A 70,820-nucleotide genomic window follows, 5' to 3' on the forward strand; every position below is an offset into this window, starting at 1 on the left:
ATTCTCAGCCCTGATGCACCCAAGCCTGAACTTGCTGACTTGCCTCGTCATTCTGAAAAATGTATCTCTTTTTTTGGTGTTGGGGCTGTATTGTAACAGTAACAGAATCCATGTGGGTTTGGAGCTATTTTCTGATTCAGATATCAATACTAATCTGTAAAACTTCTCATGGACCTCCAAGTTATCCCTGGATATAAAGTCACTCCAGAAACCATACAAACTCTTGTCATCCAGTAAAAAATGAATCTCAGAACAAAATGATGGGTGAATTTAGAGTTCTGCTTCTCTTGGGGTCAGCATATTTTAAACCTAAAAAGAAACTCTCTGACTAATACAGAAAATCTACCTGTTCTAACACTTAAGATAATACAATTTCCTTTCAAGTTTTCTCCAATTTTGCAGGTAGCAGTGGGTTACATAGGGCCCATCTAATGATGGAGAAGTGCTAGATAACTTCCTTGCAGAGAGTTTCTTATCACTGAAGAATTAGAAGGAATGCTTTCATTTCTTAAGTGTTTTGTCCTAGCTGGTGAAAAGAAGTGTCTTGTTTGCTTGCTTGTGTTGTTGTGATCAGGACCTAACTCAGGACTTCTCACCTTTGTGTTTGAATGTATTGGTCAGCAATGGCTCTCTAGATTAGCTGATCAGTGTTCAGACCTAACTAGTTGTTGAAGAAACTGCATGAACTGGGAGAACTAGTTACTGATTTTGTTGCTGTGTTTTGGTTTTTCTCTCCATTATAATCCACAAAGTCGGATAGCAGCCTCTCTGCACTGAATGCTAATTTAAACAGAGCTAATAATTTTGTTGTTCATTTCCCAACCTGTCTTTGGGTTTTATATTAACTTTGTGTAATAAATATTAATTTTAATTTTCTATAGAGTTGCATCCACATTTATTAATTCAACTACATGTTTCTTGGAAACAACATGTTATAACTTAGGCTGAATGCAAAGGGATGAAAAACTCAGCAAAGAAGGTAAACTGTTCGGATTTTCTTGATCGGGAAGACGTTTGGAGAATGCCTCAGTTTTTTTCTAAAGTATGGAAAGCAAATTCTGATCCTACATCTGTTTCTGTCAGTGTGCAATCCTGCACGGTTCTGTGGCTTGATGATATTAAGGGTCTGACCCATTCAAAGAAAACATTTTCCCACTAACTGAGTTTTTGGCCTTCAGGACTATTCCATTGCACAGCTCAAGCAGCCTGGTGTACAGGAAGTTTTTCAAGTGGAATAGCAGCATTGCTGTTAAAACCTCAGTCCATTTTTATCTGTAGACAAATCATTGACTGCTTCCAGGAACGTTTCTCCTTCTGCTTGTATTACCTTCACAGAAAAACTAATCGTGCTAAGTAAGCCTTGCACAAATCATGCTGCTTATCTGCCTGTTTTGGAATCTGGGGATGAAAGATGCCTAAATTAGCATGGAAGTCCCTTAAAACACCTTACAGCTATTCCATTATGAAAAAAACATCTCCATAGTATTACTTGCATTCACCTCTTTCCAACCTCAAGGGTAGAAATTGTCCTAGAGATAAATTTTTTAAAAGATAAATGCAGAACTTCTGTCACTTCCAGTTCAAGAAGTTGTTGATGATGTCTGCTAGCAACAGCATGAAAATAGTTGAATAGAGAGCTGCTTCCTTCTACATGTATCTGCCATTTATGCTTGGAGGAAACAGTCATTGTCACCAGAACCACTGAGCTTTTGCCTAGAATTGAACAATTGCTTTCTCTAAATGCATATCCAACATCATAAAATATCATGCCCTAGAAGGCTTTACTTTGTGTTCAGTGCAGTAAGCGATTCCCTCATGAACATTCTGGACTCTGAAGCACAGCGTGGCACTGCAGTGACCCATTACACCGAACAGCACAAGAGTGAGCTGTGCTGCATAAGCACTCGGTACTGAAGGGGAGTCTTGCAGAACCACTGCAGTGGTGACAGCCTCTGTATGGCATGGCCCTTGACATGCTTAAGATTTCTATAGGGCACTTCAGCCACAAGGATGGACAGGGATGCCTTTTTTACTGTTTCTGTAGACGTTGCTTTTCCAGTGCCTCGTAAATTTTTGTACTTCTCTGAACTGATTTAAGAAGTTGAAGTATGACTTTGCTGGCTTAGAACAATAAATATTGACATTTGGGGTAGAAATAGTCTTTAGGGTCATTTTAAGAGCCCTGTATCTAATCACATATTTGGGTTAGCAAACTTAATGATCATTCTTTGTTGCATATCCTTCGACATAAACTGATAGTGACATTTTCTTTCAAAGTGTTGATCAACAGCTCTGTTGGCTGCCTACAGACAATTCTGCACTCTTAAAAATGGCTCCCAGAACAAAGTTTACTTATGTAGCCAGAATTTTTTTCAAAGAAAAGCTAAGAGTTTTGAAAAGCCTGTTTAAATAAACAAGTATCTGAAGAGCACAGAATGGATTTCAATGGATTTTCCATTAGTATTATCCCTAAACAATTCACAAATATGTTTCAGTCATTAAAGCAGTACCAGGAACATGAGATGAGAATATACCATGCAGACCATACCTTTAGCATTCTCTTGTAGAAATTTTATTTCCTGGAACAGAGAAACAATCCCCTTCTCACAGCTGAAAGCAAGGGCAGAGTCTAGACATTACAAGGTATTGGAATGTCAGGAGGCATCTGTGTTCTTTGCCACTATGGAAATTCTCAGGAACAGGTGGAGATCAGCTGTGGATGGATGGATCTCAGAAGGTAAGACTAGATATACTCAGTATTACCAACAGTAGTGACTTACTGCCTTAGGAGATGAAGAAGCAGGACCAACTTGGAAGGTCTTTGTTGCTTCCTTCTGGCCTGTACCTCTCACCAGCCTGTTTCCTGGGCAGGGCTGAGTCCCGCAGTGGCCAACTTTCCCTGCCTCTGCCCATGTTCATTTCCACCTGACCCTTCCTGCCCTTTCCCTTGTCCATGCTCCCTCCCACACCTGCTTCTGCCCATGTGCTTGAGGCTATCTCTGTGGTAACCCTTGCTCCTTGCCTCAGTAAGAGGAAAATGAGGGGCCCACTATCTTCCCCCTGCCACTTCAAAGCAATGTTTTTTCATTTGCCCCCCTTTCCCAGCCTGATGGCTCTTCATTTGTGTTACAAGCTGTAAGCCCCTTCTCCCTTTTAAATGGGCTATGGAACATAAGTAGTTAAGACTTGTATGTTTGAAGAGGGGAAATTGAGTCTGAGTAAGCAAAGAAGCATCTCAGGAACTGAGCAAGTATGTGTTGGGGGTGTTGACAACGCTGAGGGCAAACAAGGGAGTTGCAGGGTTGGCTGGCTGTGGTGGGGTGGGCTGCGAGCATAGAGAAGCACTGTCAGAGCCAGAGGCAGGTGCTGACGGTGTGGGTGTGAGGCTGGTGGCCAGAAACACTGGCTGCTTGCAAGCTATTGAGTACTGAGCCCCGCAGAGGGGAAGAGGCTGTTGAGAAGGAGCATGTCTGGTTGAAAGAGAGGTTGTCAGTGCATGACTCAGAGAGTAAGAGAGAGTGTGCCGAGAGAGTGAAACTCCCATTTTGTCTGTGTTGGAATAAGTTGATTGGTTTGTGGAGGCTGTTACGGTCTAGTTCTCAGCTGGCTATAGAAGGACTCTGCAGTTTTTCTGCCTGCTCTGTCATCATGTGCTAAGGGGAAAATAAGGCTGGGCTACATGTGCATCTGTGGGGCAGAGTCCTGCTGTGGTCTGTAATGGCTTCTCATCATCTTTGCACAGACTTCACAGTTCAGAGATGATGCATGTCATATCAATCTTTTGAGTATCTCCCTGCCCTTTAGGTTTAACAATCTAGCTGAATGTCTGTTCTACTGAGGTCTTGGGCAGCACAAGTGAAGTTAGCAGGAGCTAAGTGATATATACTCTGCTGTGAATTGGACTTGGACCCCCACAGAACCTGGTATCTGCAGGGTGGAAGAGACTGCCCTCACTGGAAACTGGAGCATTCACAAACGCTCATCAAAGTCAGGACTGGCACAGGTAACCTTGGTGCTTGTTAATTGTTCTGGGTGGTGACTCAGGCCTTGTATTATGAAAGAGCGGGAGCCTGTCTAGTTGCAAAATGTATAGGAGTCCTGCAAAGGCTGATACTATAGTGTTGTGAATCCTTCAGTATGTTGCTTCATGGCTTCTTCAACAAGTGGATGCGATTTTGCCTGTGTGGGACACATGAGTGTGGAGAGTGCATTGCTAGAGGAGACTGGGTGACAGGTGCAATGTCTCCTGGAGCCCACTCTGTCCCAGGGCCTGTTGAAGGATGCAGCACAGCCTGCTGCAGGGCACGGCAGCCTCGCATAGTTTTCAGTCCCTGTGAAGTCTTTGGTTCTCTAACAAGGATACAGTTCTAGAAATCTGAGTCTCAGTTGGGTCTCAGTTGTGGCTATGTTTGTGAGGGCCTGCAGAGTCTCAGGCCTCTTGAAGACTCTCTGCTTCACTCTGTTCCAGTCAGGTTTGATGTCTCAGTCCCACATCTTGTTTTGTCTTGGCCAAGGCTGAGATTCAAGTGCCACACCTCAACAGTTCTGGTCTTTCCTGAAAACTGTGGCTTCTCCAGGGTTGCATGACATGAACACTGTTTCAGGGTGTTCAAGTTTTGATCGGGTTGGGATGTCTTAAGTCTTCAGTTTGTCTGTTTCTGGAGTGTCCAGCTCATCTGGAATTAAAAAGCATGTTGCTGTCAGTCTGCAAGTTCTTACCTGTTCCCTGGTGCCTGGGTCTTGCAGCCATGTTATAGAAAACTATTTCTCACCCAAAAGACTAAAACGGGGGACAAGATGTGAGAAATAGTCTCAGAAAGTAACAGCTCATTGGTCATCCACTGATTTATTTCTATGCTCACCCACACCTTTAGATTCAGTGCTAGGAACTATTGTGTTGTGTTTGGATGCATTCTTAGCAGAGGGCTGATGTTATTTGAGCTATGTGATGGCTTTTCCAATGGAGGACACCAGCAGAGTTACCATCAGAAGCAGGGAGATCCTTGTATTTATGTGCATTCTGGAACTGGAAGTCTGATATGGTTAGGTTAGAGCTGGGTTAGGGATAGCATCCTTTCTGGAGTTAGACTAATGAATACTGCAATACCTCCCCATTTAAAAGGGGGACATGAGCCCCTTCCCATCTGGTCCTTATTTTCTGCTTAAGAGTGTTACTGCTTCTAGAATCGCTGTAATGGTCCATGGCTTTCTAAGATCTGAAGACTGCCGTTTACAGACGACTAGCTTTCCTTATGTAGCATTTAAGAATAAACATGAGTTAGTAAGAGTTCTTTCTAAAATTACACCTTTAAAGGATTTTCTCTCTGGCAAGTGTCAGTCTGAAATACATGTGCCTGCCACAGGATGGCACCAATCAGTCACCTTTGAAGCATCCCCTTTCAGTTCAAGTATTACATTTCAAGATGAAGTCCAAAGATAAACTATTCATACTAGATCGCTCTGTGAAGATAATATGACAAACACATGAAAGCCTTTGTGTATTCTTATTGATTATTAATAAAATCCATATTTTACAAAGTTTATTACAATATTATAATTTGCTTAGCTACAAAAGCTTGCCCAGGGGATGTGCCCTGAATATGTTATCATATAGTAAGTAGTTTGTTCATTCTTTGGGGTATTAAATACTGAGGATGAGGTATGTAATCTCTTTTTAATGCTCCACAGTGAGTACCTATTAAATTCTTACCAAAATCTGAGGGGTTTCCACCTTTAGGCCTGGGTTTCCAGTGTCTAAGGTCATCTAAATGATCCATCACAGCAGTGTTACCCAGCTGTGATATACCTTCAGTTTCCCCGGAATTCAGTGTCTGTTGAAGCATTCAGTGCCTGAAGCAAGTCATTAACATTTCAGTGTTTATTTACATTTACTTAGAGCTAGTTTGCTGTCATCTCATCTGAAACAATATATTAATTTTTACATCCAGCTTTCTTTTAAGTCTCTTGTAGGGGTCCCTGGTTAGTTCTGTGGTCAATATCACTAGCTGTGATCAGTGACCTGCTCCAGCACTAACTGATAAAAGTATTGCATTCAGTAAGACTCTATGTGAAACCTGAAGGTGATTTATACCATTTATCATCTAAAGGATTTTGTGAAATTAATTTGTTCTTTGAAAGTCCTACTTTGTGAAAGCCGAGCCTTTTTGTTTGAAAATACAGTTTTAAAAATCAAAAAGCACAGGGGTAAAACAGGATTTGTAGCCAGCAAGCTCTCTGCCCTGGCAGAAAGTATGTCCTGCTGCCTCCAGCCAGGGATCCACATCTCCATCTCCAGCACTGCAGGGGAGTGCCTCAGCGCTGGGGTGCAGGGCCAGTCTCTCTTCCTCCCCAACACCAGTAAGGTTTACAAACATGAGTTGCACTAATGGGGATGGTGCTGCTGAAGAGGTGTTTCAGCTGTCACACAGTACCAGTGGGGGAAAACAGCTAGAGCTTCAGCCTCCGTTCTTACCAGCTTGGGTATCTGCACTTCTCAGTCTTTTCTCTCTTTTGGTCGGAGTGTGTGTTCATAAGTCTCCCTCCTTCACCTTTTTTTTTCCTCTTTGATTTGGAATATTTGGCAGGTGTCTCAGGTGAAACCCCTCTGCGTGGGGTCAGGAAGGCAGGATGCATGTCAGTGGGGCAGAGCATAGGCATGGTGGCATGCCTGAGGTGAGGCAGCTCCAGACAGCAACTGCAAAACAGTGAGAGAGGTGTCGTCTGGGGGTAAGGAGGCTTCCTGATGCCTAGGGAGCACCAGAGACCAGAAACTCTCCCAACAGGACATAAAACCAGGGTGAGACAGTCAGCGTGATGGCTGATATGAAAGGGAGTGTGAGGATAGCAAGTGATGGACAGAAAGCCCTGGACTTCAGGAGAGCATACTTGGGCTCCTTCAGACAGCTTGTAGATGGAGTGCTCAGCTTCACAATAACAGATGTAGCAAAGTAGAAGAGTAACATGAAGGAAAATCTCAGCCTCGCAATGAGCAAACAAAGGGTGCTATAATTTCAAGTGTCTTGGTAAAATAAGAAGCTTGTATGACTCAGTATGGAGAATTTAGTACCAGACAAGACATGTAACTTTCTCAAAGCTGTTAATAGCAGTCTGGCAGGTAGACTTTCCTGGCTGCCTCTGCTAGCCCACATAGCAATGTATTAATTTTTGTTCCAGAGCATTCAACCAAGAATATGCTTGGTTTTGTCAATTCTTTTCCCTGTATAGATGATGGAAAGTGACCTGAGTGTCTTTGCCCAGCTGCTCGATGCCATATCCCTTTGGAGTATGAGAAGTAATTTTCAGTATTTGTAGAAATATCCTGAGACAGTATAATTCTGGGATGACACATTTTTACATCACAGGTGGTAATCTGAGGCTATGCCAGAAATAGTACTGAGAGAAGAAGCGCTTCTGCTCCTCTTTACTGCAGAACCCTTTTCCCCATGGTGTGGGAGACAGACTCCTTCCCACTGTTGGCTGCGTGTGATGGGGGTAGGTTTGGGCACGCACATCCACATCTAAAGCGAGAGAAAGCACTCTCTGGTGGCTCGTGTGAACGTGCTTGGCATCAGAAAATGTGGAAGCCCTGAGGGAGGAAGACAAGACACAGCTCAGATCTACCATCTCTGAAGGTGTCAGACCAGAGGTAGGATCAAGGACCTCTTCAACAAAGCATACCTCCTGCTTATCCCTGAGATTTTAGCAAGTGTACATAAGGAGAGGGAACAATTGAGCCATTGGAAAGATCTGTATGATCTCATATGGGACACAGATTTAGATTATAGATTTAAAGATTTAGGAGGATAATTCTGAATTAGATGTGTTCAGTCAGAGCTCTCCATTTGTCATTCCTGCAGTGCCTGTGCAGGCTCCTGAGCTGTGTACTGCATCACAGGGACAGCATTAAGAAAGCATCTGACAGATGATTTCCCTCTGCTGTTCACAAAGAAGATTTTCATTCTTGCTTAACAGCTGGTTGCAGTCTTTGTGTTCATCCATTCTCAGTCTCCTGCTGGCAGTGGCTTTTCTTCCCAGAAATCCCAAAGAGGGTGAAAAATCTAGCATTTCTGCAAAGAGCTATCCCAGCTGCCGTGCTGTGAATGGCTTGCCTGGCTGTTTTGTTGCAGGGAGAGAAAGAACCTCTTAGAGAGAACAGAGTCACAACCTTCTGTCTATGACTGATTACTATCATTTTTATGAGTTTGTCTCTGTCACTTGGAATAACTGGGATGTCTTTCAGTGTGGCTTCATCTTGCCCCAAGTAAAGTGAATGTTACGTAGTACTGCCACAGTATAGATAGCTCTATAGGCTCCTCTTTCCATCCAGGCTGTTAAAGAATCAGTTCTTGTAACCTTTTAAAGAAAGCTCTCAATAGCCTTGAGCTTTACAATTCTCTTTCTCAAGCAACACAATATGATTGAAAACTTTATGAGAAAGCAAATATATTTGATCTCTGACCTAGTATGAGAAAAGATCCCTAAAACTCACCACAGATGCAAGCAAGGCTCAGATCACTCAGCTGATGTGTGTCCAAACCCTGAGTTTGGCAAGGATCTGCTGGGTTTGCCTGGGCAAATAAAATGTCCCTTGTGGAAAGTCTTGGCACCCTAATGGTGAAAAATGCTGTTCAAATTTTAGTCTTTATTTTTCCATTTTGCATTATAAAATGACCTGAGGACTGGCTGACAGCATTTTGAAAGCTCACTTTTTGTGTGTCTGTGAACAGTGATGGTCTTTGTTTTCCCCTCAGCAGATGCAGCCCTGGCTGAGCTGCTCAGAGGATTATGAGCAAAAGTGGACAACATGGTGCAGCGCCCGACTCCTTGGCCATGTTGTCAAGCTGCAGTTTTTTGATGTAACTCCTCACCTCTTCTGACCTCCCTTAGTAACGTGTTCTTGCCCAAATAAGCAGCCCATTTACTTATACACCAAGCAAACAGCCCTGAAAAGCCAATACTGCTCCTTTTGAAGTGATGAAGAACTTTGCCATTCATTTGGTATTTTTCAGGCAAGCCACTCCAAAATCCCTATTGGAGTTGTTTGTTCCTGTTTTTTATCTGAGAAGTCATCTGCTTACATACTTTCCCTAAAGTCAGAATGTACATTCAGCTGTCAGAATGAAGTCCCTGCAAACAGGACTGGTGTTTTAAAACTTTCCAGGGAAAGAAGAGATGATGTTTTCTCTTCTGTAGGACTTGTGTTGTGCTGAGTCTTTGTATCCGTCTTCTGTAAAACTGCTGATCCCAACCTTGTGGCAGACACAGGCAGATACCACTACTGCCCTTTCTTTATGTCCTTTTAACAGAAGAGGTTAGGAAAGCATGTTAGTGAGTCTCACTTGATGTTGTTAAAGGCTGAGAAAGCTTTTCCTGAAACCTTTTGCAATCCATACATCTGAAACTACTTTTCTGTTGCAGGAAGTTGGGACTGACACATAGCTTCAAATTTGCCAGGGAGGAGAAGGCTGATAGAGTGATGGCATGCATGTATTTTCTTTAGGAAATGGTACTGAAAACCAGTCAGCTTCAAAAAAACCTAATAAAGTGAGAGAATCTACCTTCTGGTTTTGTACAAGTCCTGGGTTTTGTATGGGAAAGAAAATAAATGAGTATCTCAGCTCCATGAAATCCTTACAGAAGAGACTATAAGGAAAATCAGTCTTTCCCTACACACAAAAGGGTCAGGAAGAAAGAGCAGGGCAGGCAGTGGTGATGGGGGGAGATACATGCTGAAGTGCTACAGGGGAAGTTTAGACTGGACATTAGGAAAAAAATGTTTCACAGAAAGAGTGGTCAGGCAGTGGAATAGGCTGCCCAGGGAGGTGGTGGAGTCACCATCCCTGGATGAGTTTAAGGGTCATTTAGATGAGCTGTTGGGGGATATGGTGTAGGGGAGAACTTTGTAGAGTGGGGCTGATGGTTGGACTCCATGATCCCAAGGGTCTTTTCCAACCTGAATGATTCTGTGATTCTGTGAAAAGACACAAACATCTGCCTTTGTGCCCTCTTCATCTCAACATCAGGCCAATTCTTTGGCAAATGTGTATGGCTGCATGCATGCTACGTCTCTCTTTATGGTAAAATCTGGAGCTCTTCAACTGTAAGTTCAAGAGGCATGAGCTGTTTGTTCACTGGAGGTGCTGGGAGTAAAGCATGGCTTGTGTTGGTGGTGATAGGGCTCAGGTGTTAGAAAGTCAGTGGAGAAGCAGTGCTGCCTCTTCTCTGATTCTCAGGTGCACTGTTTTGAAATCATCAGCTGGTTGTGTTTTATCTATAGGGTAACCTATGATGTATCTACAGTCCTTCCAAAATATTCTTAATCATAGGTAGGGAAGCCTAAACCCTAACATTTGACAGAGCTTTCTGGTATTACAAATTATATGGAGATTGTGACATTTTTCACTTTATTTCACCTGTCGTTGCAAATAAGCATGAGTCTTGTCTTTAGTAAATGAAAGTTTAATGGGGTCAGAGTTTCTTTTGTAAAATCTCACTGTTTACATGGATGTGCAACTCTTTCTTCTCTAATAGAGTGAGTATACTTTAATTTGGTTATAAAATATTATATATACAATATATTGGCAGAATGCTATCTGCTATGAAGTGCCAATTTAAATTCTGAGCCAGAATGAAGTCCCTGCGCAAAACACTTGTATTCTGTGACCTAACAATGCTTCTGTTAAAACTGTTCATGTGAGGAAATGTCTGTGATAAAACTCATGTTCTTTACTACATGGCCCAGATACCTTGGATTTATACAGAATTCCTTTGGCAGTCACACAAAAGAGCCAGTAGGTACCTTGTAGTAATCCAAACCTCAGTCTGCTTTTCCAGAAATTGCACTCCTGATTTCTTCCCCAAGTTTGGAAGAGAAACTGAAGTGGCTTGTCCAAAAATAGTGGTCCCCACTAACTTTCCAGAATGTGGACATTAATATTCTGTTCATATATCCTGTTCAGCAAGGGAGCTTTACCATTGTGTAAGTAACAGTACAACGTTTGGATATTTTTTAATATATTTTTGATGTATGGAAAAATTCTATCCCAAAGTAAATTAATTCATGTAATGGGAAGGAGATTTCTATTTTCCTCTTTCTTGGGAGCTTAGTGCTGATATTTTAATGTATGAATTGAAACCTAACATAGGAGAAAAATAAAACGGTAGTATTTGGTGGTAAGAAACAATGTGTAGGAAGTAAGGAAAAGTGTCTGGTTCTCCATAAAAACTTTATACTCCTGACTTGATTATGTATTATTAAATAGCTTGTATTAATTCTCTGACCACTTGTAACTGTTTTCAAGTGATCTGGTAATATGTTAGATGCTTTCTCATTTTGGGGAGTTACATTCCTGGTACTCTGGAAATGACCATTTGTCCTATTAGTCTATGGGATGTTCAGGAGCATGAACTAGATGTCAGAAGGAAAAGCATTTTTCTGTTTCAGCATCCTGAGGAGATGCATTCTTTCTGATTTCCAACAGAAAAACAGTAAGTGTATTACAGGAAGTCCAGAAAGGGTAAGAGCAGAAGAAACCGGCATGTCTAGGATTCCTCTGCTATAGCAGTCTCCTAGACTGGTCACTGTTCTGAGACACTTCTATTACCTGCTCCCACACCTGCTGGAATGCTAGTATTAAAGACTTCATAGGAATCTATGGTATAGTTTATAATAGCAACTGGCATCTGGAAACAATTAAGTGGATTCAGCTGATGGATACATAATACCAGGTTAAGATTATTTATGTTTTCGGTGATTTTCTCCTCCTGCATTGTATCCCCTTAATCCAGGATTAAAATTCTAATTGTGGCTAAGTCATTGGAAAAATCATAGATTTGAATGGAGGTTTTAGGAAACCAACCTATCTCAGGTTTGAACGGGAAGTTATAGGGTGTGAATCTTACTACCTTCTTAATTTCGGTACATTTTGTTCAAGGCAAGCACAAATTAAATAAAAGGAATGAAGAGAGAATCCTTGCAGGCTCTGTTCTCAGACATGATGGTAAAGGCAATGGGATGAAAGCACAGTGCCTTGGGTTTTGCTCTCATTTATGCTGCCTGCACACAATCTAAAGTCAACACATTAAAATAAAAGTGTGGTGTTTTGCTAGTTTGAATGTTGGAGTTGTTCATGTAAAGAAAAAACATCATCAAGAAGGGAATGCACGCTTTTTTCAAAGTGGTCAGAATCAATCTGTGCATAATTTGACACAGGACAAGAATTGATGGAGTTAAGCAGGGGGTGTGCTTTGTTCTATAATTTTTATTTGAATTAACAAACCTCCACAGAAGTCAATGCAGCTCTATGCAGCAACTGCCTGATCTGTGTAACCTGTAGCCTCACAAATACAGATATTTCTACTGCTAGTTATATGCCACAGGCTATGTACTAACATTGCAGTATTAAGGCATGTCAGGCTTGCTTTTCCTCAAATTGCCTTGGCCTGCCTGAAACTTTGTTTTACCTGGTTTAGCTGTGACAGCAAATTTTTTTAATTATCAGGTGACTGTTTCTTGATTTGTTTTGCTTGGGTTTTTATAATCATGGGCTTTAACTGCACTTTTTGTACAGTCAGGAGTAGCAAGTAGTTATTCTGCATAGAATGAAACACTTATGACACTGTCTTAATGTTGTCATGTATGAGAATATAGGCCTGGCCTGGCAGTGGAGGGCTTGCCCAGGGGAACCCAGGGTGCAGGGGAGAGGAGTGCAGACATGGAGGGTAAGAGAAGAGGGCACAGGATGTCAGTTGAGGGCTACGAGCAGCACATCAGCAAACAGTTAAATTTATACCTGGGAGCAGGGCAAAACCGCCTTATAGGTAGCAGAGAAAATAGGCAGGTATACAATACGTAAGATACTTTTTATATAAGACATGCAGTCATAATGTGGAATTGCAGACCAAATAAAAAGAGCAAGGTGTAAAGCATGAAAGAAAATGTACAAAAATAGCCCCAAGTGAACCTTAGAATGAGAAGGAAGAAATCAGCAGCTTCAACATTAAACTGCTTCTGGCAAAGAAGAGGGAGAAACCTCTACCACCACCATCATACTTCTCCCAGCAAAAACCTAGGATAACTGATGACTCCATAACCATTCCCTCTCCCTGACTGAAGCCAACAACCCAAAGACTTCAAGAGAAAGAGTAGAAGGGTGAGTATAACACCAGGGAGAAGGGCAGAAGCTAGGAAGTGTGTGTTTTATTGAATTATTATTGAGACTTTTTCCTATGTTAGTATTTCATTTCTTCTGTCATAAATGAAATAAATTTTGACATGCTTTATGTTTCCTTTTTTTCTCCTATATAATTCCCTAATTTGCTGAATGTGCAATAGCTTGCCTTGTCCCTAGAATGCAACTTTAAGATTCTTCCGACATTCAAGTCCTGCTGATTCATGAAATGCTGGGGGTTTTGTTCTGGCTTTTCTGGAGAGAGTGATTTCTTCAAATGAATCAAAGTGACAGTTCATTAGATGCACCTGCCTCTTACAGCATGCTTGGTAAGCAGAAAAAAACCCAGTACGTTTTGCCTTTTTGAACCAACACCTAAGGAATTAATTTCACATCCTAAAATAAAAATTAAGAGAAAATTGTTCACAATAATTTGTGATAAAATGTCATTTGCTATTAGCAACCAGCAAACATGCTCTGTATTGAACATATCTGACTGTGAAGGGTGACTTGGGTTTTGATCCTGTTTGTAAGTGGTAGCATCTTCTTCAGTTTTCATGGTTCACAATATTTGCAACATCCATAAATTCTGCATGAGATTGCAGGCATATGATATGATGCAAGCCCATATCTGGAGAAAAATTATACTCTAGCTGGGGTCTCCTCTCAACTGGAGCACTGAAGTGCTGCTGCAACAACAGTGAAAGTGCCCCAGTGACAGAACACCAAGTCAGCCACTACTTTGAAGTGAGTTTGTCTAAACCCGCTACTGTGATGAGCTTGCCAAGGAGGACTGGAAGGCTTTTAAAGTCAAAAAGCCAAGTTTTGCTAGAGCATGAGCTACAATAACATTTTTTTTAATACAAAAAAATCAGTGCAACTCATGAGGGCAGGGTGGAAATAAAAGTGTTCAAATCTTGAACTCTCCTGTGCCACAGAGAGGCTCCTGCCTTCCAACAAAATTTCCACTCTTTCACAGTGGTTGCTGAGAATTCCTGGTCCCCTCTCTTCCTTAGGAAACTCTTTCTATCATCTCAGACACAGAACTTTCCACTCTTCACTGCAGTCCCTCATAAACTGATTCAGCTGCCCAGAGGGTTTTAGTTTTCTTCAGCATCACCTAACCTACTCAGTGTAAATTCAGCTCAGAGCAGGGAGTTTAAATAATACAAAGCCTCAGCTCCTAATCTGCACAAGGTAGTTTTCCCTTCTCCTGAATCATCTTTCAATATGAAAGCAGCATATATTTGAAGCTGCAGGATAGTCTGTTTTCATATTAGCATCAATCTAAACACAGTGTTCTGAGAAATTGTTAATTTCAAACTGTATATTGCAGCAATAAACTCTAACCAAGCATTTTTTCTGACAGGTAATCTTCTAGATCTGTCGCAAGCTACAGAACACAATTCCTCAGAGAAACATTAGCTTTCAAGATTGATTAAAACAAGAGTAAAGTATGAAACAGAGTAAGCTAAACTCCATTAAAATCATGGCAGAAGCATGGATTTTGCAATATATTAATTATATGATGTAATAATTTTCTTAACTGAATTTGGCAAGTAACCTAATAAAGGAGCTGAAATGTGGTTTGGACATTCAACTAGAGAATGCATCAAGTGCATTTTTTTTCATGCTAAAATGTCACAGCAAGGGAACAGTCTACGGTTAAACGAGCATGTTTTGAAACATAAATGGTTGAGCATGTTTCATATAATGATCAGTCTTCAATTTAAATATTTCACATGTTTTTCTGCTATAGAATTGGAGGTCACTATGTTGCCACCAGCTGAACCTCAGCAACCAAAGAGCAGATTCATATCTGCTTTCTTACAGGTAAATTATTCCAAGTGGCATGCAGCTAGCATAGTCCTTCCCTTTCACTTGTTGTCATGTTTTAAGCATTACTGACCTGATTTGTTTATAGGAGTTTTTTCTTTTAATTCAGTTGGCATTAGAAAAGACCCTGTGCAAATCATTTCAACAAGTGTATTTTCTTGGAAGCAGTGAACAAATACGTGATCTGATTTTGGAAAAATCATCTGTTACTGATACGAAATGCATTTTCTGACAATCTCAATAAAATCCATAGATATAACTGATCATTGCATAATTATTCTTTACAAGACTAAGTGATGTCTCCTTGGATATTGACAGTTTTTTCATTTTATATTCTAATGAACAGTCTAATGAAAAGTGTGAAGTAGAATTTAAAATAATTTCTTAAAAAAAAAATCTATGAGGACAAGTTCCTACTAATATACCATTGGATTTGCCTTGAAATCCCCAATTCATATTTCTGTTACATTTTACAAAATTTTATGCTTTTCAGAGACAAAACTGTATTCTTATTCTAGAGCCAATTTCTATCTGCTTACAGTTTGTTTTAATCCATTCCTTCTGCAATTTTTTCCTTTTGCCTCCTCCCTCTTTTGTCCCTTTCTTTAATCTGTGTCTAACAGATATCATGCAAAAGTAGCGTTGTGAGAACTGACACCAGCTTTCTGAAAAAATCATTCCTTTGGCAACTGCCAAATTCTCAGTGCTCCCCAGGGCAAGCAGGTGCTTGCCAGAAACACACATCATATATTTTTTGTCACACACAAATTTTAATTCTTAGGATTTTTCTGTTACAATGTTGTGGAAATAGCCAGTAAACTGAACTCTAATTTATCTAGCCTGAGTATCTCAGGCCAGTTAACGCAGCTGTGATACTTGTCTTATTGCACTGGTGTCGTACACCATGTCACTTTGAAACCATTTAGAGATGTAAATAAGGTTTAAAAAGCTGTTGCACATTTTTAGTAGCCAAAATAGAGGCTACCTGATGGCTTGTATCTGCTCTAAATTGGCTTTGCCTATCAATTCAGAGACCATTGGTTGATTTGAGTGTCCATAAAATGGGCTTTATTAACCTGTCATGTCGTAACCCGGTCATTTCATTAAAAGCTTTAATCAGGTATCCTGAGTTATTGGTGGTTTCAGATTGTTTCTTCCTTCATTCACCTTCCAGTAACAGCTGCATTAAACTCTCAAGTGCAGCCATGAGTATTAATATTTTATATTCTTTTATACACAGCACAGAAGTTTCAACTTCTGTTACACTTGAAAATATGGCTTACTGATGGTCTTAAAATCCAAATTCTGCTTTCACTTGCATCAGTGATGTCACTAGTGGTGGGTGGTGTGCAGGGTTGATTCCAGGCTGTTCATGCCAGTTGTGCAGTCCCTTCCTTGAAGGTCCATGTAGAGCAGCTTGGGAGAGGACTGTCCAGCTTGGGGCACTGCTGTGCAGGGTCAGGGCACACTCCTCCTGCTCCCCGACCTGTGTGTCGGCCCCATGATGGGTGCGTGCCTGCTCCCCACCTGACTGGGCAGGGGCTGCATAAGATCATCTGCTGAGAGAAAGCGCTTAGGGCCAGTCTCTGGTACCTCTACAGCCTCTCTTCCCACAGGAGATGGGTTGCACAGCTCTGCTACACCAGGCAGGTAACAGTGGGGAGAAAGGCACATGTGAGAGGTTTGGGCAAGCAACGGGAGTGTAGTCAGAGCTGCAGCACCAGTCTCCTAAGGCACGTTTGCATTGCTTGTGTCCCTTCTGTGGAGCCAGCCTGTAGCTCCTATGTATTTAGGAAAGGAGCACTTTAGGGTCTTTTCACGTCCTGATCAGATTTTTTTAATGTGTCAGCGATGTTGAACACAGTAATTTCTCCATACCACCACAGCGTTTTAGTTTTCCTTTTTATAGAACTACCTGCAGTGTATATTGCTCTAATCTTTCCAAAAGACTTTGCAAAGATAGTAGAGGCACTCAGAGACAATCTCTGCAAGGCCAGTAAATTGGTCACCATCAAAGCACGGACAGACATGAAACAGGCAACTATAGTCTGCAGAGGGAGCCTTCCTCTCCTTCTGTTTGAAAGTACAGTGACCTGTGTGTATATACATGAAACAAACCACAGGAGTTTGAAAAGCCTCTGTCCTTTATTGAAGGATGCCACTGCAGGGAGTAAGGAGAAAACTGCAAGCAGGCCAAGATATTAGTCACTCAGTGTGGTATGTGAAGACCAGGGGAAAAAAAAAAAATGTGCTTGACCATGGAAAACAGTTCACCCTGATTATTTTTTTCTTCTCCTTGATATCAAAGGGCTCTTTCTTTTTTTTCAACTCATTATGACTGCAAGGTGCAAGGCTTTATTTCTCATTGAAATGGAAAGTTGAACTGAGGTGTCCACGGAGCTGTGGTATTTATATGAACCCAAAAGAAACTTGCAACTGGGAAAAGTCAAGATTCAAGTTCAGGATATCAAGACAAGTAATATGATTTGCCTTTTATTGTAGAAAATGGGAAATAATGATCATTGTTACCTTATTGCCATTTAAAATGCATATGCCAAAAGGGGTCACATCTATGTAAATTTTACAGTTTCCTTGAATGATTTACATGAAAAATACTCTCAGTTTGTTGTCTCTGTCCTTATTTAATTTAAGTCATGGGCACTGGCATTTTTGTGACAACAGAAGTCAAACTCAGACTTGGAAGTCCAGGCCTATGTCAAATGCCATGGAAAAACTGCTTGCACATAAAGGGAAGTGGTTAGCAGCATGCTCTGACACCTCAGCACTGCCTGTGGTGTAGGAGATCAGCAGTCCCTACACTTGCTGTGAGCATGGCTTCCTGTGAGGTGGGGACCGACACCCATTTCCAGGACACCAGGTCCTGGCTGCACAACAGGGGTGACTTGCGCAATGTTAGACATGCTTCCCCACAGGAGGAAACTCATCGAGGAGCTTTTCTCTTCCCTCTCACCAGGCTGAGGTATCTTGCCCAGAGGTCTTGGACTTGTCCCACAAGCGGCCTCTTCAGTGGTTGATTCATTTTCATGAGAGTAGAGGGAGCATGGAACAAGTAGACAGTCTTTGCCCAATGTAAAGTGTCATCCTTTTCCATGTCTTTCTCTTGGTAGGTGATGAAATACACTCCAAGGAAGACATGAGCATCCATGGACAGAGGTTTTGTGATGGGTGCTCAGTTGAGGATCTCTTCTTTGACCCAAGTTCTTTGTCCTGAAGAGCAGATGATATTACTTGGCTTTGTTGGCCTTTTTGAGCATTCGTGAATGGCCCTGAGGACTGCCTTCAAGTACAACAATATCCCAACCCTCCATCCGAACAGCAATCCACTTACAGACTGGTGGATAACTGACTAGAAATGGCTGCTGCAACTCAATGCTGAAAATCTGTGACTGTGCACATATTCCCTATGAAAGCTGATGCACATCCAGGGCTTTGCCAGGGTCCACAAGACGCTTAAATGACAACCTCAGAGCGCATCACCATGGCAGAGAACAGGCCACATGTGCCAGGCATGCTGGAGAGCCTTGTGAGGCATGTCTGCATGGTCAAGAGATGCCCCGAGCTGAGGTTGTGGTGGGAGTATTGGGAGCAACCTGAAACTGTTGCTGAAGCACATCAATGAAAGATTTTGAACTTGAGAGCACTGCTGGGGCAACTTTTAATCCCTGAGCTGGTAAGTCCCAGGTCACTCTGTCAGTCTGCTAAGCAATATGTTTTAGAAGGTTTGTCAGGGCTAAACTCCAACTGTCTATGGACAAACTTAGAAGGAGTTCTCTACAAAAATTCAGAAGGAGGTGGGCTGTGGCTAATGATTGGAAAAATCAGGCCATTTGGTTGCTTAAATGGGATCTGTGGGAGCTGCCATACACATGTTGCAGACTTTATGTTGGAGAGAGGGAGCAGCACTCCAGTGACTGGTACGAGAGCAAGATGGCTGGGGACAAGTCAAGCCTAGCACCCTTGCAAGGGTCTTCACTGAAGCAAGTGTGTGGATCACTGTCCTCACCATTAGCAGGAAGGTGAGAGGCTTCTGTTTTTCATCATAATGCAACTGATTCTTCCTTCTTCTTGCTGTAAAGCATTTTTGTCTCCTTTTATTCTCATCACATTGCATTTACTCCCCTCTCTCACGGTGAGGCTGTCATAGCAAACACAGGGAAAGTTTGACAGGAGAAATTAATCCACCTCAGGAGGGACAAAACAGGCCCGTGGACAGTGGAGGTTCCCAGTGAGGTTCTTTGCTTCCTTTGGCTGGGTGCCACCACCAAGGCTGATTTGCTGCCCAGGGTGGGAAGGCACAAGCTGGTCAGGGCACTGAGATGGGCACAGGAAATTCATGCAGTAACAGTGTATTGCTCATCAGGAAAACATTGCTGCTTCAGATTGATTAATACAGACTAAAATTTTTTAATTATGACTACAACCTGACTGGTAAGAGAGGCCATATCTGAAATACAATCATTGATACCTCAGTAAAGACTAAAAATACTCCAGACTGACTCACCTAAATCATGTGTAATGTCTTCTCAACAAGATCTCATTTTTCAACAGTGGGGGAAAATTCTACTAGACTTGGAGTATACTAGATTTCAGGGTGCTTAGCAGTCTAAAAATACAATTCAAATACCTTTAAAATTTTTTTTAAACCTGTACTGGAAATTGTCTGCCCTTCTTTTTAAATTAGCAGCTGTCCTGCTGGTAAATTAACTTCCTAGCTGATTTTTTTCTGCTATGTTATAGTCACATTCTCAGGTAGTGACATCTTCCCATTGTTTTTTACTGTGCCTTTTTTTTCTTTAATCTGTGTGAGATTTTTCCTCAATTTCATTTGAACTGAAACTCTGCTGGTCTTCAGTGAAGACAAAAAGACAAAAGTACTGCTATTTTAGCAACATATCAGTATGCACTATGTTCGTGGGTGTGCCTGTGAGCCTGTAGGTTATGTTTTAAAGGAAGTTGTCCTTTTGTCAGACACACGCTGTTCATTCAAGATTTCTGCACGTAGCAGTAATAAGGATATAGGGAAATCTGCTGTCTTGGGCTGGCCACAGATTCACAAGCTGTATTAATAGGTAGGATTAGTGAAGAAGAACAGGTCAGAAGGCTGTAAAGCTCCTGTCCCTTGAGATTTCCTTCTTTAGATCATTAGTCTCATTGAAGAGCTCCCTCGAATACAGGAAGCAGAAACTGAGGAAAAGGCTGGAACCATTTTATTTTGCTGAACACACTGAGGAAAGGGCAATTTCTGGGTCATAAGTTCCGCTGAAAATGTCTGTCCAGTTTTCTCCACAGACACCCTGGAGAAACAACAACGTCAGTTTTCTGGGCAAAGAGTCAGCCGTAACAGAGCAAGGAGAAACTATCATAGGTTTCTACCTACTGGCTTTAGGTATGTACTCGGATGTGAAAGGAAGCTCTTAAGTAGAGTTTGGTATAAAGTTCAAAGTGATTCATTTGGGTATTGTCCCTAATGGAACGAGGATCTTGTGCAGTTTTCTTTTGTTAGAAAGAGATTAATAATCAATGCAGAAATCTTGTGGGGAAAATATAGAAAAGCCTGTAAACTTTTAACTAATGTTCGCTATACTTACTATCTGGGAAGATAAAAAAGTACCTTTATCAGAAGAACATGATACTTCTGTGTCTTCTCATGTCTTGGTAGCACCAAATCAATGTTCTGTGATTCCCAGAGTTTTGACTGCTGGCAGTCAGTTGGCATACTACAAATACCTTCTGCAGAGACAGAAAATACGGTTCTGTAGTTTAAAACATTTTTTAACTATTTGTGCTTTTGTTTTAAATGTTTGATGCACAAAGAAATAAACTTCTTCAAACAGCATCTATGATAGGTCTAAGTACTAGAACGTTAGCCTGTGTTAGCAGTCATAATACTGTGTGTTTCAGTTCTGCTGCGAGACAGCTATTTTAAGTGTATAATAAGGATTTGAAAACGGTACCCAATATGAACTCACTTTGATCCCAGCACAATTTTGTTTTGTTTGTTTAAATATTGTGTTTGGGGCAGACTCATTGCAGGATACAAGGAAACTTTATGAAATTTCAAAGAATGCAGCTTTCCTAGGAAATCAAAATTTCCGATCGTAAAACCTCACAGGAAAATACAAGAAATTGTAACTTTTATTAAATCTGTTCTTCTAAACAGCATATAAAAAATGTTTCTGTTTTTATATGATTGCTTGAAACAGATTTTTTATTTTTCTGAGCTTATCACATATTGCAAGTAGCTTACTAGCCCTCCACTTATTCTTGAGAAGGGTCCATGGAAGTTACTATGTAAAATGCTGAGTATTTTAGTGTGTTTACATGAGACTTGCTCTTCTTTTTTATCAATAGGAAATAGGGAGGAAAAAGTTGTATTTAGAATAAAAACAGAGATTCTAGTAGAAAAATATATAGCTTCTATCTTAGGAATCTTCTATCTTAATTAGAAGAGTGGCCGTAAAGTAACTCAGATTTGTTCCAATTTATCCCCAATCTGTTCACATCTGCGTAACCCTTCATGAATGGCTGGGAAATGGCTGCACCATCAGCTAATGAAATAATCAGTTGCACTTAAGACTAGAAAGAACATCTTAGGTCAGCGAGGCCAGTCCCCTGCTGTGATAACACATAATCTCATTTACAAAGCTACCATGCTCCCTCATATAACTGGCTAGGGGTTTCTTGGTGTTGCTACCACTCTTCCAATTGACAGCATGTTCCTGATTTTGTTTCTCTGTTGGGTAGGAGTCTTTTCCGAATTCTTAGCTAAAGTGATCACACCAACTTTACCCTTTTTGTCACTCTTTTTAACGGAATTTTTTTTTTTTTCCTGCAATTAACATCCTACAGCCAGTCTGTGTTCCCGAAGATACAGTCATACCCTGTGGTCAGCCTTTGTATTCCTATATTAAGCAAGTGAGTGGGGTTTTGAGGTTTTTTTGTTTCACTGATTTAGGGGGTGTGTGTGGGTATTTCTAATTTATTTATCTTCTGTCATAATACCCTTTCCCCTGTCATTCCAGCCTATCATCCTAGCAGTCTTTTATGCTGTTTTTTGCAACCTGGACTCTTTTTTTTTTTTTTTTTTTTTTTTTTTTGCACTTCCCCAGCTCTACTGATCCATCTTAGTGTTGCCTCTGCATCACACTGGTAGTTTAAACTTCTTTCATCAGCTGACCCACAAAGGTGTTACCAACAAAGGTCCTAATGATGACCCCACATCTTATAGCAAATACTTTTTAAAGTACCCAGGTGCCTGAGCTTTTAGGTTCTATGTCTATTGGTTTTTAATTGCTCCACATCCTTCTGCAGGCTTACATGTTTGACATGTTATAGCTGCTATTCTTGAAACTTACCACCAGATTCAAAATCAAGTTGTGTTTCTTGCAGAGTATATATATAACCAGAAATAACACTATCATAGAATGTTTTGGGTCAAAAGGGACCTTAAAGATCATCTAGTTCCAACCCCCCTTGCCAGGGACAGGGACATCTTCCAGTAGACCAGGTTGCTCAAAGATCCGTCCAGCCTGTCCTTGAACACTTCCAGGGATGGGTCATCCACAACATCTTTGAGTAACCTGTTCCAGTGTTTCATCGCCCTCACAGTCAAGAATTTCTTCCTTGTATCTAACCTAAACCTACTCTCTGTCAGTGGGGTACATGTCCTTGTAAAAAAGTCTCTCTCCTGCTTTCCTGAAGGCCTCCTTTCAGTATGGGAAGACAGCTATAAGGTCTCCCCAGAGCCTTCTCTTCTCCAGGCTGAACGAGCCCAACTCTCTCAGCCTTGTCTTCATAGGAGAGGTGCTCCAGCCCCCTGATCATCTTTGTGGCCCTCCTCTGGGATTGCTCCAACAGATCTATGTTCTTCTTACACTGGGGGCCCCAGAGCTCCAAGTAGGGTCTCACAAGAGCAGAGTAGAGGAGAATCACCTCCCTTGACCTGCTGCCCACCCTTCTCTTGATGCAGCCCAGGATATGGTTGGTTTTCTGGACTGTAAACACACATTATAGGGTCATCTTGAGCATCTTGTCAACCAACACTCTCAAGTCCTTTCCTGCAGGGTTGATCTCAATCCATTCTCCACCCAGCTTGTATTTGGCTTGGGATTGCCTCATGACAGGTGTAAGACCTTGCACTTGGCCCTGTTGAACTTCATGAGGTTCTCACAGGCCCACGTCTCAAGCCTGTCCAGGTCCCTCTGGATGGCACATCCCTTCCCTCCAGTGTGTCAACCACACCACACAGCTTGATGATGTTGGCAAACCTGCTGAGGGTGCACTCAATCCCACTGTCCATGTCACCAATAAAAATGCTAAATGGCCCCAGTCTCAGCACCAAGTCCTGAGGAATGTCACTCATCCCTGCTCTCCACTTGGACATGGAGCCACTGACCACAACTCTTTGAGTGTGACCATCCAGCCAATTCCTTATCCACCAAGTGGTCCATCTGTCAAATACACATCTCTCCCATTTAGAGACAAAGGTGTTGTGCGGGACACTGTCAAATGCTTTGCACAAGTCCAGGTAGATGATATCAGTTGCTCTTCCCTTCTCCACCAACGCTGTAACCCCACTGTAGAAGGCCACCAGATTAGTCAGGCGTGATTTGCCCTTAGTGAAGCCATGTTGGCTGTCACCAATCACCTCCTTATTTTCCATGTGCCTTAGCATAATTTCCAGGAGGATCCACTCCATGATCTTGCCAGGCACAGAACTGAGACTGACTGGCCTGTAGTTCCCCGGGTCCTCCTTTTTCCCCTTTTTAAAATGGGTTATGTTTCCTCTTTTCCAATCAGTAGAAACTTCACCGTCCTGCCATGACTTCTCTAATATGATGGATAGTGGCCTTGCAACTTGATTCACCAGTTTCCTCAGGACCCACAGGTGCATCTCATCAGGTCACATAGACTTGTGCACCTTCAGGTTCCTTAGATGGTCTCAAACCTGATCTTCTCCTACAGTGGGCAGTTCTTCATTCTTCCAGTCCCAGCCTTTGGCTTCTGCAACTTGGGCGGTGTGGCTGGAGAAATTGCCAGTGAAGGCTGAGGCAAAAAATTCATGAGTACCTTAGCCTTGATCCTAAGTAACCAAGTCTCCTGTTTCCTTCCAGAAAGGGCCCACATTTTCCCTAGTCTTCCTTCTATCACTAGCGTACCTATAGAAGTTTTTTTGTTGCCCTTGACATCCCTGGACAGATTTATTTCTGCCAGGGCTTTGGCCTTTCTAACCTGATGCCTGGCTGCTCAGACAATTTCTCTGTATTCCAGGCTATCTGTCCTTGCTTCCACCCTCTGTAGGCTTCCTTTTTGGTTTTGAGTTTGTCCAGGAGCTCCTTGTTCATCCATTAATTAATTAAGCGTAGCATGGATCTGGTAAAATGCGATGGAGGTATGTATACCTTTTTGTAATAAGAACTTCTGAAAATAATCTGTTAGTAATACATAAATCAGAAAAGTTCTCATGTCTTTTCCTCCTTAAAGGTCTACTTCTGTACGTCTGCAAGCACCAACCATAAAAATTTACAGCTATTAGTTTTATGTACACCAATAACTTAGGCTATCTGGGGAGCAGTAATGTGGCAGAACGAAGTACTCTGTTACACAGACAACTTTTTGCCCTTTTGGCAGCAGAGGACAAAGGCCAGTCCACGCGTTACCTTCCCAAGCCTGCATTTCTTTAGGAGTCTTGAAAGACAATCTGCATTTGCAGAAGTCTATGGGTGCTTCCTTACACAAAGTTCCAAAGATGTTCATGTTTCATACTTGCAGTTTTTTGAAAACAGGTTCAGTGATTACACTTTTGTAACTGCTACATGTTTTCTTCTCCTTTAAATCTAAGTATGCCAGTGCAGCTTTTTGCAGATTGACATACATTTCTGATTGGTGTTAGCTCTTACCTAGAAGATGGGGTTCCTCTGAATCTCTTTATCTTCTCAGGATAAAGCCCAAAACCCCTATCTTTTGACAAGTCTTCCCACAGTCATACATCTTGACAGAGGACGTGAATATCCAGGAACCATGATCTAACATATTTTGCTGAGATGAGGCCTCTTTGATTGTCCTCTTCTGAAAATTCTCACATCACAGGTAGTGCAGATGTCATATGTGGCAGACAGGACACTGATGTATACTTCATACTTCATACACCGGACAGGCTGTATCAGATCCAGACAGAGGGGAAATCTGAGCTCAAAGCCATCTCTGGAATAGGTATCGCACACTAACACCACAAGCAAAACAGCATAAAAGTGCATGAGTGCATTTTGCAAAGGCAGATGGATTTTGAGATCACTGCACAGCTTCTTGGGATCTGAGTCACCATTCTATCACTCACCTTGCTAATGCTTATTCCAGAGGACCAGCAAAGTGTGGAAAAAATGCAGTGTCAATCCCATATCAGTAAGCCATCATAGCATGCTTAGAGGGACTGTCTGCAGGTGATGGCAGCTGATGTGTTATCCTTCATTAGGTCAGCTGCATCAGCATCCCCTTTCTGAAGGCAGTGCTGTTTCTATCCTTTTGTTCCATGAGCTCAGAACTATCTTTGACAGACAGGTGGGAGCTTGTCCTGTTGCTAGAATTACATCTGACCTGTTTTTTGCCTATGCCCTAAGTGGTATAGTACTGTGGAAAATCTTTCTATAGTTTAAATTATTAGATGACATTTAAAAGTACTCTCCACAGCTGCTAGTTAAGTCAAACCTAGACCTGGGGGAAAAAAAAAGTAAGAATTTTTTCCTTCATAATTATTAATCGGAATTCTTAAGTAAATTTTTCTTTTCTGCATTTATACACAATTTGTTCTGTGCTTATTTTCCCTAATTTCACAGTTAACTGGGACTGTTAGAGTGAATGCTTGGCATAAAAGAAAATTTTAAGTCAGTAGGACGGAATTATTTGTTAGAGAACAAGTTTCAACTTTTTGTGAGTGCTTGTATCAGAAAGGCATCCTGAGAACATTACCAATCCTGTTAGAAAACTGTAACAGACCACACGACCCAAACATGCCTTTAAATGGCACACGTTTACAAATGGTAATAGTAAACTGTTATTTGATAAGTGGCAGAATGAGCATTATTTTGGGACAACATTTCACAGATAAATCTGAGAAGGCGGAAAGGAAACAAGCTAGTCACAAAACATTCATCCACAAAATGATTGCATCTATTGAACAAATAATCTCTCCACACTTTGTCAGGTCTAGAACATGATGACTCTTCTCCTTCCTGCCAAACTTGGCAATATGTCCTGGGTAGGATATTGTGTATGTGTAATTAGCAGTGAAGACTAAAAACAGACAGGGTCACTTCACAGTTGCAGTAGTTAAATGACAGCTTTACAAATTCTCTAGATTTTATTACTGTTTTAAATAGTGTTTTCTAGTCTGAAAATCTTTTACAGCAAACCTCTTCAGATAGACATTTATGCTTCTGTATAGGTAGTTGAACCAGTAACTGACTGCACTCATGCCTGCTCTATATCTAGATGCTCAGTCCAATTTCTGTCCTAGAAATAAGGTTATTTGCTGAGGGAAAAGTGTAGCTTGACTTGTGACACAGAGCCTTCGCCTTTTGCTTTCATTTCTTTAATTCTTCCACTTAAGGCTCCCTGTATATTTTAAACTGCAGATGGGTGAGTTGTAACACCTATTTTTCTAATTCATTCTTGTCAGATTTTACAAGTAAAGGCCATGCAACAATGTCTAATAAGATCAAGTCTAAGTACAAAGCATAATAACTTATCTTAGCTGGGCATGGATGCATTCATCTGTTGGAAATACGAATGACCAGCTCGAAGCTATCAGTTCCCTTGTACCAAATTTAACTCTGCAAAAACATAAATTGAATGTTAACAATGAAATTGCATGCAGCCTCAGGTGTTTATTGCTTGTTCAAAGACCATCTCAGGTACATGAGAGAAAAATAGGCTATGTCTGGAGACTCAGGTTTGAGTGATTTGGCAGAAATCTTTGTAGAATTGTTGTGTTCCCTCTTAACTATTCCCAGAGTTAAACAATCTCACTATTCTCAGTCACTTTCAGCAGAAAGATATTTCAGTATCCTTAATCACTCTTGCTGGCTACTTTTTCAGTGTTTTATTTGCAGAGGGTGGCAGACACGTGCTGATACAGGACTTTGTCAATAGGGTTTTGGTTCCTAACTACCACCAGCTTGCTTGGCAGCCTTCCTGTGCCTCCCCCAGAAATCATGGATAACAGCACCAGCCTCCTTTGTCGAGCACTTCTGTGGATTAAAATGCTCTATTAGGGCGTATTGTTCCAGGGGATTACTACTGAATTATATAAGGGCAATACAACATTTTTAATATTGCTCTTCATCCTATTCCTCCTACCTCCCAATGTTTATAAATGTGGTACCAAGTACTTCTCTGTGGGTGTCTGAGGAGTAAAGGTGACTCCTTAGCTGTTCAGTATTTAGCATTTATCAACACTCTTAACCTATTCTACTCTGACACTGCCAGACTCAGAGCATCTGCTTTCAGTCCTGCCCTGTGTTAACAAATGTCAGTAACTGTATGTTGTCTGTGTATTTTGCCACTCCAGAAAGGGTAGCATCTCTCGTTGATGAGCAACCCATATCAGACAGCACTATAGCTTATGGGGGAAATATGGTGGTTCCTCTCTGGACCTTTGATGGGTGAAAGTGTTCAGTTTCTTCCCATCTGCTGTTTTTTCTCTCTCAGTCACATTCTGAGCTCAGTTGGAACCTGTCCTTTCTCAGTAGGATTACCTTAGGATGCTGGAGTTGGATTTGGGGTTTGGGGTTTTGGTGGTTAGGGGGGTTTTGTACATTCTTGTGAGTGAATAATGTTGGCAGCTTGCAAAAAAATTAAATTTGTTCCCTCGGTTGTTTCTTTTCTATCCTCTGTTTTATTGAGATGCCACCTGGTGACACTCAGGTCTTATAGCACATGGAAGTTCAGAGGTTTGTTTGGGGGCTCTTGATCTTCTTGTGATCTACCCTGAGGCATATACTGCCTGCAAAGCTGTTGAGAACCCTGCCCTCACTGATAGCATCAGAGCTATTGCTGTGCTTCCTCTGCACTGCATTTTCACTGCATTACTTGTGCTGTCAAGGTTTTGGGCGAGGGAAGTTGGTTGGTTTGAGGTATTCTTCTAGTTGGAGTTGGTTGTTTTTTTGGGTTGGGGGGGGAATAAAAAATCAGCTGGTCAGTATAGCCAGCAATTCCAGACTAACACATCTATCTGATGGTGCAGAGATGTAGTGTTTCATGGTCACTGTTCTAGTTGATAGCGCTTTTATGTGACCACTGGTTTTGTTACTCCATGGTATACTGAGAATTTAGTTCCTCAATATTTTTTATTATCACAGTATTAATATGGTCCACTCCCCAGACAGATCAGATATTTTAGGGACTGGAAATGCCAGTGCAGGTTCTCCACCTGCTTTAGTTAGAAGTATGGTGCCTACCTGCGGAAGTTACACACTCTGTAACTTTATAACCCTCAATGCTTCCCTCATCCCCACTCTCAGTGTGTAAATATTCCAAAAAATGATCGCAAATACTGTGTCTCTGTCATCTCCATCTAAAATGTGTGTTGTTGTTTTACAGAATATTTTGTTCAGCTGCTTCTGTAAGATGCTTTAACTGAAAACTCCCTTACCCTCTGGGCTAAGGGGAATTTTCTCTGTATAACCCCAGGAAGCGCACATGTCTGACACTTTAAGGGTAGCCCTCCTCTCTATTACACTGCCATGACAAAATTTTGCTATTTACAAAGGAGGTGCCATTTTATTTTGTCTGCCATTTTAGCACTATGTCTTCATATTTAGAGGGAAAATATTTCTGTGCCCACTGTCTTGAAAACTGCTACTTTACAGAAGGTAGGGCTGACATGCACAAACAACAACTAATTACCATGTTTGCATTGAAGACTATCCTGATGAAATCCCAAAGCCGTCCTCCTCCAGTGCCCTGTTGGGCCTATTTATAATACCTAGATTCAGAGAAAAGTCAGAAACAAATCCTGACTTAAAGCACATACAGCCGTTGGAAATGAGACTAGATTAAGAAACATTGTCACCTAGTGGACAGAATAAAATGTATTTGTTATTGTTGATTTTATCCTTACAACGAGACATATATACAATTTATGTCTGTATCTCAGTGTATCGTTGCAACAGTGACTATTTCTAGTTAATACCATATGCCGATATGTCAGCTCTTCCCACTTCAAAAGCTCTTTAGTAAGCCATGTGCATTTGCTAAGCAAGCCAGAGCAGCAGCAGCTTGGCAATTTTGCAAAGAGAAGTTATCAAAAGGAAATTGTTCTGCAGACAAAGCAGTTCATAGCACCACACAGAGACTGACCCATCAACCACCTCCCCTCCCACTCCAGAATATCCCACGTACTGCACCAGGTGGCAAGTACCCAACCTCTGTTTGGAGAACAAGCACCTTGCTCTTTGGCATTTCGGCTTGTGATACTCGCAGATGGCCTGGAGATTTGGAGGTAATTTCCTCCTCTCCCTCCCTAGCCATATCAGCCCGTGCTGATAAAGTGCTGGGTTTCTGACATATGGGGTTGTTGATGCTTCCTGAAGGAAAGCAGCTGGCCTCTTGCTACAACATTAAACCATAAGCCACCTTTCATCTCATGAGCTCCTTTGAATATCCAGAGATGCTGTGCAATGCCATTGTGTCACATCCCTCTTCAGTATATATATTCACCTCTTGCTGTGTCAATATACAGCACCCTTACTCTGGGATATCTACTGCTTGTGCCTGAATAAAGGTCTGTGCATCAACTCTTTTCTCCTTCACCTGGTAGTTACTGTTGTATCCTAGCATCAACCCTGGGGAACAAAACCTCCAGCTGCTGGGTTCCTAAACCTGTCCCAGACTGCAGACACTCAAAAGAAGTGATGTTTTGCTCCACATTTCCAAGGTGAAATGAGGCGACCTATGTCAGCTGTGGCAGAGCTGGTTTGGGGGTCAGAAAAAGGAGCCAGCAGGGAGCCCGGTCCTGCCCGACCAGCTGCTCAGCTCCACTCCAGCAGCTGCCCTGAAGCCAAGCCCCATTTTCAACAGAGACTGACACTTATGAGTAAACGTTCTGTTAAAAGTTGTTTCCACATGTCTACATCATTCTAAAAAGTGGGATGCAAACTACCAAGGCCTTGCACTGATGTGTGGGGCAATAGCCATGCATATTTGGAAACTCTAGGTCTCTCCATCTAAGAGGCTGACTTTTACCAGATTTACAGTCATCTCCCTTGTGTTTTCCTCATATTAACTAGACATGTACAAGTCAGACATCTCTGTTCCTGGACAGTAAGAGAGGACGGTTGGTGGCCAGTAGCGAGTGGTGTCCCCCAGGTCTTGGTTTTGGGGCCACTCCTGTTTAACATCTTTATTGATGATCTAGACGAGGGGATCGAGTGCACCCTCAGTCAGTTTGCAGATGACACCAAGTTGGGTGGGAGTGTTGATCTGCTCGAGGGTAGGGAGGCTCTGCAGAGAGACCTGGACAGGCTGGAGCCATGGGCTGAGGCCAACTGGAGGAGTTTCCATAAAGCCAAATGCCGGGGGCTGCCCTTGGGCCACAACAACCCCCAGCAGCGCTACAGGCTTGGGGAGGAGTGGCTGGAGAGCTGCCAGTCAGAGAGGGACCTGGGGGTGCTGATTGACAGCCGGCTGAACAGGAGCCAGCAGTGTGCCCAGGGGGCCAAGAAGGCCAATGGCATCCTGGCTTGTGTCAGCAATAGCGTGGCCAGCAGGGACAGGGAAGGGATCTGACCCCTGTACTGGGCACTGGTGAGGCCACCCCTCGATTCCTGTGTTCAGTTTTGGGCCCCTCACTACAAAAAGGACATTGAATGACTCGAGCGTGTCCAGAGAAGGGCAACGAAGCTGGTGCAGGGTCTGGAGCACAGGTCGTACGGGGAGCGGCTGAGGGAACTGGGGGTGTTTAGTCTGGAGAAGAGGAGGCTGAGGGGAGACCTCATTGCCCTCTACAGCTGCCTCAAAGGAGGTTGCAGAGAGCTGGGGATGAGTCTCTTTAACCAAGTAACAAGCGATAGGACAAGAGGGAATGGCCTCAAGTTGCGCCAGGGAAGGTTTAGACTGGGTATTAGGAAGCATTTCTTTCCAGAAGGGGTTGTTGGACGTTGGAATGGGCTGCCCAGGGAGGTGGTGGAGTCCCCATCCCTGGAGGTGTTTAAGAGTCGGGTCGACATAGCACTGAGGGATATGGTGTAGGTGGGAACTGTCAGTGTTAGGTTAATGGTTGGACTGGATGATCTTCAAGGTCTTTTCCAACCTAGATGATTCTGTGATTCTCTGTGATACAACTTTCTTTAAAAATAGATTTTAAAAGACTTTAAAGCTTATGAAATGTTTGTTCTGAATGTTCTCTTCATATAAATTATCAGGTGTGTTACCGAAAAATATTCCTGTCTGGAACAGGCTTTGCTGCAAGTAGATCCTATACTGTTTTAAGAGAAGACACTTAATCATATTAGCTGCACTTCTTGAGAGAGGACTGATAAAGCAGCTCTCTGGGTATGTGCATGAGCTTCCAGTATCCAGTATTACTTACAACATACCTAAACAGCTGCAGCTTTTGGCAGATTGTTCATAGTCTCAACTCCACTCTAGCAATTTTTCCTCCTTCTTTTTCTTCCTGGGTGTTATGTTTCATGGGTTTCATCTGTCCACTTAGGAAAAAAATACTTCTCTAGGCTCTTAAATGGTGAATCTTTAACAGATGCAGTAGCAGCAGCAGCTCTTCATGTTTGTTCTGTTTCATTGACGGAGTGTTTGTTTCTGCTTCTAAAATGTACCCAGATACTTTAAAGGGCTTCATTCATAGATTTTCCCGTGGTTAATCTGGTTTAATTTGTTTGTCATGGAATAAAAGCATTTTTTTAGAAGAGATGTTGCACATTTACACACTGTACTGCTTCTTGCTTTATTTGTTTTCTATTTTCATGGATTTATTTCTTCTTTTTCCAGGTTGGCTCTCTTGGTTTGGAAACAGCATTGTGATTTTTGTCCTGTATAAACAAAGACATCTTCTGCAGCCCACTGACTACCTCACATTTAACTTGGCGGTATCAGATGCTAGTATCTCCGTATTTGGTTATTCACGGGGGATCATTGAAATCTTTAATGTCTTCAGAGATGATGGATTCATTATCACATCAATATGGACTTGCCAGGTAAGACTGGATTACACTTAGACAAAACAGGTGCATCTATTTCTGTGTATATGCTGTGTATAGATAACCATATAGGCTCAAAAGAGTGAAAAGAAATACTGACTGACCTTCCAAAAGGATGGTGTTGTCTTCTGTTACACCCATAACTCTATGCATTTGAGCAGTGTTTGACCAATTTTCAATGACTTTTTTTCTCTCTATTCACAATAGCTCCTACTAGTTTGGGGTTTTTACTTCATGTCATAGCTCCCACTCATGTTGGAAAGCTAAAGTGTAGGCTGTGCTCATCTTCAGCTCCCTTGAAGTCTAGCTGGTTGTTGGCACTTTAATGTTTGACTTAAAGCAATGTTGACTCCTACATGACAAGGCCTGTAGAGCAAAGCCTCCACACAGCACTTGGCTATACCCATACATTTTAGCATACAACTTCCTGTATTAAATCAGTGGTAACTCTGTAATCTTACCCCTAAGTTCTTGGTTGGTTTGTTGGCTGTGGTAAGATGAGTGACTTAACTTTATGGCACAGTCATCCCTGAACTTGGAGGCAGGTTTTTATTGGAGAACTTGGAAAATATTATTATTGTTAATTCTGAAACACACTTGGGTAGACAGATTATAAATATATCCCATGGATAGACAGGCACAAGCTTTCAGTAGCATTTGTGAAAAAGATTATACTTACTGTGTTTATTACATGAGGGAATCAAAAATCTGCACATGACAGTATAGCCTACAGCAAGGAGTAAGAAAGATCATGATGAAACAAAAGAGAGAGAGAGAAATAATCCTCTTGTCTTGTTTGTGGGTTGGTGGTTTTTTTGGTTTTGTATTTTTTTTTAAGAGGAAGTTGAACTATTGTGCAACATAGAAGAAAGAACTTTTACATCTCTTGTCCCCTCCTTTTCAATACAAAGGTTCAGTTTACCCAGAGAGGAAAACTTCCCATGGAAACTCTGATTAACATAGAAGTTGTAGCTTGATTTAAAAAAATCATTATTTTCTGGTTTAAAATGTATGTCTATAGCCATTTGGCTGAAAAGTGTTTGTCAAAATGAAGCTAATTATTTCCTCAGCAAAGTCCCACTATTTCTCTAATGACAACACCTACAATTGCAATCTAAGGTCTGTTGAGGAGAACCTTAGAGGACATTTCATTAATTTTTTTGTTTATGGAAACCTTTGAAGTCATCAGATAAACAAAGACATACCTGCAAACTGATAATACACACCCATCCTTAGAATTAAAGATTCCCATTTTTACCTGTTTCAATGAAGGTTGCAGCTATGATTAAGAAAGGTGAAATATGGATCTCCATGTTCAGTTCAATCTTTGCTGCAGGCTTCCTATGTAAGACAGGGCTAGCCATCCAGTGTGAAATCCTGAACCAAGATCTGTGCCATAATTTAACATTACAACCCATCGGGATGAAATAGGTAACATTAAATGACCCTTCTGCCTTCCTAGTCCAAGCTCTTCCAGAGCCCAGTCTATGCTGTAATTCCTTTTTTGGGCTGTAAAAAATAGCACACTCAAGAATCTGCATGGCAAGGTGTCCTGTGTCCGTATGTTTTGATTTTCATGGGAGCCTTCTGTCAGTAATCCTCTGTAGTCTGTAAAAGTTATATTTATCAATTCAAATAGGAACTGATACTGTATTAAAGCTAACTAAAAGTTCATGATAACCTGGAACTTGTACTCTGAATCAATAAATTGAATTGGCTCTGACTGTTTGAGTGGTTGAGCTCATTGCGGCTGGTTGAGAGAAAATCATGTAGGATTCCTGTTTCCATCAAGACTTTGTTCTGTGTCGGGGGTCCCAAAACCATGTTTAAAACCTGACACATCCATCTTCTTGATTATTAAGTGTGACAAAATGAAGCCAGTAATGAAAAAGTAACTTCTGGAAGTAGAGTGGCTGTTTATAGGAAGAATATTCTGCAGAAATAGTGGGAAGTTTCTGTGCATAAAATGTGTGTGGGCAGCCAGCACAAAGGTTATTCTAAAGATGCTCAACGTTCAATGATGGTAGGGTTTTGATTGATTGGGTTTTGGTATTTATGAAATGTGTTACATTTGCAGTCCAACCAGAATGGCCTCACATGTGGAACACAAGGAGTGAGGAACTTGGTGCCAGGAAGGTAAAGCCCTTGCTTTCTGTCACAGCTCTCTGAAGTCTGTGTCTCTTGTTCCACTCACTGCACTTAAGCTCCTCGGCAAGTAGCTGTGATGACAATCTGGGCTGTTGTACATGTGAACATGGCTCTTTCCTAAACATGGCCCATGTGTTTTCCCTGACTTGGTTTGTTTTGCTGAGTCCAGAGAACAGCCTTACTTGGCTTTCTGTTATTGTCTGTTTCACTACACGTTTGCTCCTGTTAGATCAGCCAGCTTCTGCTGTCAAGTATGCTTAGGGAAACTATTTTTCCAAGCTAGCCTGTCATTTCACTTTATGAAGAAATTTCATGAGCTCGCCTCACTTAATCCACATAATTATTTTCCTCTCCTCTGACTCAGGCCTCCTTCTGTGCCCTTGGGTAATACTTTTCAAAATTAAGGTTCACCATTCCCAGTTAGAGGCAGTGGGGAGAAGACAGAGAGATACTACTTCTCCTTCAGAACAGCCTAGTCTGTGAAAAATCTCTGTTACAAAAGATGCATCTCCAGCTAAAAGGACCATCTTACAGCATACCTGTTGGATGAGACAGATATGTGTGCCCCTGTTCTCTTCTGTATAGAACAAACACCATTCCTTCCCCATGCCAAACATTTTTCTTTTTTGGAGGTCTGAGAGAGCTCTCCTCTCAGGAATGAGGTGGTATGGTAGGTCTGCATCCAAATGCTCCCCTGATGAATGCTGTGTATAGATATGGTTTTCCAAGGGTGGCCTTTGGACTCTGCTTTCACTTCTTGTTTATCCATTCCGTGCTCTACCACTGTATCTTAGTTCTGATCTGGACAGAGGAAGGACAGTTAGTCTCCAACACATTCAGTTTTTATCCTTTGGTAATAGTATCAGTAAGTAAACTAGTTCATATAGTAAAGTTCAGGTCAGGGAATGTAAGTCACTGATCGAGAGCCACCTGTTCCCCCATTGACCGTAGTTCTAGTGAAGAGCTACCTCAGGATATATTTTTGTCTTTCCTATATTTTTTTTTATTCATATGTTCAGCTGAACTAGAAGTTGCACTGAAACCTTTACATAACACTGCATGCAAATGTTCTTATGTGTAGGAAGTAGAGAAATATTATTTCTTTGCAGGTAAACACCACAGTTTCTTCTAAATCTTATTAATCAACCAATAGAAAGTTTTTCCTTTAGCTGTTAATCATGTGGTGAATACAAAGGATGCAGGTTTCAGGACGCTTCTAAATATAGGGGAAAGATTATAACCTGTCCGATCCCCCTAGCTGCACTGCACACTGCAGTCATGTCAGAAACCAAGGATGGGCTGTGAGGTGCTTTAGAATTTTAAATCCTTCATAATCCTGGTATTTCCATTTAAACTTTTTTCCACTAATTCACCTTTTTTTTTTCTTTTTTGAGAATATGGATTATTTATTTTGACATTAATTTTATAAATACTTAAGAATTTTACTATGGGGGTCAAGTAAATTGACTGTTCTTATCATGTGCTCATTCTGTTGGTGTAGGCTTCTTTAAAAAAAGAAACGTTACTTGTTTCTCACTGTTTCTTACATACAAAATGTATCTCATATTTGCACAAGAGGGCACAACATAGTTATCTTCAAGTCACGGTGCCATCACAGACACACCCACTGCCACCGATGTGCTGGATGCTGCTATTATCACAGATGCATTCACCTCACTATTCAGTAGAGGTATCCCTGGTCCATATGGCTGGCCAAATGGTGCCAGAACATCCCCATCAGATCCAGCTCTGCACAGAAACAGCCTCATGAGGAACCAAAAAAAAAAAAAAAAAAAAAAAAAAAAAAAAGTTCAGCTTTAAGCTATTAGTGAGCACAACAGTAGCCTGCCTGAGAGGATTCAGCCCACACCGCCTCTGATCCTTCATCCTGCCCTCACCATCCCTCCAAGGGCCAGCCTGGAAGGGCCTGCCCTCATCCTCTTTTGCTGAAGCTGCTTTGTGTTTTGTGGAATAATAAAGTCACAGAGGGCAGCCGGAGAGAGAGAGGTGACTGTCTCACACTGTGGTTGGGCTTACTACATAGCAGTGAGGAAACCTGGTTTTAAATCCTGCACTGCTTAATGCTCTGATCTTTATACAGCACTTCTAGATTTCTGTCTGGCATACCCTGGACACTAACAATGGGCGATGTAGTGAGCAGGAGTGAGCCCCACATTGCATGCATTAATTGTTTTAGTCTGCTATCCTTAATTCATTTGTGCAGTTTGCCTGACAGCACCAGACCAGTGGCATATGTGCACTCTGAAAGGGCATGGTGTGGCCAGAAAGCCCAAAATTTTCTAGAAGTGCCAGACTTAGTGCGCGTGCATCGAGGAGTACGTAACCCATGGATATGTCTGGTATTTAGCAGACTTTTCCAAATCATGGTGGCGTAGCTGATCAAGTTGCCAGCAGAATCCCCAGATAAATGGGAATCTCTAAGAAAAGCTAGATCAGGTGTGCAACCAATTAGATGATGCAACCAGGACTTGCAAAGTTGAGCACAGTGGCCCTCACCCCCTTTTGTAGATTCAGCTTCCTGTCACTGCCTCTGATTCAGCCACCAGCCACTGCTAGCCCCTTGAAAAATCCAGCATTTTTGGTGTTATTAAATGTTTAGAGGTCTAGTATGACATTCTGAGAGGAAATAATGTCCATCTTTTGTAAAAATTGGAGATGGGGATCTGAAACACCAAAAGGAAATTTACAACAGTAGGAAATTCTGAGATCAGTAAGATGAAAATATATGGGCTTTTTTCAGGTTTGAGGGGAGGACTTGTAATCTCGTATAAATTCTTTTATATTCTTTTATATTTTATTGATAGCATTTGCTTTCTCAGAACATGCATTTATTTATTTTCCTATACACAGATTGTAAAATATTGCTAAATCTTGTCTGCGGAGGAAACAGAAGATTAATACCTTCTTCTTCTAATAAAATGTTCTGTAAATTGTCTGATAAATCAAAAACCCAAAAAGTATTTATGTTCTTTTATAAATAGGGTACATTTGAAGGACATTGATTTCTGTCCATTTAATGTAACTGGTAAACCAAGCAATTGTTGATTTATCTAGACTATTGACTCCCTTGACTCAGTTTGTGATTTTATGTGTTTGTAAATACCAAGACAGTGTTTAGGTATTACTGTATGTGATATGATACTCCCCCACATTCTGGGTGAGATGACCGACCAGTGGTAGCTCGGCAATCAGTGTGACCAGCATTAAAAAACAATGTTAGATGGAAAGGACCAAAATGAAACCTCACAGGCTTCCTATCTCCTACCTTGCCAGTACTTGAGAGATCACTGAAGAAAATGTATCTGTATCTGGATGCATTCTTCATCGAACTTCTTCCAGCACAATCATCCATTCATGTTGCTCCATCTTCCATTCATTTTTTCCTTCAACAAATCATACCTCTTTCAACAGACTCCATATGTAGCAAGCACCCTTTGCGTATATGTCTCACCCCCACCTCTGCCTCTAATTTTGCCCAGCAGCCATCCATTTGAGTACCCTAATCAGCACAGAGCTCTCGCTCGTAAAACCGAGACAAATCCACAAGTTGCCTTTACCTCTAGCAACATCTGTCAAGGTGGATAAAGGTTTGCTCCCACTCACCCTCCCTCCCAGCTAGCTATGGGGAGATGTAGTGATGGTTGCTGCAACCATCCTTGCCCACATCTGAGAGTACTTGAATGTTCTTCTATGGTTGTCCTCTTCTCTTTCACTGTGGAGAACAGGCTGTGCAGAAACACCTCGAGTTCACTGGCACTCGCACGCAGTGGAGCCAGAACACATGGTGCAGGAGTACCTTCATCCTCAGCACAGCTTTCTGCAGCAGGCTAACTTTGACAGAGGTTTCCCATACAAAGACTGAGCTAGCTCAACCTTGCTTGGTGTAAAAAAATCTTGCAATATCACTGTATATCCCAGTGTCCAAGCATGTAGCTCTAAGATTGAGGCTGGGCCAGAAGAAACCTTTTTTTTTTTTTTTCCTCAAATCATAATAGCTCAGGAATGTCTGCTTAGCTGAAAAATATTCAGCTATCTACAAATAAGATATTAAATTAAAACAAATGTAAAAGGGGAGCGAAAAATACTGATTGACTATCCTAGAACAGTACTGTGGTGTGATATTGCTGGGATTTTACTTATATATATTATAGCTTATCATTCCTGACATTTCAGTAAGATGAAAATAACCCAAAGTCAAATCATGGAACTGGCACTGAGAGCATTAACAGATAAAACAGGTGTTAAAGGTGCTGAAGAAAAGCTGTGTAACATGAGCTCTGTATTCAGCTCACTTAGCACACTGAAATGTAGGAATGTGGAGACTGATCTATAAAGCAAATTCAGAAAAAGTGCCCTTTACTTTGCCTGTGCTGTGCTACAAAAATCTTCTTCTCACAGACATGTTTTCTGAAAAATTGTATATCTTAAATAAGAACACTAGAATGTATCCTCATTCTTGTTTTCTTGCATAACTGAGATTTGGATACTGAAAAAAAAAAAAAAAAAAAAAAAAAAAAGTTGCAGAGATATTAGTCTTCCCTATATATTTATTTCTGATCTGCCTTGATATAATCTGGAGAGTGTGCACATTGCAGTCAGAGGTAAAAGCAACTCATGTAGACATCTGTGAGCTAAATTTTAATGAGAAAAACACTTCATCTGCAGGGAAGGGGGGAAAAACGGTGCCTTTGCACAAATAGAATCATTAGCAACATAGAAGATCATTTCAGTGTAACTAATGCAACTGCAGGGAAGTTACGCCAGTTTTTATTAGCAATGAATTCTCCCTAATTTTCCAGTAAATTATTATTTCTGCAGCCAATTGCAACAAATTAGGGAAGTTACATATTTGGTACTTGAAAAATTAGGAATGTTCAAACTATATGCTTCCTTGTTTAACAAGTCTGATGTAGCTCCTCTGATGCCACCCAAGCACTGCGTCAAACCACACACTGCTGCCTGGAAATGGCATTCGTTGCCTGATAGTGCTCCTGCAGAACCAGGAATTTCTAAAGTCTAAACTTTGATTCCTGCACTAGCTTTTCCTCTCAGAGGGCTTTGAAACATCCTTTTCTTGTTTCCTTATGTGGAAAATAGTAGCCTTCCTCATTGTTCTGTGTTGATAAGTGTTTCTAAGAGATTAAATGTCTTCTCTCAAAAATGCTGTCCATCACTTATCTTCATCATTCAAGATTTTCTCCCCATGGGGCTGAACAGTCCATGTTCTTCTGACTCCTCCCTGTGTGACACATCCTCTCACTGACTTTCAAGCAAAATTTCATATGAAACTTAAAAAATGCTATGAGAATATCTGTAAGTATCTTAAATAGCCCTACCTCACATTTACTCATCTTCTATTTCACAAACATGTATTCCATTAAGTGAGTATGCCACTAGTGTGAAGGAAGCAGTTTGGGCCCTGGCCCTGATCCTGTGCTGACTGAATCAATGACAAGTTGACTGTTGCTTGCAATGCAGCATGTATATGATATGACATCCAGTATTTCCACCCCAGTGTCCCTGCAAAAGGGATGATGTTGCACCTGGTGGTTTTCCAGAGAGCTCTGTAAGGCCAAGAATAACTTGTATCTTTTTACACTTCTTTCCAGGCTCTCTCTGTGCTACTAGGACTTCTTGGAAATGTGTGTGACAGTCCTGTTAGGAGCTGTCAGGTCCAGCTTATCATACACTGTTGTGATGTGAAGACCCTTACAGACCATACTCGTTTTGGGACTATAAGCATTTTCTTGGGATAAATCAGTTCTCTTCTGTTTCTCTGGTTATTTCAGGACAGGATCCAGAGGCAAGAGTATCAACCTAAGAGGAGATCTCCTACTAGCCATGCAGCTTTTTCAGGCTTTCAGGGACATAGCATGTTCTTATCTTGGCTACTTAATGGCAGAGCTGGTACCATCACTAACCTGCCCTGCTTTGTGCCTGAGAGCAGAATAGTAAGTTCACTGGTAGGCATTCAGCCAGCTACCGCAGATGACCTTGTATTAACCTAATGGTGGCTACATAAGCAGATTCTGAATTGCTGGAAAACAGCACAGACAATTGTACTTTCAAGAATGTGGAACATCATTTGTAATCTCTGGGCTCTTCTGGCAGAGCCCATGAGCAGTCTGTGGGACCTCTGATTCCCTTGAGACATGTGTTAGACTCCAGAAACCTCTGCCATGATATTCTGAACAGGCAAAGATAGTACTTCTTTACTCTGAAAATAAAAGCATGACTTTAATCTGAAGTTACATGGATCTCAGTTACTGGGGTAGGATCACCACAGGCCATAAAGCAAGCCTTACTTTTTATGTAAATGTAAAGATGAGAAGGGTGACTCAGGAGGCTGTTTTCTTCTTTTATCTGTCTGTGTATTTGTTTGTTTACATTAATGGTGCTACTAGCAATAAACAAGTAGGCTCTGAATTAACATCACTAAAGTGGAGAGGAGCTTTGGCTCAGGCCCACTGAAAAGAGGTTTACACAGTGTAGCACAGATATTCCCAGAGGGCAGTGCTAGAGTTACCTATCTAGTGCTTCTTAATTTCCATGTTCAGTAGTTCACAGAAAGGCAATGGCAATACAGAATTTAACTTGAAGATGGGAATCTTTTCACTCCCAAGAACGTAGAGATGGGGTACTTCAAGTAAGATTATAATCTGTTGAGGCTGTGTAAGGAAATTCTGGAAGAAATTTCTATCTCTTTGTTAGATTATGTGCACTTGGTGAGGTTGTTACATTCATAACTGTACTCATTGACATGTACTACTATGAGTATAAATTGTGACCTGAGGGGGCTACAACTCTAATAGCTGAAAGTCAGCCCAAAGTAAGTATACACTGAATCTTATTTGATTAACCCAGTATATAAACCTAAATTAACTACAAGCAAACAAGTAGATTTATTCTGGATTCCCTAACATTACTAAAGCCAAAACCTGACCTGCATATAAAAATAGCTGACACTAAGCGTACATTTAAATATATAGCATAGGTAGTATAATTATACATGTCTGTAAACATAATTTTATAGACTAAATATTGCATTCATATTTTTCCTATCTTAAAAATACATGCCATCATCAGAAAGGTTTAATCACTTGGTGAATGCAGAATACTGAGTGTCTGATGCTCTCAAGGGTTTAAACTAATTCTGTAGCATATCAGTTTTCATTGTTTCTTAATAGATGAAGTGTTGTTTGTGTCAGAGACCTGTAATGTCTTCGGTTCATGTAATCACCCCTAAGAAGAGCTACCCTTGAAGCCTGCTGAGATATTTTAAAGGCAGAATGCAACTACAGCTGAGCAATGTCGCATGACCAAAATACATTGTGGAAACTGTGGTAAATAATAAGTCTCTTTCACTTCCTGTATTGCAGGAAATCTTAAAGAAACAATTTGAGTGCTTTAGGAAGACTGTGCTTTGGGAGTTTTAAGTAGTCTCCTGTGAAGACTGATTTTGATTTGGAACCTTGGTAGTTCCTCCTTTTGGCAGAGGAGTTATTTGATATAACTCACTATATCAGTAACACATTATTGATAAACTGGAGGGATGGGAGAATTATGTTGTTGTTAGATTCGGGTGGAATATTTTCTCACATACTGCAAACATTAAGAACTTATTAAATTTTAAAACATACTCGATTCAAAGGTACCTACATTTTTTTTTCCAAAATGTATTTCTTAAAGACTGATTTAGGTGCTTTTTTGTCTCTTGAGGCTGAAGGGGGTTTATTGTCACTATCTATTTACATTATGAAATTGGAATCATCTGATATGTATTCAAAAATGTATTCTGAGACATCTTATTCTGATGACTTTAAACATATGCAATGGAAAAATAATCACTGTTTAAAGTTTATCTTTTTCTTTCATATTCATTATCTCATATTTAATAGAAGAGGAAAACAGGACGTTGTGGTTCTGAAAGGAAACAAATGGACTTCAGGAAATTGCAACAGATTCACCAGTTGGCCAGAGGAGGGAGCAATGCAGCCTTTCTGACTGGTTAGATCAATGTTTCAGCCTAAAATGAAATGTAATAGCTATTTTGGCAATCTACTTTTGTGCCATTAAACCTTGATTAATCCATTAATAAGAACAATAGATTATATTTTACTCTGCTTTAAATGAAGACAACCTTTATGAATTCAGTAGGGATAAATAGGTATTAAAGGTAATAAAAGTGGGGAACACCCAAGCTCATAGCTAAAAATTTGATAGTGCATCAGGGAGTGATGACTCTCCCTGTGTTGAAGCAAAGCTTAAGAAACAAATCTGCATGCTGTAGGAGCTTTATGTATTGTGGGTTGTAAATAGTACACCAAGAACATTAGTGAGATTTAAAATCAGGCACAAGTACAAAGCAGAAAGAACACAGCCTTTTCTTCAGTTGTGTCTTAGCTTCCAGGCAACATAAAGATAATGAGCGAGTTCTGTGAGTATCTATATAGCCAAGGGAGTAATATTGGTATAGCAATGAGAGAAAAGGTTTTAAACTGCTAATCTATTCCTGTTTCTTAATGGGTAAAAAGGAATACTAGTGGATCAAAACTACCATATAATCAACTTTGTGTTTATGTCAGAATTCAGTATTGCCTATTAACACTGCTGCTATTTGATCATAATTAATAATAGGAAGGACAAAATTGCATTATGCAAAATGGAGGAAATATTACGACTGTGGAAGGAAGGAAGGAGCTGGGTGGTGGTAGGATAAAAGAAAATGAAAAACAGAACCGGGGAGGGGAAGAGCATTGATCTTCCAAAGTAATTAAATGTTATCTACTATTTTAGTATTTCCTTGGCTGTCATTCCATATATCTTTAAAGATTTAGAAAACAGAGGATATCATATATTTCTTGTTACCTACACATATTAATATCTTTGCCTATAGAAACTGGGACTATGATAAAGCAGTTTTCCTGTTGCTAACTACTTCGGGCTCCAAGAAGTCGCTTTGGTTGCTAGCTACAGTCAGTGTTGTCTGTTCAGGAGCAGAAAAAGTAGCAGAGTTCTTTCTTCCACATCTTGTAGGTGTATGTTTGAAGTAGGTTGGCTACTGCTAGAGTAAGATCCTTCATTTTCTTCTGAAGACATATGCCTAAGTGACACCAATATAAAAGTATTGCAGAATCGATAGGCTTGCTGAGAAATGACATGTGCATAGCTAGGCTCAAGAGTTAACATCACTGATGGAAGTTTGACAGGGACAATACTGGTTTGAGGGTCCTACTTCCAAAGCAGCCCTAACCCCATTGGATGCTCTCTTGTGCTTTAATGTTTCAGTACTGTGGTCTCTGTATGGGCTGTTCTGCAGCTTCAGAGCCACCTCATTTACCTTCCTTTGTTTGTTTCAGACTGACACTCTTGTCATCGCAGAGGTCCCTCTCCTCCTTGACATTTCACCCTGTCACTCATTCCAAAAAGCCGAGCCTGTGGCTAGCACAGGGACAGTTAGCAGAGCCACTCCCAGGAGACTGCTGCTACTTTAGCCACTTACTAGCTGTATGGCTCTGGTCAGATTTCTGATGATGGCCCCCACACTAGCAGAAGCAACAGTATACTGATGTGCTGAAATGCTGTTATGAAAGAGTACAGAAGACATAATGCTGACGATAGCTTGGGCCGATGAACTGTGTTGATTTAGGTAAATCTGTATGTCTTTTAGCAAGGCCCCACTCCAAAGAAAACAGTTTGACTTGTTCTTTCTTATGGTGACAGAATTTCACCTTAAATGGTAAAGGGCAAGTGTGTATTTTTAGACCCACTTTCCTCCCTTGTAAGTGTGCTCTAGGGGTATTTGAACTGATCACTTAATATAATTGTCTCTGGTCTGACATGAGGGAAGGTGGGGTGGAAGAATAATGGTCACATCTGAAGGTGGTAAAATATACATCACTGTATTTCAGAAAAACTCAACCAGTTTCACCGTAGGAGGACTAACTGTAATGCACAAAGAGAAGCTTGTCTTGCTACATTAGTATTCAATCTCATAGCTCTTTAGGCTTAATTTCAAAGTGTTTATTTGCATCATTGCTGAAATACTGCTTCCTCTCTAATCTAATAACTAATGCAATTGCTTAAGCTTATGCCGCCTGTTTTCTCAGTAGCCTCTGGTCACGCTGTTTTCCGCATCTGTGAAGCATTGTTAGAGCAAATGAAGAAGTGTCAACTGTTATCATCAATAAGGCTAATGAAATGCAGAGCACATTTGCATATCCAGGTATTTCACCAATCTCCACAGCACACAGCGGGCCATATACAAGCAAGTACAGCTTCTAGTAGCTGAGATATCCAAGGAAGTCTGTTTTCTGGTGTAAACACAGTTATATTTATACACCAAGCATGAGCTGATTGTAAGCAGAGCACAGGTGGATGTAGATTGTTCTAGCAGCAGATCTTGCATGCATTTAAAATGCGGTAGGTCTGTAAAAGTTGGCATTAAGTATATATGGCCAATATAAGGGCACTGGTAGCAAGAAAAACCACTGGTGAAAGAAATGATGAATCAGCCCTTTCCTAACCCTTCACCCAATTTAATTTATACAATCTGCCATGGTCTCAGCTTTAAGCCTGGATTAAAGCCCCAGATTCAGTGCTGGGATAAACTGAATTCCACGGGAGTTGTGCCCATTCACACAAAGACAGAGTTTGTTCCTGTGGAATAATGATGTGCCTTTCTGCCGAAAATTTTACCACTTGAATGCCAAGTGCAGTCCAGAGACGCTTAGTATTCCTGCTTCACTCAGTATAAAACTGGCACCTCCAAAAGCTCCTCTGCTCTGGCCAGTTTGGTATGTCATTGCAGGCTTTCAAAATCAGGGCTGGCTTCAGCATTTTGCCTGGATCATTTCCCAGTCATATAGTGCTCCCCAGCAGATGGCTACATCCGTCTCTGCTGCAGCAACTTCTTTCCTTCCATAAGTGAAGCTAGCAGGGTTGTAACCATCCTGTGCGTATATCGCTGGAGGTGCTGACATCAGTGGGAGCCTACACAGCTGTACGGCTCTGCCTGCATCAGTGAGAGCTAGTGAGGATCAGGGATTAATTAATAGCAGGTGATCAGTAGCACCAACACTGAGACTCAATCTATTGGAACGATTTAGCTTTGGATGGTTTTATTTAATTTTTTACAAGCTTTTCTCACTCAGCCAAGCCCATTACCTCCTACATTCTTCCCTCTTTGGCCTCAATTTCACGGGTTCAGTTTGCATGTTTGTTCTGCCTAAGCAGGACAGCTGCATCCAGTGCATTTTTGCCTATTCAGGGCTTTTCTTCTTTTCAGTTCAAGCTTTTTCTCCTTCATTTGGCAAGTCATTTCAGGGAAGCATAGATAGATGTAAGGGTGTGTTTTCTTCTTTATTTTATGTACCTGACAGAGCACTTATATAATTTTTGAACATTGACTTGTTCACTGATCCTACAGAAGGTAACTGCACCTGACATTTTATATTTCCCTGCTAGCTGGGTTTCCGGAAAAACTTTCGAGAGCATTAACATGCAAATGACAGGAGCAATCCCTGTGGTTCTTTTCCCCTTCAGATCTCTGCAGTGAAAGAACATCCTGCGCTGCTTTGTTTTTCAGGTTGATGGCTTCCTGACGCTTCTCTTTGGCCTGGCTAGCATTAATACCCTTACAGTAATCAGTGTGACTCGCTACATCAAGGGTTGCCATCCTGAGAGAGGTAAGGAATAAAGGCAAGTCCAGTTCTGCCTTCAATGAACCTTGTGCAAATCTGTATTTCTTTCAGTCACAGGCTGTATCAAGTACAAATTAGATGCATTTGGAAACCAGAACATAACAGTCATTTACATTACAAACATGTTTGCATAGAATCCTTCGGGGTTAACTCCAGTAAAAGCCGAATTATTACTGGTACACTTTGGTCACCATGGGTTAAATTCACTCTCATGCCAAAGATATCACAGGTCCTGCTGGCCCTCTGTATTCTTCAAAATGCGACTTAAATGACTCCTAAATGATGCATACGTCGTTGTCTGGATCGCACTGTAAGTAATGAATTTCATCTTCTATGAGAAGGTATTTGGGAAGTTTCCAGTTGTTGATAAGATCCTTGGTTTGGAAGGCTGCCCTGCATACAAACATTTTCAATCTTCAGGTTGTTTTGCCAGGGTTTGCACACAGAAGGCATCATGGACTGCTTTAGATGGCAGTGGGAGCATTCCATCTGCACATCTTGCCTCCAGCTTTTGTAGCACTGCGCATCCTGCCATCCCCACATGCCTCTCCATCCTCCTCTCAGTGGACAGTTTCACAGCACAGGACATGAAAATTACTTATGTAGTCTCTCTTCTTTACACCTACCACTTCCATTCCTTCCTAAATTCCTTCCTCCACCTTTCACCCATCCTTAGATAATGTATTACCAATTTTCAAGCCTTTGTTATGACTGGCTTGCACCATCTTTCAGGCAGGAACCTATTATATTAATGTCCATAGGTAAAGCATGCAGAAATGCACTGGATACATCATAGGAGTTTTTCTCTCTAATAGCATGAGTAGTATTAGCTGTGAAAAGAACTTCTGCAGAGTGGTCTTTTTTCCACAGAAAGTTCTTCTGAAGTTTGTTGTAATGACAGCTTGTTAATTTTCAACACAAACTGCTGTTGGAGCTGCTAGAATTTGTCTGAGATGTATTCTACATCTATATCTTATATCCATTGCATATTATGAAATCATATGTAAAACCCATGGTTCTCTTTTGAAAGTTGTATCACACATTCATCTGAGGGTGTGCATAATTTATGTTCGCCTCTAGAAGAAACCTGAGCAAGGACTCAGTATAACTTTACAGAAATGTTGAGGACCAGAAATTGGTGTAAATGAAGAAATAACCACAATGCATAGCAATAGCAGAACAAATTAAATATTTTTTATTGAATGGCTAATGTAGTTTGAGCATCTAATGTATTTTCTACTTTTTAACAAGGAAAACTTTGAAGTGATCAAGCAAATCCTCTGAATTTAGACTTACCTTGTTTGTTTATATGTAAAACAACATATAACTGTTTCCGGCTTTTTACAAAATTGCCAAACCTAAGTCTAATGTAGAATTTACTAATTCTGCAGTGCTCAGCAAACACATTGTCTCCTGTTTAAAAGTCATTATTTCCACTGTTCACGAATGGCCTTGAACACAAGACTGAGAGATGTTTTCAAATTTAAGCCTTTCTTATGAATATGCATTGTTTTGTCTTAGTATTTTTTTTTAAATAGCTGTATTTTCCTTATTAACTGTTGGTATAAGAGTGCAGTTAAATTTCAGAGATACGTTTGCCTCTCTAGATACTATTTTCGAACTAAACTATGCCATTGCAGGTCACTGCATCAGCAACAGCAGTATGACGGTGGCGCTGGTTCTCATTTGGATAGCAGCTTTCTTCTGGTCAGCAGCTCCATTACTTGGCTGGGGCAGTTATACAGGTAACAGGTATCTTTCAGTTGTACTTATTTGGCACCTCTCCACTTAACTGAACAAAGATACTTACCTTTCTTTCTTGCTGTTTGTGATAAAACAGACCTATTATCAGTGGAACTGAGAAAATCATTCATCACACATGACGTATGCTCAGAGCGTTGCCTGCTTTGATATCACCTATAAAGAGATTTTTTTTTTAAGATATCACAGGAGAGACTTGAACCAAGTGCATATTACCTATGAAAAAAAAGAGAGGCCAGAAATATTTGGCATGGTTAAGCAATGAGATAAAGGAAACTATCAAAAGACATCCTTCAAAAACTGTCAAGATTAGGAAGCTAGAAAAGAACACAAGTTCCAGCCAGTTAAACTTGAAACTATAAGACAAGCCAGAAAGATTTGGTGAAACAGTTTGCTGAAAATATTAAAACTAACATAGCAGAAGAAAAAGTTACCAGAAAGTCTGTCAGTCCAAGAAGTGATTAAGGTGCAAGATAAGGCCATAGCAAAAAAGGGAGGGGGGAAAGGAAAAATTTTGAATGGTGAACACTACAGTAATTCAATGGCTTAGGGATATTCCCACACCAGAAAATTTTTTCATGGGAAAAAGTTGGAGAAATTGTCTCAAATTAAGTCTCCAAAAATTCAGCAAAACAAATCTCTAGGAACAAATGGTAATGATACAGGAGTCCTAGCAACTGAAATCATGTGACTTAAGTTGTCCAGCATTTATCTGCTTGGATCTTGCAGGCATCTGTATCCTCTGAGAAATCATGAGACCTATGAAGACTTATTAAAGCACCTATGTGAATATATCCTCTTACTTATTAAATACATGCTTTGAGGTATCTCTGGACCCTTGAAGTATGGGTGTGAGAAAAGTATCCATTTCGATGATTGGCAAAATCTTTTATCCTTCCCAAACCAAAACGGTACCAGGATATTAGGTTTGATGAACCTTTTGTTTGAGACAGAACCAAACTGTTTATTAGGCTGCTCTAATTTTATGTCATGTTTTTGCAAACTGGGTATGTCATAATCTTGGTAGGTCTGGACTGACCATTTCTGTGTATCTTCTGGTGTTTCCTTTTTACAATAATCTTACTAACTCTTCATTTGTAAAAGGATTTCTGATGTCCCTTTTTGTCTTTAAACTACAGCCAGTCACTTCTTGGTCATCACTGCCTTGGTCATCAAGGCCTCCAAGTGCTCCCATGGATCCTGTTTGCACTTTGGATTCAATTCCTTGACAGTGGCCTTCCAGACCACTTCTAGGAGCAGTTTTCCCTACTGAGAATCACAGTGGTCTCAGGTTCCTGGGCTATCTGACTCTAAACACAATTCCACTGAGGGCACCCATGGAGACGTGGAAGCCCAGCAATGGCAAGTGCGGCAGCAGGCAGCAGTGCAGGCAGCGGGAGCCGGCAGGCCACAACACATTATGCCTGGCTGACTCAGACCTCTCACTTACACACAGCAGTTGCAGGGGTATGCAGGACCCCTTTGATTTTTGGAAATACTGCTTGCCTATGTCCCTGCAGAGGGAGAAAACACAGCTCTGAATTCTGACTCACAGAAAATCTGCAGGATATTCTTTTCATGTCATCTGGAAGCTACTTTCATTTTTCAGTCAAAAGTTTTCACAAACCAGAAGCCTGGAATTAAGCCAAGTTTATGGTTTTCTTTTTGAATCTTGAGGTCTACTGATGAATAAAGCAAAGGGGGCAAAAATCTATTTCTCTTACTAAACACTCCACACAGCAACACCTAGAGCTTTTGGTGATAAAAATATTGAGCTCTTTTTGATGAGAACCATAAAAGAGATTTTAATCTTTTACTCCTTTAATTCATCCTGTCTAAACCTCCTATCACCGGTGAGGAATTAAGAGATTTTTTTTTCTTCAGAATTATCACTGAATGTCAGGGAGAGGTCTGTTGCTAAATCATGCAGGCTTCACCTGTATTGTGTCTCCAGGACTTGTTAATACTTGACTTGGCTCATGCTTCATTTATTTGTAATTCAATTTGCTGCCATAACTGTCAGAAAAAAATAGCTTTTTCCACTTAAAAAGAAAAATCAACAATTCAAAATCTATAGAAAACCTCTAATGCTATTGAACTCAAGTTTTCTATCAGGATACCTTTACAAACACATCAAAGGGTCTAAAGAAGTCAACTGTTATTAATAAAAGTATTTAAACAGAGACTGCACTTTATTCTCACTGCCTTTCCCTTAAGTATCTGAGCAGCTAGTGTCCGTTTGTAAATCCCACAAACTGCAGATCCCGCAATCTGCCTGATTTCATCTTAAGAGCCTGCAGCTCCTTCGTCGTTGCAGAAATGTATGCTTCCCATTTAGCAAAAGGTCTCATATCTTTCTAAGTATTTATATATTTCGTCTTCCCATAATCTTTATCATTAACTGTAGTAATTTGCTTTCATGGTTCTCAATACAGTAAAAATTTCATTGCCCTTTAGTTTCTATTAAAAAAACATTTTTATTTCCTAATTTGCTATGCAAGTAGTGGTAGTGACTTTTTACTTTTGGTATACTGTCTCTTTACAAGTGCTTATTATACTGTTACAGTGCTCACCTTAGGAAGTTACTATGTAGAAGATTATGACAAATAAGAGTAGATAACACTCAAGAATATCACACCTATTGAATTGTTTGTTTTTTTTTCCTAATAAAGTATCACAATTTCCTATCCTGAAGCAACAGTTAGTTAATTATGGATTTACACTGGAAATCTAAACTGGACAGAATTCTAATATGCTAAAACTTGTTACAGTCTAGCTGGTCTTGAAATATTGTTTATGTAGGAAATTAAGTCATGGCTTGTTAAATCAGAAAGATCAATCCATTCTTTAGTATTTAAAAGAAGAAAAATACGCATTTGAACTGATAAATTAATTACTCAAAAGCAGATAAATGTTCTAAAAATGCTAACCAACTTATTTTTGCTTTCCAGATCGCATGTATGGCACATGTGAGATAGACTGGGCAAAAGCCAACTTCTCTACAATCTACAAGGCCTACATTGTTTCCATTTTTATCTGCTGTTTTTTTCTGCCTGTCACAGTCATGGTCTTCTCATATGTGTCAATTATCAACACTGTCAAGCTAAGCCATGCATTAACAGGACTGGGTGATCCCACAGACAGACAGAGGAGAATAGAGCGGGACGTCACCAGAGTGAGTTTGGCTTTGATGTTGAGTGGGATTTATCTAAACGAAATCAATTTCTCCAAAACTTGCTCTCAACTAGAACAGAATAAAACCAATCAGTCACATTTCATTTCTCTATAATCTCTAGTGACAGAGTCTGAACTCAGTAAAGAACACGAGGTTTGTTTAAAACCCCTACCCCATCAGTTGGCCACACCACTGGTGCCACATCACATATGAAAAATAATCTAAACATAATAGGAGCGGGTTATACAGCACAAAACCAGAAGTTTGCTTTGGCAAATCTTTTTCAAAAGTTACGTTACTTCTGAGCATACACAGAAGTTACAGTTGAGATTTCAATTCACTTACCGTTGACTTAAGTCTACCCAAAATCATACAGGGAACTGTAGTTATTTTCATTCCATTGGATGAGGCATCGTTCAAGCACACCACCATGCCAAAACTCAATATATAACTTCTAGGTCTACCTGGCTCTATCAGAGTAAATCTTCTGCTTGCCTGTATTTTCCTGTGAGCCAGGACAATCTAAGTGTTTCCCTTCCATCCAAGTGCCCAAGCTACTATTCGCAAAGTATTGCTTCCCTAATGTCATCTTCCAGAATAGATTTAAGACTATTCTTCTTCTGTCTTTTAGGTTTCTATTGTCATCTGCACAGCCTTCATTATTGCATGGTCGCCATATGCTGTCATTTCTATATGGTCTGCCTATGGTCATCCTGTACCCAATCTTACCAGCATTCTTGCCAGTTTGTTTGCTAAATCTGCCAGCTTCTACAATCCCATTATCTACTTTGGAATGAGCTCCAAATTTCGGAGGGACATTTTCACCTTGTTCCATTGTGCCAAGGAAGTCAAGGACCCTGTAAAGCTCAAACGTTTCAAAAACCTCAAGTCAAAACAAGAGCCCTCTCAGAAAGAAGTGAAGTATGCAGAAGAAATGCACCCTGCACCAAGCCCTGATTCTGGGATGGGAAGTCCAACCAACACCCCACCTCCTGCAAACAGGGAAGTGTATTTTGGTATTCTCGAGACACCATCTAATAACCTGGATATTGAATGCGATAGACTGTAAGTTTTGTGGCCACTTAATACATTTCAGGAAGACCCTCTTCAGATCAGTGCTTGAGTGATTTCCTAATTCCCAGTCCATCTGTTTCTTTCTATAGCACTAATGACTATACAACTCAAGCAAATCAGACGGTAAAGTGATATTTTCCTTCTATGTAGGTACAAAATGCTACAAAGCACATTACAGTGTGGGCAGCACACCCAGTGCCAGGAACTTTCGACTTTCACATGCATGCAGGAAAAGGAAGACTGACCTGTGAAGAGCAGGTATTAGTTAGCAAAAATAACTAATAAATTCCTATCCAAATCTTATAAATTAGGAGATTACATTTCCTCTTCAACAGTCGCAGCCATAGAGGACCATTTTAGGTTGGTGGTGCTGCGCAGCCCAGGCTGTAGGAGAAGGTGAGCCCTGCCGAGATTGTTGAGGAGCTGCTGCAGCTCTGATGGTTGCGAGCCAGCAGGCAAAGAGGTGTGCTCCCTGCGGGGCACGGAGGCATGCCCAACGTGGGGGTCCCAGGCCCTCTGTGTGCGTGGCCGTGTGTCCGATCGCCTGTGCCTGACTCTGCATGTGTCTATGCGAGTTCCAGGAGTTGTAGCTCTTGGCATTTTGTGGTCACTATAGTCTGAACAGCGGCTTCATATTTTTCCTCATTGGCCTGACCTTCCTGGTGAGCAGAGCCTGTCTGTAGCACTCAGATTCAGGAAAGCTGGCCTTTAATTTTACTGATCTGTCTCCAAACTGGTTGTTTTTCTACCTGACAATTAAGGTGGAGCAAGAGATGTTCTACAGGCAATAAAACCAAAAATTACACTAAGGTTTTAAGAATACTGAATGGCATCAGAGCTATTTGCAAAATATAATCTAGCACTTCACTGCTGCTTCTAAAGAAAGTTTTTGTACCTGCTTATGGGTAAAGAGATGACTTTTAGGTAAACGTAACTAAGTAACAATTAAGGATAGTGATTTAAATAGCTAAACTGTAGTCTTAAATCAGTAGCAAGATTATCAGATGTTATAATATACATTATTTCACCAAGTTTATTTTACAGAACCAAAATGAGGAGGTATATCTTCATAATTCCTCACCTTGGAAATTAACTGCATACTCAGAGCGTTATGTAAAAATGTTTCTGTATTAGCTGTGGAAACTGTGGGTTCATTTAGTGCCATTTACAAGTTAAACAAGGAGGAAAAAAAAGAAGAAAAAACACCAACAACATTGGTTGCTAACCTCACTGCTATTTATGACTTTTTGGAATTGCACTGTCTGGGTATGCTAAAATGTAGTTGTTTTGCAAAAGTATGCTTTTCCAGATGTGTTTCTTGGGAAAGTTACAGAGAGAACCGGCTTTCATTTCCCCCATTGCTCTGTTTGTTTTGAGAAATTCACCTGTGTTTTGAAGTTAAAAACAAATAAACATTATAAGCAACAGTGAGGAACTGTGTTTTCTTTCATGGCCACAGATCTAAACTACAAGAGTATTCATTTTTGTGGAAAATTTTGAGGTATTGGTGCTATTTCATTACCATAAATAATTAAAAGCAAATAAGTAAACAGTTTGATTCTAGATAAAAGTGCATACCGTAGCTGCAGAAATAGATTAAATCGTTTAGGGCAAAGTCCTTTCACAGCTGAATGAAGCCAGGCTGGCCTAGCCCAAGTCAGTGCACAGTTTTGAAAGCTTCTAGGTTAGCTCAAAATTCACCTTGGTAACCTTGCTGGACTGAGCCTTCTCACTTCTGAAATGCTTGGGTTTGTCTCCAAAGAGGAGTGCCACGCATCCCCATCAGATGTGGTTCTTGGAGGTACCTGCAGCTGCGAGCGTGCTGAACACCCACCCGTAGAGCCTCCATGGCCATAGATGCCAGGCTAGCTTTTAAGCTGTGGTTTTGCTAATTTACAGATAACTAGAGAAAATTCTTCTCCTGCTGCACTGTAGCAATGCTATTGATCTGCAGGATTCAGACTTTGACATAGAGATGTGAAAAGGGCAAGGAAGAAGGTGGAGCAACAAGGCCATTTCCAAGAGTGCCCCCAAACTCCTGCTGAATCTACTGGTTCATACACTGTTGAGTATGTACAGGGAGGGCAGACTGGGGGGGAGAGGAGAGAGCTGTAAAAATGAGCCAGAATAGTAGTAGAGCAGAGGAAAAACATAAGAGGGGGAGAACCAGATAAGCAGGGAAGCAAGGGGCCAGGAGCCAAAGGATGCATACCTGCTGAAAGACAACTAGAAACAGTCAGCACAGAAAAAGCCTCGACTGGATCGTGGCAGATCTCCCTCCCGCAAGGCCTACGGCTCAGCCCTTTGTGGATATACAGTAACACCATGGGACTGCATAACTGTAGAGCAGAATATCTGGTTTTGCAGGTTACATAGGGAAAAAGAGGATGGATGCCTTTGCAGGCACCAACCTGCGCTCCAGGTTCAGTAACAGCAGGAGCACATTTATCACTGAAGACACTCAGGTTAAAAAGCATCCAGCCCTAAAGCACTAGTGCCCTGTAGCTGCACCTACAACACCAGCTGAAGGCAGAAGGCAGAAAATAGCTCTAGAATCCATTACCTCCTTACCTTGAGTGCAGGTAAGGAAATGATCTTGATCATTTTAAGTGTGTGAATCAACACAAATCAATTTGTAAAACACTTTGCCTGTGTCCTGAATTTCCCCCACTTGTCTCTGGTCCCACATGAGGCTGGCCCCTGCTACTGCCTCCACAGCTGGGCTTCTCTGCCTGCCAAGCACACGCTGCTGGTTAGAGAGGAGCAAAGAGCTTGGGGGCTTGAGACAGTCAGCAAGGACAGACACAGTCTAGATATGCCAAAGGGGGACAGTGGGGTTTTATGCTTTTTACTTAGCAAGAATGAGGTACAGTGCAAACAGCATAGAGAGTCCTGGACTCAAATAACCTTGCTGCTCCCCATAACCTTGGATTTTCTTTTACAGTGGATGAGTTTTAGCAGCAGAGATGCAAGAAGGCTGTTGTCCTGACTGATATACTGGTGATAAGGATGTCTTCCTTGGAGTTTTGAACACTTCATCCAAGACAGTCTTAAAAGGGAGGTTCCACTAACCTTGACAAAGAGACTGACTACCTCTCCCAAGCTTCCTCTTTAGAAACACTGTATTTTTACATATTTTTAATGCAAAAAGCCAATGCGTGTGCCAAAGGCAGGGCCACATGTCATATCTCCAGGAGACAGAACATCCCATCCTAGTGCTGCCACCTTACCTTGTGTGAAGGCACGCAACAAGCAGGCACCATGGGCTTGCAAATAGGACCTTGTTCTTTCACTACCTCTACAAGGGGACTTTTTCAATGTGTATTGTATTGTATGGACTAGTGCCAGCCTGCACTAATGAGATCTTGTGACTATTGCTAGTATCCAAATGTTCATCTGTCATAAAGTAGGAGAACAATATTCGGATCTTCCTTACTTTGGCACAGAAATTCTAGCATGTAGTCTCCTTCTGTCTCTCCTGCTCAGCCCTGGATATTAGTGTGACATTTTGTAATTGTTGGGGTTGGTTTCATGTATGACACACTAAAACTAAGCAGCAGCATCTGGCAGAAGGCAGTAGGCCAAGCAATTCTACCATTTCCAAAGGATGCTCTCAGCATTTGCTGGCTTGTTCCAGCAAGATTTGAGACAGAGGCCAGCCCTCTTTTACCCTAGATGCAAGAAAACCAGCCAAAAAAAAATTGCTATCTGTTCATTACCTATTTCTTTACTCACAGCCCTGTTGACATCATCAAAGCACTCCAGTAAAAATGATGTGCCAGAGCATAGTAAAGTCACTCTGCAAAAAGCCCAAAGCCCTTAAGCCACCCTTTAAAATATGACTTTAACTACTCTACATATTAATTTCCAAACATTTCCCAACTGTTTTGATTAGCTGTTGATTAGTACACTCAGCAGGTGAGTTCTTAATGGCTACACAATTCATGTATTTACACATGTATTAACATCTCATCAGCTCGTTCTTGATTATTTCTTATAATAAGTATTGTTCATAATTATTGACACATAAGCTTTATACCATAATCACTGCAGTTATCAGTCCTGAAGCACAGTTATTAATACACATATAACTTGGCCTTGCAGGTGGATTACCAACATCCCTGTCACTGACGCAACCCTTTCACTCAGGCTACACAGTTCAAACAATCAAGTTAACCCAGGATTGCTTCTGTTCAATTTCCACATTTAAAAATAACTTTAGGGGGTGGGGAGTGGGGGGGAGCTATAGTAATCATTTTTTCTTTATGCCAAGGAAACCTTTTAGACCCACATTTCCCCTGTTGACATTTTTGCCAAGCTTAAAATCCTTTAGGGTGTCAGCACGTTGAAATACATAGCAACATTTCTTAATAGCTTTGACATTTCAAACATGAGTAATGTGAGTTTGTTGTTGGAGGGAGTGGGATAGCCCACTGCAGTCCAGTCCCTGTTCTCAGTGCTGTTATGTGTATTTATCTAATAACTCATGTAAGAGTATTTCTTGTAGCAAAGACCAGAAAACAGGAAATCCTCCTCCAGTCCATTAAGACAGTGACTTGATTACAGTGCGAACTACTCAGGCTTGCACCCCTTTGCAGGCTCTCTCTCCACCCCTCTAAATCCTTCATTCTTTGCTGCACAGATTGACAAAATAAGAGAGATACAGGGTGTGCCCATCCAGGCATGGCCTATGGTTTGGCACTTTCCTCAGGAGAGAGAGATGGAGACAAAATCCCTTCTGAAGGGAAGGGCTGAACAAGGACTTGTTCTCCTTCTACCCTGGTGAATGTTCTCACCCCAGGCAATAATGAAAAACACAGGTAATGCTACCACGTCTGTATTTTCAACTATCCTGGAGATCAGCCAGCCTGGCAAACCAGGTTCTCCTGCAATGGTGTGTCTGTCCCTCTGCCTACCTCTAAAATGTCCAAAGGCTTGGAGTCTGAACCTTCTCAGTACATCAACAAATGCAAAGGATTTTTGCAAGCACTTTTGGAACTCTGAAGACCAAAGTGAAGGTACCTGCAGGGTCAAATGGGTCTGTGGCTAGTATGAGGTCTGAAGTGGATAATTACTATCTGCAGCAAAGATTCCACAGTAGCTGGCCCCCAGTCCCCTTCCTGCATTGATGATCTAGGAATATGAAAAGCTACAGTACTGTGCATTTGAAAAAAAAAAAAAATACCTCCAAGGTCCTCATGATCAGCATATATTCCTCCTTTCTGGGAGATGTAATTAGGTGATTCCAGATGAAGCAGGCTAAATGCTGAAAATGGGATCTTCTTCAGAAGAAAAAAGGTACTACTGGATACACTTATACACAGATCCTGCAAAAAGCGTTGTGCCTTAGAAAACTTCATATACCCACATTCAGATTAAGAGAAGTAGCTAAGTGAATTGCATTGACTGCAGGAGAGAACAGGACCCTACCATCTGGGCCTATTTTTTTGTCTACAACTTTGAGTACACAAACATGTATTTAATACATACTTCTGAAAGCTTGTTTTTTAAGTTGGATTTTTTTTTTTAAATTTGTTTGGGTAATCTGTCTATATAACAGTAGATCATCATAAAAGGGAAGCCAGACTGCATCCTCCTTCATGTACAAGAGAAGCACAAGAATAAATTTAAGATTCAAACGTTGTCCAAATAGCACTACAGTAAGAACACAGAACAGTAAGAAAATTACTAAATGGAAAGTAATAATCTGATTGCTATTACAAAAATCATTTTACCACTGAATGGTAAAAATAAAAAAAAAAAACAACCTACAAGCTGTCTGTGCCAATAACCATCATCTTTAATGCTCACTGAATGAGACAGAAGCCCTTTGGGGATAATGAAAACACAGCATTTAATTATGTAATAGGATGTAACCTAGGAAAACAGGAGTGGAAGGACTTACAGAAATCACTATAATAAATGCCCTCCCTCTCTGATATTTGACAGCCTCCAGTAGCCTTTGACACCCCACACCAGCCAGCCTGGCTTCTGGAAGAACCACCACTAGAGCAAAGCTAGGAAGGTCCTGCAGGGTGCTCATGTGGTGGGAGGCACGTCTGGCTGGGTCCTGCAAGCTGCCAGAGCAGAAGGTGCCTCTGTGTGTCACATCTGCCACTATATTTGCAAAAGGAAGTATGAAGTCAAGAATAATGTTTGGCAGCACAAATGAAAGTGAAAGCGTGTCTTGATGATGTGACCTGGCAAAGCCTTTCCACACACCAAAGATAAAATTCAAATGGATTATTATCATATAACTGAAGGCATACAAACACCTATGAGGGCTGGAGGTTGTAGCACAGTGTATTCGCCCTGAAAATTTTTTTTATGGTTTGGCACACTGGGAGTGTAGGTTAGACCTGTGTCTAGGGAGCTGTTGCCTATTTGGTGAGCTACAGTACTGCTTGAACTGGCTATCTTTACTTTGGGAGACAAATATCACTACTAGACCTTGGCTAAATTCACAAGAAAGTCTTAAACATTTCAACTTCTGAAAGAAGTCAGAGCTTTTTCAAGAGATGGAGCACAAGGTCTCAGAAAGTGTGGGAAAAGGTGACTCTTAGGCTGTGATAAAAGACCAGGCTATCACTAGGATAAGAAGTAAAGTATGTTTGCAGATAAAGGAGCCAAAAACCTTGACATCACAACTTACAACAGAGAAGAGCAAGACTCTATCAGCTTCGGGGCTGCGGCAGTATTTAGCAGACTTGAGTTTTCCTCAAGTTAGTTTAGACTTTCTTTTTCCTTATGCCCCGCTCACCGGCTCTGTGCAATGGTTGCTGGTGCACGTGTACATCTCTGTTGATTCTTTGTCATCCTGAGGCAAAACAGCATCCCAGTTTCACACTTCCAGTCTAACAGAAATCCCATATTTCAAGCTTCAAGTTTGCAGCTTGTTTTATTGCCACATCCCTTATGATACCCGATATGCACTTTGGCAGCAGATAAGAAAGAGTGCAGCCAACAACCAGAAAGTTATCATGGGTGAATACAACACCAAAACACTTTCTAAGAATTCTAACTGTGAAGCAGGCACAATTTTTCCCAGCTGCTTTTCCTCATCCAACCCACTATGAAAATGGAGCATCACCACGGGATAATGAAACATGGTGAGTTCCCACAATGTTAGGTCTTACCTGTTCTGCCCGTAAAGAACCCATTAAGCACTTATACCATGCTAACAGCAAAGAATAGGCCTAGCATAGGCATCAAAAACCCACTACTGAGAGTAATCTCCCTGACATCCTCCCAAAAAACATCATGGATTTGGGGCCATTCCCTCCTTACAATCATATGCAACAGAAATGAAATTACAATGTTAGTTATATTGCCACAGTCTATACCTGGGATGATACTTCTGGTTTCATAAAATTAAACTCTCTAAAGAAGATGCACTCAGTGAATCTGCTTAATAACCTAAACATTTTTCCCTAATGCCTCCATCTGCAAAATCTGGAATTGTACTTCACCCAGCAAGTTCAGTTGCAGTTCAGTGGGCACAGTCAGGTCTAGGGATGCTCAACATATGGTCTCTCAGCTGTAGATCTCAAAGGTTTTTTACTGAAGATGATATGCCTCAGCTGCTTCTAATCCTGAAGAATCCAATTGCTTTCTGAATAGCAGAATGTACCCGAAGCACTTCTGCCATGAAAAACTTAGGGGGTTCTTTTTTTTTTAATATGGGATAATAATAAGCAAAGTAAAAACTAGTAGTGGCCTGGGAAGTCACAGTCATAACAGTGTTGAAAATGTTTTCTCTACTTAATCACAACAGCAGGTTTGTCTCATCTGTTGGTCTTGTGGATTTACAGCATTTCGCTGACCTACCTAATCTTCAAAGAGCAGAAGTGTCCTGTCATCCTAGACTACAGCTCACCATAGGAAGCCCCCATTCTGAACTGACATTCAGGACAACACAGCAAAGCCAGCTTTTCCAGACTCCCCAAAGGAAAACGGTCTCACCCCTGTCAGTCTGTAAACCCCTGAATTAGCCTAGGTTACAGAGGACAAAAGACCAGACCATCAGGCAGCAAGGGGGCACACTTCCAGCCTCTGGCTGCCATTCAAGCCCGCCCTTGACACCTGGATAAACCTAGCAACAATTAAGTATGCTCAGCAGCACCAGGAAACTAGCCTGGTCTTTGTGGCTTGTCTCCCTCTTCAGCACTGCTTTGACTTAGTCACAATTATTTCAGGCTTTGTTAATCAGGCGTGGGTCGATTTGACTTGCTCAGCAAAAAAGCTTAAAAAACAAATAATCCAATTAATGGAAGAAGCAGAGTGTAAAACTATTTGGAAATGGTTGGGAAAGCCAGGAGGAGCAGCCGGCACATCCCTGGTGCGACGTCCCCCTCCAAACAAGGGTGCACAGAGGCCCCTTGTTAGCTTGGCAGGGACAGCAGCATGGCTGCTCTCTGAACCCCTCAGTCCTCGGGACCGTGACATTTCAGTGGGACTCAGAAAACCAAGGCAGGGGGAACAAAGCCCTATATGCCATGCAGACATTCAGGCTTGCAGTTAAATAAACTCCAGAGACAAATGCTAACATTTGCAACTGCTGCCCACTTCTGATCCTACGACGACATCTCAGCAAGGGCTTATATAAAACTTCTCTCTATCCCATCAATCGAGCCTTCGCTAGGCAACAACAAAGAAATGTCAGAAGTGATTTAAGAGTATATCTTTAGCCCTGAAATGAGCATTTGTGCTTAGGCTGGGGGGGAGAGGGAAGTGGGAAGAGGAAGATTGAGGAGTGTTCACAAGTATTCAGATTGCAACCACAGAATATATGTGTAGAGCTATTCATTCGAAATGTTGTCGTTGATAATAGCATTCAGCTGCAGAAATCCCTAAATATCATTCAGAGAGAGAGACAACTCCTTTGCCCGCCTAGAGTGATGAAAATTCAGGGCTTTGTCTCAAATTCCTTGTATCATCGCTCCAGTCCTGACCCTTACTGTGTAAAACCTTGTGATTAAGAAGCTGCGTGACTGCAACAAAACCCACCATCGATACTCTCCTTCAGAAAGGGTCATCACAAACATTATCCATTGCAAATCCAGGGTGAAATCTCCCCAGTCCTGAGAAATGGCTCAACTTCGGTGTTTATGGCCACGGCAGTTTCAAGACATGACCAGGTCTGTAAGATCAACTGTTCAGGCACTGAGGAAAACCCAAGGTCTTCTCCAACAGCTACATTTGTTCCTGACAGACCCAAGTAGCCAGGATCACACCTGAATCCTCCCTGCAGCTTCTCCCCACAGAGCTGAGGGAAAAAGAAACAGAAGACATCGGAGCATAAACATCCCCTCTTCCATCATGCCCTTGCTTGTTTATGGTTGTCCCTTAAAGCAGTGGCAAAAAAAAAGATCATCCCTTTTTATCTTAGAGATATGGGACAGAAATTCTAATCACTTGCAAGCAACAGCAAACTGATTAATTGTAACTCATCAAGATGTCATCCACTGCACCTCAAGATGGGGCCAAGTCACAAAACAAGTGAAATGTTTAGAGACAGGAGGACATGAAGGTTAGTCCCTCTTATCAAAACCATTGTCAGACTTTTTGAAGTTTTGTAGATTAGAAACAATAGCTACACTGACAGCAGTAAATTACATACTCTCCAACAGCTGTTTATGGCATAGAAACTCATGAAACATGCACACCCCACCTCTGCCACCCACTGATGGGGGTCTCTGGGCCTGCTCTTGGTCCAGCCTGTTGATTTCCATTCTATACACTAGTTAATAGCAGAAGTGATGATGTTGCAAATCTCTGCTGAAATACCAGCCCAAGCACTAATGTCTAGTTCCTAGGAACCATCTTTTTCATAGCAACTGACTCCATGGAGATTCACTTGCACTGTCACAGTTTCCTACGGATGAAACACCAAAGACTTCACAGAATGTCTTCAAAAACTCTTCCAAAAGAAAGAAAAATAAAGAGAGGTGAATGAAATCTAGCATTTGTACCAGTTTCCTCAGTTAGAGGTGCTGCTAAGTTCTTGATCACCCAGTTTCTGAACACTGCTTGTTTGCATGTCATCATGTGCGTGCACTGTTCTTGTAGAAGAGCAGACATGATGATGGAAGAAGCTGGTGTGCAGAGGGATGTATTCAGTTTTTTTCTGAAGTCCTTTTATCTGTTGTCTTTCATTTCTTGGATCTCTTAGCAGACATGAGCCTGATTTTATGCCCCTGACTCTGTGACCTTCAGAAAATCCAGCCTTGGAAATGTGAAACAAGCTAAACAGGGAGTTTACTCAAAACTTCCCATACCTAGGCAGAATTTTTTGGTAAACTGCATCCCTCACAGTAACATCAATTCCTTTCCCTGCCCTGCATGTGAAAAGAAACAAACAGAGCAACAGACTAAAAGCAAACAATTATTTACTGCAAATTAACACAATTTATTACATGCAAATCAGTAGTTGTTTCAATTTTCTTACTCATTTTTGTAAATTGACTTTTTACTTTTTGAAAGAAAAGACCAAAATAGAAAGCCTTTGTGAAGACCAAAGAAATTCACTTCAGAGCAACAGAAGCTTTAAAATGTAATTTCCCTGAAAATCACTGTCTGCTTAGCTGGACAAGAGAGGTTGGATGGAAACAATTCTAGTTAGCACTTGCAGGTTTCTTTACAGGCTTTTCCATGCAGTGCCAGAAAGGAGACAAAGTGAGCTCCTGGTGGCATCCTGTCGGGCATCTGAGCTCCTTTAAGTATTGATGCAGAGTACATATACAAGCGATCCCAATCTGAAGCAAAGACGGCTCAGTGGCAGAAAGCCCGTGAGGAGGACATGGTGAGAGGGGAGCTCAGCAAACACAACGGGGGCTGAATGCAGACCCACTGCCAGTGCACCAGGGGCCTCAACAGCCGCTATTTACAACTCGTTTGGGCTGTCAGCAGCAGTTCCACCACTCAACCACACCAGAGCCAAAGCAATTAGTGAGCTGTAATGCAGGGTAGCATGTAATATTTAGCAGCACAGTTGACACAGCTTGGGTATGTACTTTATTTACTCACTCAGGAGGGGAATGCATCATTTTATGCTGCTCCACAGGCCTGACACCTCCTTCTCTTACACTGGTGTGAATTGGGATTGTTGTCTCTGTTCTCCATCCAAGTACATTGCACAAGCATGACATGCTTGTGTCTGAGCATAAATGTCTTTCACTTTATGGTAAGGCACCCACAGAAACCACCACCAGCACTGAACAGCCTAAGATAAACTCACCATGGAGAGTTTATAGCAGCTTTAGGCTGCTCTGCCTCAGTGAGCTGACAGTGGAGACACAGAAACTGAACCAGGATCTGGACACACCAAGGTATGGCTGTAGCTGTAACTCATCAAAATTAACACAACACATGCCACGCTCAGTCTTCCTTTGACCTTAGTTACTCACAAGTCTTCTCCCTGGGACTCCCAAACCCCTACTGGGATGCAACAGAAACCATAAGGATTTTGCAAACCGAAGTCCAAGCACTGACCTCAGCACATGGCACAGTGTTGCGGGGCTGAGTGCAGCAGCAGGAAACTTTTCCCTCTTGCCTGGTCCTGAGCAGCTCCTTCCCCAGCACACACATCTTCACAGCATGTATCTGCAGAGCACTGGATGTCTCAGGGAGCTGTGAGGACCATAGGCATCCCTCACAGGGCTCGGAAAGCCAGAACCTGTCTGAAACAGCCCTGTTTTTTGTTGCTGGATTAAAAAAAGGCAACTACCTCATACATCCCTACGTCTTCCGACAGAAGCCACCAGTTTTCAAAGCTATGTGTTGACCTATTTGCAGAAGAGCTCCCCTACTACCATCAATCCAAAGCAAGCAGGCCAGGTTAGAGGGCAGGGCTCTCCTACAGCAGCCACCTTTGCTCAGGTTTGGGACAGCAAGGGCTGGCCAGGCCAGCTGCAGGATGGGAACAGGCGGCCAGAGATGGCAACAAGCAGCTGCAGGGCAGGGAACCATCTTCTAGATGCCTTTTGTGGAGCAAGCCCTGGGAGATAGGGTCCTAGTCTCTCTACAGATATGTGTCCCTCTTGGTATCTTCGGCAACCCAAACACCTTTTCAAACTCAGTCCTGTAAGCTCCGTGCTTCTCAGTTGTCCTTTCTACAAAAGCTGATTGCCTTTCTTTTCTTCTCATACTTTATAAGACCATGCATGTAATTTAATTTTTTTCTCTCACAGAATTATTTTTCACTTTCTTTCATTGTTTGCCCTTCTTTGAAACAAGCTTCAAGAACCTAGGGTGGAAAATGTCAATTATTAAAGTAGTTTGAAAGCATTTACAGTATTTTCCATAGTATAAAACACTCTGAGGAGTTAGCAAGGATAAAATGTCAAGGCTTTCCTCCTACAATTCTGATGGAAATTTAATGTTGTCAATTATAAGAATGCAAATGGTATCACCAGCTTAACCGTGCTTGTGAACAAGAAATTTATTAGAAGTAATTTACTTAAATTGGGGATCAAAATGCAGAGCTCACCTTACAATATATGATTGTGACACTGGAAGCAAGTAACAGAGGATAGAGCTTATTCGGAGAGATTTATTTTTCTAATAAGATTTGAATGGTTCTTTTTTTTTTTTTTTCTCTTAAATATAACAAAAGACCAACATTTCTTCTCAAGGTCTGATTTCAGAGAAGGATTTAAAATTGCATTGGATCTTTCTATGGCCCTTAAAGGCATCATAGAAGAGAGATGGCTCTCCTTTGCTATTCTATTTCTGCAATACTGGGTTTATAGTTAATTGGATTGCTACAGCATGGAGTGATGCTTATGCATACTGTCTGTTTTCTTCTTTTTAAGTGGAAATCAATTGTGAGAAATTACTGGCTTACAAAAAGTACAGATACAGGCTACTGTTCTGAAAAAACTTCTGTCTACATATTTTGTCCCTTAGGGTACACCTCATTGGTCTGTATGGCTGGAAATGCCCCAGACAACTTGATGCTTAGATAAAATGGTGGAAACGGACGGAAAAAAGGGTCATAGCAAATCTTCACAGGCTGCACTCCCCAACCCTGACTCATTTGCACACATATTACAATAAAAGTTTAGTCGTAATTATCCTGAGCAGGAGGAAGGGGTGAGACTTTTCTGCTTGCAGTCCTTCCCCACAGCCCCACAGAGTGGCAGAATTGCTGCCAACGCAGCTGCCCTGGCTGGAGAACAACGTTCTTAATGTCAGGCTGGTTCACACACAGCAGAATAATTTTTTGAACATGTTTTAGTGACTGACAGTGATCTGGAGCTTCAACACCTTCACAGGGCCATGAACATCTCAGTGGCGACCAGTTAAAGAAACATCATCTGTCCTATCCTGTGGAAAGTGAGAGGAGCAGGAACAGGGAGGGGGAGAAGGGCAAATATAAGTGTTTCTGCCAGTCCACTGGGACATGTGTGCCCAGGATGGCCCTTGCATCACTCTACACCCTCCTTTGTATGCACATCACAGGGTCCACAGGTGCACCTCCCCAGCAAATTTCCCCTGCTCCATCCCTCCAGCAGGACCCTGATTTTCACCTCCCATTTCCCCATCGCCTTTCCCCACTCTGCCATTCACCAAGGCCAGGACCCTCCAATCTCTCTCCTTTCCTTCCCAAATGAATTCAACCTTGCTGAACCATGGGACCATCTGTGTCCACAACTCATATGGTCCCCCAGGGAAGCTGTTGCCAGCACTTGGATCCACACAAAGAGAGGTTTATATGGGTGCAGCACCACACAGGAGTTGGGGGGACCCTGTGTATTCCCACCCCTACTGAGTTCCCCCATTCCTACATAGGCATGCAACCCCATTTCCCTCTCCACCAGCTGGAGCCCTCCTGGAAATTTTGCCTCCCTGGAGTCAAATAGGTCTCTACAAGAACAGTGGGCAAGGGGACCCTGGAGGGGGACCAAGCTACTGCCACTCGACTGGGAGAGCATGATGTAAACCCTGGCACGGTGAGCCTGTGCACAGGGGCACATGCAGAGGGGCTTTTCATGAACTCTGGCAAATACCTGTTTTGAAAGATACATACCAGTAAAGAAAATACATTAATCCACCCGTTAAACACACTGGCAGTTCTGGCCCTGCTGCATGTTTGGACACTTCTGCTTGCCAGAGCAGCACTCTGATTTCTGCATGCTGCCTCCAGAAACAACCTGCATTTTGAACAGTCTTCAGTGCCAAGAGCCAAAGTTGGAGAAGACAAGGATAAGGGCACCACAGAGTTCAGTTGCTGGGAGGCAGCCACGAGCTCTTTACTGTGAAGTGGCTTTTACTGGCATCATCTACTTGCTCTGACACCTGATGCCCTACAGAGCATAAACAGAAAACACATCGAGAAAATAGTCAGGAAGAACAGACAGAAGACTGTTACTGAGTTTACATTTTCCAGGCCTGATTTGCAGTGAATAGTCAAGCTTTACTGCCAAGGTAAGGGGCACTGGGATCCAGAATTAGACCCGGTATTCTTGGCAAAGTGAATTAACGGTGGCAGTGATAGCACATGGCTCACACTGGAAGTACGCAGATAGGGAAAGCATGCTGAAAAAGCCATTTGTATTTTCTGAGAGTTGTGGTCCTCACCCTCACATTTCAGCACTGAATTCAACACTGCTGAAATTTTTGATTAACAAAGAGCACTCTCCTAAACAGATTACTTTACTCTTCATACAAGGAGCTTTATGCTGATGAATCAGGTTTTATATGAGGTAGTAGAGCAAAGAAATATATCCCACATACCCTGGGAAGACTCAATCCCCACCTACACTGGATTTGAGATGAACAAAATCCATATGCTGCACTTCCTACAGACCCAGTTCTGTTCAGTCACCATTCATTTTTGTTTGCAATAACTGCAAATTCTGCCAAAAAAACCCAGTTCTTTAAATTGATTTCCATTGTGGCAGCCTCTTGGTTCCTGATAGTGAACTGGCAAGATACAAACATCACAGTCCACCTCCATAACCCCACAGCTTTTAAAGATCCCTTCAGATCCAAAGGCCTGTGGCCAGAATCAGGGCAAAATCCTCCCAAGCAGTCACCCTTGATATTTTCTCATCCCAAATGTGACAGGGACTGTTCCAGCCCCTGCATTTACTGTTCAGTTTATTTGTTTCAACACAGTATTTGTGACAGCCTCTGTTCTAAACCTGGCATTGGGAATATGGGGCATAGGAGGTATGGGTAGATTTTCAGCTGCATGGCAAAAATAATGAAGATTTCTTGATGCTCATGATAGGTCCCTGTTGTATTTCAAGTTTAAGTGCATCCTCTCTCTGTTTTCTTTTTTTCCTACAGAAATACAACTTGAAATCATTAAAGGAAAGCAATATTTAATACTTCCTTCTACTACAGTCCAAAATCTATTAAGCAAACCCAGCTGACTTGTTGGTCCTAACTAACACTTTCTGCACGCCCCCAGTTAAGGAACTACACATTATATCTCTCTCAGAGTATACAAACACTCTTTACAGATAATAGTAACTTCTGAGTTTGCTCACATGCCTTATTAGACTCTCTTTCCAAGCCAGAGTTCACTTTTCTTTATGTCTTTTGATTATTATAGAGGCAGATGAGGTCAAAAGTTTCCAAAAGTGACTGCCCAGAACTCAAAAAAAACCCCACAGTTCAAATCCATGACAGTTAGAGATGGTCACTGCTCAATTGGAAAGGCTCAAGCTGACCACACATCACTCACGGAAGAATCCCTTTCCCATTTCCCACCATGAATCCCATTTTTTGAGCCTGCCCAGTTGGGACGACAGGCTCCCAGGCAGATCCTGCTCCCACACTGTACACAACAGGAGATCCAGAGTGAGGGACTTATCAGCTCTCTCTTGACCGTTTCCTCCTGGCAAACCTGAAAAGTCTGATTTTTTTCACCTTTTGTCCCTCCCTTCCCTGTGAGGAAAACAAATGAACCTGGGACTTGGGACTTACTGACAGAGTCCAGCTTCTGTACAGTCTCAGGAAACATGGCCCCAGCCATCTTCCCTGACAAACACCCAGTGGGTCAAATTTACACAGTGTAATTTTGGTATCCATCCATTTAAGCCAAGCATGCCAACATTATGCATTCATTTGACCCATGAGGTCTCCTCATTCATAAAAAGGAAAAACAGATACCTGGCTACCAATTGCTCTAATTATTTAAAGTTTCTGATGCTGGCAACAGCTACAGCATACATAATTCAGCCTCCGTACCTTTCTCAAACACAACACAAACACATCAGTGTATTTTATATAAACCTTCCAGGACATTGGTTATTTTATTTACCTGAAGTCAATTTAGATGTAAGTACTTTAAGCAGCCAAAGCCAAACAATGTTAACCCCCTTGTTGCCTTGCCACCCCAATTATACTTGTAACTTTCTACTGTGTTCTCCCCATGCTTTGTTTTCTTCATGTATAAATGGTTTTCAAGTACAGGTTACCTTAAGAGTAATAATGCATAAATTAATATTTTATTTCACAGAGTTTGAGAAATGTAAAAAAACTGCAGAATTTGAACTCCACTCCCACTTGTCAGGAGTTAACATGTGCAACCACACTGTCTTTGAGCAAAGCCAGCACTGCCAGGCTGTGCATGACATCTTGGGGTGTTATAACTTGGAGAAGATTCTGCTTTTTGCAGTAGTATTTGGTGGAAAAGGCTTGAGGGTAATTGTTTGAGAGCAGAAAACTCTTTCCTTTCTGTTTAAGTACTTGGATGCGATTAGATGTGACATAGCTACATGTGATCTTGCAGAAATCATTTAATTTGTCTGTGCTTTCTGTCCTTATATGCAAACCTTATAGTACTGGCTTACTAAGCCTACAGAGGCCAGCTGAGAAGATACATTCAACAGTTTCTGTGTAATTATCACAGGCCAGTTAGCTCAGCCCTGGATCACTTTGATTCCTTATACGTGTCCTACTCACTGCCTGGAGAGCAAATGATCTCACGGTTTCAGAAGTGTGACTTACAGCCCCATGCCAGAAGAGCAGCATGCACCTTAGGTCCCACGAGTGGAACAAAGACACAGTATGTGGGAGACTCTGCACTTTAACCCTAAAAATTTCCCATCCTAAAGTCAGATTTCTCTAAAAATTTTTCAGATTTATCTTGTTCTGTAACATAGATGAAGATAATTTTCTCTGCCTATGCCTATGTTGGTGGAGTCAGGAGTCCCTCCTGAGTGTTGGGGAGATAAGCAGGATGGCTTATGCTGCAGCACACATGCTTAACAGAATGTGTATACCTGTCATCACCTTGCACAAACCTTTTGAAAACTATTTATGGCCTTTGAAGCCACTACCTTCTGCTCCCACTTACATGTTGAGGTGCTGTGTGAATGTATTATATGGTAAAAACTTCCTCTCTTCCTCTTTATACAAAACTTTGACCTATTCATGTAAATCACTACAAAAAGTCCAACTATGATCAAAAGATTATGGGACAAGTCAGTAATGATCTTAGACTGAATTCGGACACCTGAGTGTAAAACTACACTTGATGGTGACCTAACAGTTGGACATGGTCATGTTGTTGCCTGCCCTTAGCTCAGGGGCCATACCAGTTGGTCAGCGTCAAACCCAAAACACACAAATTTATTTGCCATTTCATAGGTGACATTTCCCCTATTTCACTTACCTGTGCATCACTGCATGCAGAGGGAGGGAAACATGAGAGATCTTACATTTCTGTGTCAGACGAAACACGTAAGCCCACTGATTATATTATCAACAAAAGCTTTGTTAATAAATGTTGAAGTCAGATTTGTAATGAGGATTAGATTACATGTGGTGAGCTTCCCCTCAGTGAGGTCAGATTTCATCTGTTACTCAACATGGCCTTTACTCAGCTGTTACCCAAAGCAATAATTTTCAAACAAAAACTGTGTACCTTGAAAATTTTGCATGACAGATTGTCCTGGTTCAGCTAGGATAGAGTGAAGTTTCCCTAGCAGAGATTGGGGAAGGGATCTCCAGGCTGATGTCAGGTCTGGCGCGGTAGTGCGGGAAGCTTTCCTTTGTGGCTTTGGTCACGGGGAGCATGCGCGGCAGGCTGGATGTGTTCGCTGCGGTATTTCTCTGTATATCTTTCATCTTGTTTACTGCTATTGCTGTTTATTGTTGGTTTTACTGCTATTGTTGTTGTTCAGATTGTTTATTACACTGTTGTATTAAATTTCGCCTTATTTTTACCCGGGATTTGTGGTCTACTCGATCTGAGGGTGGGGTAGGGACAACGGCAACATGGTCTCTGGTCCCGGCAGGGCCTAAATCACCACACAGATGATCTCAAAATTAAGATTTATTTAAGGGTCTGTGATTAAGGTCCATCAACAAGTGTCCGGTCTTCCAGGTCTGCTGCTAACTCTGAAAAAAAATACAAGCCTCCTTACTTAGTCTTGGCTGAATTATCTCCTCTGTCCATGCTGACATTGCTTACACAGATCTTATTTTATCTCTCTCTTTCTGCTCTTTTATCTTCCAGAATGAAATTGATATGAGTAGATCATAATTTAATGTGGTGACTGAATTTTCCTCAAATATGAAGATCCTTCTCAAACTCTTATTGAAACCAAAGTATTTTGAGTCTCTGGTCTTGTTCATTAGCTGCTTCATTAAGACTTTCAGGGAACAGGTCAGTCATCTGTGTTTCTTTGCTTTCAGGCTTCATCATACAGTGGAAACAAAGCTACTCTGCATGTCAGTGCTACCC

At 41.4% G+C, this 70,820-nt stretch overlaps 1 protein-coding gene across 2 annotated transcripts; it reads left to right on the plus strand.

Annotated features, from left to right (window-relative positions):
- The first annotated feature begins 20,120 nt into the window (after nucleotides 1-20,120).
- Nucleotides 20,121-53,544, plus strand: LOC113478348 (visual pigment-like receptor peropsin). Of its 2 annotated transcripts, none has more exons than XM_026845489.1 (6): nucleotides 20,121-20,412; nucleotides 32,028-32,233; nucleotides 45,993-46,092; nucleotides 47,748-47,852; nucleotides 50,931-51,043; nucleotides 51,675-53,544. In XM_026845489.1, exons 1-6 carry the CDS (start codon nucleotides 20,292-20,294, stop codon nucleotides 52,110-52,112), a joined length of 1,083 nt encoding a protein of 360 aa, XP_026701290.1. In that variant the 5' UTR covers nucleotides 20,121-20,291; the 3' UTR covers nucleotides 52,113-53,544. The 2 variants fall into 2 exon arrangements, with proteins under 2 accessions (XP_026701290.1, XP_026701289.1); XM_026845488.1 differs by having other exon boundaries at nucleotides 20,122-20,412; nucleotides 50,820-51,043.
- Nucleotides 53,545-70,820: the final 17,276 nt, after the last annotated feature.

The sequence above is a fragment of the Athene cunicularia genome, assembly GCF_003259725.1.
Source record: "Athene cunicularia isolate RWA chromosome 3 unlocalized genomic scaffold, athCun1 chr3_part1, whole genome shotgun sequence".
Lineage (NCBI taxonomy): Eukaryota > Metazoa > Chordata > Aves > Strigiformes > Strigidae > Athene > Athene cunicularia.

What these genes read in the sequence shown, in the direction of transcription:
- LOC113478348 (XM_026845488.1), top strand. Translation starts at nt 20,292, where the DNA reads ATGTCTGTCCAGTTTTCTCCACAGACACCCTGGAGAAACAACAACGTC. An exon ending in GGGTTGCCATCCTGAGAGAG is followed by an intron (nt 46,093 to 47,747) that starts GTAAGGAATAAA and finishes ATGCCATTGCAG; the next exon opens with GTCACTGCATCAGCAACAGC. An exon ending in TAGAGCGGGACGTCACCAGA is followed by an intron (nt 51,044 to 51,674) that starts GTGAGTTTGGCT and finishes TCTGTCTTTTAG; the next exon opens with GTTTCTATTGTCATCTGCAC.